At 39.5% G+C, this 72089-nt stretch overlaps 5 protein-coding genes across 6 annotated transcripts; 2 read left to right on the forward strand and 3 right to left on the reverse strand.

Moving 5' to 3' along the window:
- Positions 1-22251: 22251 nt before the first annotated feature.
- On the reverse strand, positions 22252-40991 carry ergic3 (ERGIC and golgi 3). Of its 2 annotated transcripts, XM_084740546.1 has the most exons (14): positions 40802-40991; positions 38479-38549; positions 36117-36204; positions 35911-36030; positions 35548-35644; positions 35256-35421; positions 34304-34361; positions 31943-31957; positions 30403-30434; positions 29873-29969; positions 24701-24765; positions 24235-24371; positions 23020-23075; positions 22252-22906 (listed from the first exon to the last, which is right to left on the reverse strand). In XM_084740546.1, exons 1-14 carry the CDS (start codon positions 40887-40889, stop codon positions 22827-22829), a joined length of 1170 nt encoding a protein of 389 aa, XP_084596672.1. In that variant the 5' UTR covers positions 40890-40991; the 3' UTR covers positions 22252-22826. The 2 variants fall into 2 exon arrangements, with proteins under 2 accessions (XP_084596672.1, XP_084596684.1); XM_084740558.1 differs by lacking the exon at positions 31943-31957 and having other exon boundaries at positions 40802-40989.
- Positions 25702-29131, forward strand: romo1 (reactive oxygen species modulator 1). The gene is made up of 3 exons (XM_084740602.1): positions 25702-25860; positions 27737-27867; positions 28478-29131. The coding sequence occupies exons 2-3, from the start codon at positions 27737-27739 to the stop codon at positions 28584-28586; spliced, it is 240 nt and encodes a 79-aa protein (XP_084596728.1). The 5' UTR covers positions 25702-25860; the 3' UTR covers positions 28587-29131.
- A 1052-nt stretch (positions 40992-42043) lies between the features above and the next one.
- On the reverse strand, positions 42044-45677 carry hesx1 (HESX homeobox 1). Its single transcript, XM_084740590.1, has 4 exons — positions 45463-45677; positions 44216-44385; positions 43948-44049; positions 42044-42947 (listed from the first exon to the last, which is right to left on the reverse strand). The coding sequence occupies exons 1-4, from the start codon at positions 45581-45583 to the stop codon at positions 42771-42773; spliced, it is 570 nt and encodes a 189-aa protein (XP_084596716.1). The 5' UTR covers positions 45584-45677; the 3' UTR covers positions 42044-42770.
- A 3168-nt stretch (positions 45678-48845) lies between these two features.
- Positions 48846-51342, forward strand: LOC146332220 (nuclear factor 7, ovary-like). The gene is made up of 2 exons (XM_084740518.1): positions 48846-49006; positions 49098-51342. Exon 2 carries the CDS (start codon positions 49115-49117, stop codon positions 50516-50518), a length of 1404 nt encoding a protein of 467 aa, XP_084596644.1. The 5' UTR covers positions 48846-49006; positions 49098-49114; the 3' UTR covers positions 50519-51342.
- Positions 51343-52222: 880 nt separating this feature from the next.
- cyc1 (cytochrome c-1) lies at positions 52223-57470 on the reverse strand. Its single transcript, XM_084740615.1, has 7 exons — positions 57313-57470; positions 55230-55420; positions 54975-55101; positions 54652-54809; positions 54376-54536; positions 53694-53794; positions 52223-52885 (listed from the first exon to the last, which is right to left on the reverse strand). The coding sequence occupies exons 1-7, from the start codon at positions 57391-57393 to the stop codon at positions 52781-52783; spliced, it is 924 nt and encodes a 307-aa protein (XP_084596741.1). The 5' UTR covers positions 57394-57470; the 3' UTR covers positions 52223-52780.
- Between the last annotated feature and the right edge of the window lie 14619 nt (positions 57471-72089).

The following is a 72089-nucleotide window of genomic DNA, read 5'->3' on the forward strand; positions in this document are numbered from 1 at the left end:
TTTTTTTAACCCGGTGTCCACAAACAGATCAATTCGACCATGTTCTCACAACTCAGTACATGCATCTTGTATATTCTTTAATGAACATGTAAAATTAGAAATGTAGAGACATTTCTATTGTGGTTTTAGCCAGCATAACTTAAACAAAACCCTGCTGACTCTTAGATATGTTGACTGTAAACAAGAGATTTTTACAGAGCAAGCCCGGCAGGTTTTGCTTTGTACTAAGCTAGACTAAAGGCATCTTGCACCCTTTTGGTTGCAAAGAGAAGAAACGTGTTTCTTCTAATCTGATTCTGAGTAAAACAGCGTGAAGCAAACATCAACACATTGCACAAGAACCTAAATGTGCTGTCTTGAAGGGGCAGTGTTCATCATTTGCAGGGATCTGTGAGTGAGTCATTACAGACGCAGCGCCCTCCCAGGTCATCAAATAAGGAAACTTCTCTATCACACCTGACAGCGTCTCATATCGATGCATAAAGTCCCCTTCAGTGTCTGTATGTGACGCTGCCAGAAATCCTTTTTAACTCGTGGTTTATGTTGTCAAACAGTTGCAGTTTGGTTCAGTTTAGGGAAAAGATTGTTTTACGTTAAAATAAGTACATTCTGGACACTATATAAAGTAAGTGAAGCAAAGCAGAAGTCATGCTTATTTGTTTGTTTCTCGCTTTTTATTGTACCTCACTTGACAAAATGTTGTTCGCAACACATTCTCATACTTAAACACCAGAATAGGTTCATCGTCCTTTACTCCCAAAACAACATATATTCCCCATGGAGAGTGACGGCAGCGACAGGTTTACCGGACCGTAGGTCATGTGCGTAGGTCACATGACATAACTCATGTAGTATTACACGTGTGGTTTACATTGTAAAAAAAAAAAGTCACAGTTTGGTTAGATTTAGGCACAAAAACTACTTGGTTAGGAAAAAATCGTGGTTTGTGTGCTAAAATAACTATCCTAGGTATGTCATGTGGTGGAAGTGACATCATTTGCGTGACAACATAACTCACATGACATAGATAGTTTATGCCGTAAAACAGTCACAGTTTAGGTTAGGTTTGAAAAAAAAAACACGCACAACTGACACAACTGACATCACATCCAAAACAAAATTTTAAGTTACTCGAAACAGTAAATAAACTGTACGTTTTTTTGGTCATTCTTTTGCAGTGGTTAGCACTGTCACCTAACGGCAAGAAGGTTCTGAGTGTGAATCCCCCAACATGCTGGGGCGCTGGGGAGTTTGTGGCTGGGGCAGGACCATTCTGTGCGGAGTTTGCATGTTCTCCTCGTGTCCGTGTGGGTTCTCTCTGGGTTCTCTGGCTTCCTCCCACAGTCCAAAGACATGCAGCAGAATAGGTTAATTGATTACTATAAATTGTCCGTAGGTGTGAATTTCAGTGGTTGTCTCTGCACGTCAGCCCTGCGATGACGTGGCGACTTGTCCAGGATGTAACCTTCCTCTCACCCGATGTTAGCTGGGACAGGCTCCACCCCCTCTGTGACCCGTTAAGGATAAACCGTTACAGACGAAGGATGGATGGATGGTTTACTTTTTGTTCCACACAGGACTTGAATCCGTCTCCTGGGTGAACGTCCTGCATTTGTTTGAGCCATCAATCCACCCACTTCTCATACTTCTCCTGTCAGGTTTACAGCGTCCACTAGGAGACGTCGCTGCTTGCACTGGCGACCAACATGCATGTTTCTCTGGTGAAGACGGGCCACAGTAGATTCTCCTACACGCATTCTGCAAACTCACTGTTAGATGCCACTAAATTCTACACACTGGACCTTTAATTATTTATTTTTAATGTCTTTTGCTCTGTGTTGGAGTATTGGGTTGGTGCAGGTTCTGTTTGCTGCTCGATCAAACCATCAATCATGATCTTTTCAGCTCTACACTAACTGACTGCAGTTTTATCTGTAATGTATGTTACATATAAAGAAGAAACAAAGGAAATCAGCAGTGAGGTTTTAGTCCCACTAATCAGAGTACTGACTATAAATTCATCCTGTCATGTCAGGATACAAATCCAGATTCAAATCTCTTTGATCAATGTGGTTTAAATGGGGCCTGTGTTGCAGCAAACTGAGGCTTCTTGAAAGTTTGACACAGCTGGAGGCAGTGTACCAAACAACACAACACTCGTGCACACTGACTGAAACACTGGACTCAATTGATTTCAGAAGATCTTTTATGCCTTTATGCGATTTTACTATGAAAACAAACCGTAAAACAGACCAAAAAAGGAAAAAAAGATTGTGTTTTTTTCAAGCATGGAGCAAATCACCAAGCAGTGAAACGGATTTAAAAAGATTGCAGATTGATGACCACTATCATGCACCAGAGAGTCATTGGGCCTCATGCAATATGAGTGATTTAGTTGAACTTGTGGGATTCACCAATTTTCTCGTATTTTGAATTTTCTTTCAGATATGAACTCAATTTCTGAGCGGTCCAGACCTGTCGTAGAGTCATGTGCAATCAGTCTGCTGTTATCCAAACCAAAGTTTTTCACTAATGACTGTATATTTCATTAGTTTGAAGACATTTTGAGTTTGAAAAATTAATTACACTTAATAATTATGTTGACATTACGAGCATTTGTTGAATGTGACATGACGTGTTCGCACGAGCTGTTTGTACGCAAAAAAGTAAGAGAAATTTAAGAGAAGAATATGAAAATGTTCTTGAATGAGGCCGTGTGTCATTAAAGGTGCTATGTCTGTATTTAACAGTCTGGAAGTGAAACTCAACTATCGACTATCGTTGTCCAGACTCGTGGTTGGCTAGATTTACTAAGGCCTGACAACAGAACCCAGAGCGGGTGCAGAAGTCTAGTTTTCTCTCAGACCACTTGGATAACTACGTGCTGGAAGATTACTGTGGAATTTTTGTCCAGTGACACCAAAAATAAACCGCCTATCACAGCTTTAAGACCAAATATGACACTATATATGGTGTTGAAGAATCTGAACATTCGCCTTTTGATACAGTCACCGATCATCACTGCCAACGAGATAAGTTTATATGTGTTTGGTTTCTATGACTACAGTTGCCATTGGCGTGTAGCATGACATGAATGACTAACGTAGTGAGCTAAATCTCTGGCCATATTTTCTCAATTTCTTTGTCATTTTTACACCGATCAAAAATGGGTTGTTTGTTTCTTCTTTGGTTCAAGAACATGTGAGCATTTGTGTCACTAGTGTGTCCTCAGCCATTTAATATGTGCTCCTATCTGACTGTCAGACAGGTGGAAACAGTCCACAAAAAAATGATGACTCGGGTGTCCTGTCGTTGTACATTTCCTGTTAAAAGGGCATCCTCGAAAGGCTCAGTCGTTCACAAGCATTAATGGGGTGAGGATCATCACTTTGTGGGCAAATAGTCATACAGGATTTGGAGCAACGTATGCAGGCACTCAGATGACGTCTTCTTCTTTTTGTTGACCTGCCTGCAGTCCAGATCTGTCTCCCCTTGAAAATGTGTGGTGCATTATGAAGCACAAAGCAGTGAGACGCCAGACTGGTGAGCACCTGAAGTCGTACGGTATATCAAGCAAGAATGAGAAAGAATTTCATTTTAAACACTTAAACAATTTGTGTTCCCAGTTACCGAACATGTACTGACTGCTGTTAAAAGAAAAGTTGATGTATCACAGGGGTTAACGTGCTCTGTTCGTAACTTTGTTTTAACAAAGTTTATCATTATCATTGTTTTTACATTTTACTTTTTGGAATTAGAGTTGTACATCAGTAGGTGAGTTATAGTGTAAAAACTACTTTAAAACTTTAAAAGTAACAGCACATCAAACATGGTCACCTTCTGTTTTTTAATCTTACTTGGAGAAGAAAACCTCCCTGCAGGCACACGCCTGGTCATTTTCATGTTAAAACTTATGTTTTTCAATGTTCATGTCACATGTGACTGTTGTTCAACATAATTTAAATGACTATGTTTAAATCTGTAGTGAGAACCTGCTTCATACTGAAGTACAATCATTTAAATTCCACAGAAAAAATCTGCATCCTGGACGTCCAAAAGATGTTCAGCTTTTCAACCAAATGTAGCCCAGTTTAAACCTCGACGTCTAGACATCTTTGGACCTGAAAATCACTAAATTGCTGCTCATTTTGGGGCAGTTCACCACCTACTGAAGCAGGGAGAGCCACACCCAGAGTTTAGACCGAGAAACTAAGTGATTACCGGCAGACAAGCAGTTTAGGATTACTTTTAAGTGAGTTAAGTCTTATGTAAGTGTTTTTCCTGAGTAATGAATCCAGAGCTGCCCACTGCTCTACTTTCAGTCCTGATTCACAAACCAACACATCTGGTCAGCAGAACCACTGACTACGCCTTTTCTTTTGACCAGCATGCCAGAGAAAGTCTGTGTGTGTGTGTGTGTGTGTGTGTGTGTGTGTGTGTGAGGGGTCCACTGTGTGTGTAAATCCCAAAGCTAACATCCGTAGCTTGTAGATCCCAGCTGATAGAACAGCAGCTCGAACTGATGGCATCATAATCCAGAGGCAGGAAGTTGGAGGATGAGTGTGTGAAAACAGTGCCAGCGCACACATACGCACACAGAGACACACAAACACACAGCTGACATAGAGGGAAAGTATGTAAACCCTGTAAGCCTCAGAAAGGGTCACTGGTTTGTCTTTTTTTTCCTCGAGTGGGTAGATCAAAGTTCTAATTTAGATTTCTTGTTAAAATAAAATATTAATTTATTATATTGTTTATATTTTCAGTTAAGCAGATGACTGGTAATCAGACAGGGTTGGTCCACCACTTTGTCTTTCCAATCATATAAAAACAGTTAAACTCAACAAGTGGCAGGGGGGCAACGTGTCGGAGTATTTCTTACCCAGGAGGAGTCAGTTAAGACTCTGCTGGTTGCCTGGCAACATCATGGCGATGTCAAGATTCGGGAAATCGCTGCCAGCGAGATATAATATGTTAATTAGTGAGCATTAGAGGTGCCAATAGGTAGCTTTTGTGACATTTGGACAGAGCCAGGCTAGCTGTTTCCTCTCGTATCCAGTATTTGTGCTAAGCTAAGCTAACTGTTGGTGGTCGCTTGCAGTTCAGACATGTTCATGTGTTCATCTGCTGAATTTTTTTAGAGAAATGAGACGGTAGAAGCATCCAGTACGTCTTTTATTTGCAATGAAGCAGACAACTGGTGTAATGAGAAAAATGGGATCCAGTACTTTAGAGATCATCCTCTGGGGACCATGAACGTCTGAACCACAGACTTGGTGATCCACTGACTTTTCCCGTGGCGCCACCAGCAGGTCAAAGATTTCATTTACTCTGTGAATCCTTATCTACTGTGTGGATCAGCACAACATCTTGTACAGACGTTCATGTTCTGCTCAGGGTGGACTGCAACTGGGGATCCCCTGACTTTCCACTGTGCACCATCGTCCAATCAAAACGTCAGCTTTATTTAATCTTTTATGACTAAAATACTTGCAAAACTAACAATACTCGCATCGGCCTTGTTTGTAGGTTGTAGAAGCAAAGTCCCTCTCTGTAAGGTGGTTCACTGGAAGCACCATGGGACTTTACCTCTCCATACCTTCTTAGCATTAGCTTGTTAGCTCTGTAATTGTGAGCATATTAGCCTGTTGTTAGCATTTAGTTCAAAGGACTGCTGTATCTAAGTACAGTCTCACAGGGCTGCTAGCATTGCTGTGGACTCATGGTCTTGTTACAGTATCTTTAGTCTAACTCTTCTCTTTTTTATAGTTTTTTTTTCTGATTTGTGACAAACAAAGCCTTTATTGGAGGTATGTTCCAATTGCTGCATAGCTGTGCAGCTACAATAATAGTGAGGGCAGAATATAGACATTTCTACTTCTTCATTTCACTTTCCCAAATCTAAGAAATTAACTTGGTGAGTATTAATCCTGTTAGAAATGATGGCAAAACTACAATCTTCAGAGCCAAGCTGTAATTGAAGGGCTGCTCCATCTGCATTCTTTTCTGGGTTTTCCCGAATAGAAACTCCCACTCAGCCTTTAGTAAAAACCAGTGACGTAGGTCACAGTGTTGAGGCTGTTGTTGTTGACGATGATGTTTTTTATGTAGCATCATCATCCCGCAGAAACATACGTCAGGTCATGACATACAGGGAAAGTGTGTAAACCCTTTAAACCTCGGAAAGAGTCACTGGTTTAAGAAGGGCTCTGGAAAATATCCCTTTGATGCTAAAAGATACGTAATTTGACTGTAATTTAAACGTTCATTTGAATACATAAGGAACATTGGTGGGAAGCTACAGAATGATGTAAAAACTGCAACAAAAATTAAAGGACCTGCCCTTTAAGTGGAATAATCCTTTAAGCCTGGTTTGATTTGGTTGCATTCCTGTCACTGTAAACTGAGGTGAGTAAGTGAAGATAGTGAGACCACAACAGAAAGTCTTCCGGGGAATTTGTCTGCTGTATGATTGTTACAACCAATAACTTGTTAATTCCAGATCACAGACAGACCTCTCCGAGAGCCGGTTAATGAAGACAAATGATGCGGGGGAAGCACCGAGGACAGACTGGAAAATCTGAGGGACAGAGAGATCAGGAGTGGGAGTTGTTTCACAGTAACGTTGTATCTTATCTCGTTTGTTTACACAGTGACAGTAAGTACGTCAGCCTGCTGGAGGTTTTAAGGATAGGAATTCACTCAAATCTTTCCAAACAGTCCCAAAACATCAAAGCAAATGTGAATAATTCTTCCCCAAAGGGAAGCAAATGTCATAACTCAGTTGTTGATGTAAAGAGAACATTTAGAGGACATTAGAAACTCTGAAAAGCTTGCCTTTTTAACAAATATCCGCTGTCTGTTTCTGCAATGTCTGTTGCACAACTTTGTCTAAAATCTGGGGTCTATCAACTGGTTTTTCATTAGTGCCTGATGGGAGGTCACTGCAATAATAGGAAATGAAAACTTGGAATGGGAGTTAGTGCTTGGCAATGAAACTGAGAACAGGACAGAATACACCCACTTTCCTTTTGGGATATCAGCGTTCCCACCATACAACACAAATAATTTCAACTTAAAAGGTACATTTAACGAGCTGTTTCAAACATGGACCAAGAATGAAGGTCAACAGCTACACCTGTCCTCACATTTTAACATGATTTCAGAAGATGTATTTGTATTAGCTAATACATATAATTAGCTATTGCCAGTCAGCCTTGCTGTCAGTTTTCCCCAGTGGCTATTTCCAGAACTGCAGCAGAAAAACATTCAGCTGCAGCCAGAAGGATTTTACCCTCAGACCTCCGTAATAAAAGACACATCTGGTGTTGCAGGAGTGAGTCAGGCCACCAGGAAATGTGTTCATATTAGCACTTCAAGTGCCCTTGTCTCAAAGTCTGTGGGGTTTTTGTTATTTGCATGTGGTAACACAAGCTTGAGTGATTTTCACATTTTATTCTATCACATAATATCAGTCTGTGAAGTCTGCAAAGCTCAAATGTGAGGTTACGAAAGTGAAATTCATATTCTGAATACAGGATTTAAATTATTAGTCAGAATGTCGTAACCATCCGACAGACTGACCACAAGCTGTGAGATTGTGAAATTATGGTAAATGTTCCTGTAGAAGCCAAAAGTCTGTATGGTATCAACCTCATTTGAAGAAAAACATGTTTTATTCACGAGTCATGGAGAAGTACTACACTACACTACACCACTACTACACTACCCACAATCCTAAGGTGTAACAGTCTTACCACATTTAGTTCCCCCAGCAGGCTGGTTAGTAAGGTAGCTAAAATGAGTTGGACTGATAATGTCATTAAGCCTAAAATAATGACAAAAGTCAAATTTAAGAGGAAGCAGTTTCATTTGCAGTGGTTTAAAATAATTATGTACAGTCTTAAAACATTTTTTCTGTTTTGCAATCTTTTTTTCCCCTCCAAATCAAATGTTTTTACTGCCATGATTCAACTTTTAGTTTGTAGTCTTTAAATAAGAAATGTATGAAAAGACTAGGAAAATAACTTCTGGAACTGGAGCCATTGATACAGGTGAGCTGTTGATCTTACCTGTGAATTTTCAAACTTTCTGTCTTAAAAAAAGACTGTGGTTGCTAACAAGTGGCTAAATGAGACTGTAGTGGTTGTTGGCGACATTTAACATCATCATCTTAGTAAAAGTATCATAAATGTTTGTTTGGCACAGAACTTATTTTCAGCACTAATCTAAAATCCAACTGAAAAATCCCTTTGGCTTTTTGTTGAGGGAACCAGAGCAACGCTAACTGTCACTCTCTGTGATGAGAGTGACTCTGTGTGGATGTGGAGGGTCATTTAAAAAAGGGGGGAGGGTGTAAACAGATTCAATTCAATTCATTACATCCATGACATAATGAGCTTGTGAAAGGAAAAATGTTAATTAAATAACTGGTCACACCTCTGTTTTGTTGAACCGTCATGTCATTCCATCAACTGTGCATGAGGAATATTAATCAGATGTCTGTTTGAGGTAAAATCATTTATTTCTGATCCTTGGAAATAAGTGGACCTTGCATGGAACTAATTTTTGTGGCGTTTTCTCCATCCTGGACACAACAGAGGTGCAGCACCCGAGAGCAGTGTGGTTAGTAACCTCCACTGATGCAGAGAGGGTTTATAACCTACTCACCCTTCAGCCCGACTGGTTTGGGACGACATTTAATGTCCATGCAAACAGAGAAAGAGTTTGCTGGGTCTGTTTTGGGATTGAGCCTGTCTGTGTGTGTGATTGCCTCAGTGGAGACAGGTGTGCCAGAGCTGCATCCCATCCACTAATCAGGACTTCTCCAAAGACTCTGCTCTGCCTTATTTGCCTTGCTGGATCGCAGTGCCTCCTGAAGTCTGTCTGTGGTCCAGCTTTTCTAGTTAGACTCACTGCCTGTTCCTCCTTTCCCAACAGTCCCGTCTGCTCTGCTCTGGCCCCTGTCTCCAGCCCTTTGTCTCATTAGCTGTGCTTCTCTGCCTTGTACACCCCCTCAGCTGTTTCCCGGTTTACACCCTGGACCTGCCAAGCTCAGTTTTCCACTCTCGTTCCACTCTCTACTCAGCCCTGGCTTTCCCCTCGTTCAGCTCAACCAGCCAACAGCCCAGTTCCTCACACTCCCAGGCTCCCCCTTAAACAGTTCAGTCTTGGCTCATATCCGTTCTGCAATAAACAAATGTTTTTTTTATCCACACCCCAGTCTCCTGCCTCTCCGTGTCTTGCACTTGAGTCAATTAGCTCAGCTTTAACAGACACCTCAAGCTACAGGTGAATGATTCCTCGTTGGAGTGTATGAATAAATAAACCATGAAGGTCTAGAAAAGCCACGAGAACACAAACTGAGAGTGTGGGCTTTTAAATGTGCTTTGTTTTAGCAGGGAAGCTTGCCGGCCTGTTAGCGAGTCGCACAGATAACCTGCCAGCTAGCTTCTGGCCCTGCAACTAATCACTACAACACACAAGGATCTTGATCTGGTACTGATCAACAACATCGGCTACTGCTGGTATAAATGTAATGCTCCATGGATCGGTTATAATCGGACTTAACTTCACTTTATTAAGCCAACGTTTTTTTTTCATGACTGCTTCTGAATCCCACAGACAGAAAACTGGCAGAGAAGTTTGGTTTTTAATCATTTCCAGGCTTCATTTTGACTGCAACACATTAATGCAACCACAAAACACCCTAACACACACAGAAATACACCACAGACTGATGGGCAGAGGGTCAGATGGTTGGTTTGTTTATGTGCCTGTGTGTGTGTGTGTGTGTGTGTGTGTGTGTGTGTGTGTGTGTGTGTGTGTGTGTGTGTGTGTGTTGTGAAGATGAGATTCTTCTGAATTTTTTGCAGCAGTCTCAGCAGAATATGGGTGTGTTTGTGTGGTTGATTGCATGTCAATACACAACTGTGTGTGTGTCTAATGCAGGGTGGAACAGTGTGTGAAGTTGTGTATGTGTGTGTGTGTTTGATTAAAGGGGAAGTCTGTTCTGGTTTGTCCTCAGCTTTGTTTTGACCAGTTGCATAACACATCACAACAAATAATATTTTTTACAACAGAGATTACGATCCTGTTCTCGAGAAAAGACTCTGGTTATGTCCTCAGTGGACGCACAGTTACACAACGGGACAGCCTACCTCTGCATGTTGGACTACAGTCAGAATGAATATAATGAATATTCAACATCCTTCGAGGAAAAACGTCATATGGAAACCAAGAGGGGCTGACAGTGTTAAACTGTCAAGAGCCAGACGTTGAATGTCTGTTTGGATTTTGTCATTTCTGTCACGTTTTAATCATTTCTGTTACATAAATAAACTTTTCTTTCTTCTTTGATTCCAGAGTTTCTGATGTAAGAAAACTAAACTGCCTATTTTCACTTTGTGCAGTGGTTTATGTTTAGATATTATGAACATTTGAGACATTTAGACATGTTTAATATGATGCTGAGGAAGTATTTATCAATCATGTCGGTACTTGATACTGAAATCTGGGGACTTTATCAACACCAGTATGGAAAATTAAAACGAGACCCTCTTTTCATCTGTCACAACCATGTGACCTCATTTATTTGTGTGGTTCCCAACCTTCTTATAAAATACATTTGGGAAATAATTTGCTCTCTTCCAGAGAATTTGATGAGAAGCAGTTGTTGCCACCCTCATCCCCTCATTTTTGTGGGATAAAATGAAGTTTTGTAACTAGATTCAGGAACAGGACCACACCACTCTTATCACCTGCGCCTTGTGCAAACTCAAATCACCTGTGTCTCATTAGTCACCTGCACCTCTCTACTCAAGAAAGAAAGAAAGTCCCAGGTTCAGCCTCATCCATTCCAGGTTTTATGTTCAAAATGTCATTTTTCAAGATTTTCATTCATTTTTAAGTTTTTAGGACACCTTCAAGTACCACCAGTGTCACTTGCACCACAGTTTGAGAATCAAGGTCTTACATTATTTGCCTTCATGTCAGTCATGACATCTATCAAGACTGTTTTAGGCTCAAAATGAAGTAGTGAGTTAAATCTGAAACAAAGACGTAACATCATAATGTAGTCACAAAAAATCACAACAAAGGTGTGAGTTAGGATAGCCGTTTGTCATCGGGAATGTTTTTGGACTGAATCACTGAAACGCGTAAAGATTTTTTTCACCTTCAGACATTTTACTTTTAAACTGAATGCAGAGCAAATCTCAAACCTCAAGTTAAAGTCTTGACTTTGGCCATAAATCCTGGACTCTCTAAATAAACCAGAAGCCTAAACTTCAAATTAAATCTTAACCCTAACTCTAGACCCAACACGTTTCAAACCAGAAACCCTAGAAATAAACACAGACGTGAGACCTCAAGTCTAACTCTAACTCCAGACTTCTTTAAATCCTCACACAAAAACTCATTAACTCCACACTTTTTGAATCCTAAAATTATAACCTAAGATGCGTATAATCACCGGTTGGTTTTCTAACCACAGTGCCACCGGCTGCGAGTGCTCTTAAGCAAGGCACTGAACCTCCACAGCAGCACTCTGCCTGACCCCGACCTCTCGCCCCCCTGAAGAAATGCACATGTGTGGGGTGACTTTTTGTACGTGCAAACGGACAATAAAGTTATCATCTTTTTCCTTGAAATAAAACATGAAGAAACAGTCATTCTAACAGCACAAATGAACCATAAATGTAAAATTAAAGCTGAACCATAAACCCTAAAAATAATCTGAAAGTAAAAATAAGATTCTGATGTATTTTATTGTCTGGAACATGGTGGAGCTCCAACATTATAAAACACGTTCATGTATATTTAGAAGTGGAAAACACTGTCAGACGTATACTTCTGTCAATGCTATAAATTCTTTCCAAACAGACTTTTTAATCAAAAACATTCATGCTTCAGAATGGTGACAAACGATCATTAGATGTGAATGTGTGGAACATAATACAATAGTTCCTGAAATCTCTGGATCTGCACCAAAACTCATGATTAAATTATTTTTTGTTCTTGGCTCGTGGCTCAATGTTTCATCAAATTTCACTGAAATCTGTTCAGGGGTTTTTGAGAAAATTACTCACTGGAAAATTTATTAGTGGGACTGTGGTGAGAAGAAACAAAGTACATTTACTCAACTACTGCACAGTTTTGAAGTACTTCACTTGAATATTTCAGTTTTAAAGCACTTTTATACCTTTCACTTTGTTACATTTCTGAGGAACATATTCTACATTTACTTTGCATCTACATCTTAATTTATTTGACAGTTGTAGTCAGTGGTGACAGTGTTGGGTCAGATAACTGTGAAATCTAGTCAGTTACTGAGTACAAATTACACAACAATCTTTGTAATTAGTAGCGCAATTCATTGGATTACAAAGTAAGAGAATCTAATCTGAATGCTTTTGGATTAATTCAAAATGAACTCCACTAAAAATGGATGCAGACACAAACTGGTAACTTGGTCACTGAAAAATATAGTAATTGTATTTTGATCGTGCAGTGTGTGTCTTATGTAAGGCAGCAGCACCGGTAATTTGTTTACTTTATAAGGTAGCTATTGTGTTTTTCTATTACATTTTTTTACTGTGGAGTGTGTACCTACCACTTTTATTCTGCCAGGCACCTGGACTTACTGTAGTCTGCATTACACCTTGATTTTTTTTATTCTTATGTTTTTTTATTGCGTCTACTTGTTATGTGCAGGACTACAGATGGAAATTAGCGTTTCGCTAAATCTGGTTCGACCATGTTTTCATTTCTTGCAAATGATCGATGTCATTGCATGCTGTCCTTTCATAAATCAAATTAACTAAACTGTATGTCAGACTCACTTTTCATGAAGTGAAACACTGAACATTGTTGGTTATCATGAAAGGATCAAAAATGTAATCTAGTATTCCTTGTCAATATAACTACTAATCTATTTACACCTTCACATGTAATCTGGGCCGATTATAATGTCTTTTTTTTCTTTTTGTCTGACTATGTATGCCTGATTACATGTAATTGATTACTACCCACCCCTGCCAGTTACTTTGATCAATATTTTACATACAAAGCATATCATCAGCAGTGGATTTAAATATATAATAAAATTAACACAGGCCAAACAAGCATTTGATTCATCAATGATATTGATCCAATAACCATTAAACTGATAATACTCTGTGACACTGACCTCTGAGTACTTTTACCACTCCCACTGTAGATAAACAGCTCCTTCTAAGAACAAAACACAACAGTTCTATACACACTGGATCCTGAAGTCAAATGATGAAAGCAGAACTTTAACTTATACTGAAGTACATTTTTGTAAATTGTAAGTTTACTTTAGAATAAACTCTACAACAAAGTTCATGAGAAAACAGGAAAACTGTCATCTTCCACCATATGAAAAAAAAAAAGTTCTGGATCTGCACCAAAACTCATGATTTGTTTCTTGGCTTGTGGCTCAAAGTTCCGTCACATTTCAGTGAAATCAGTTCACAGGATTTTGCGGATGTTACTCACTGGAAAATTGATTGTGGGACTGCCTGGAGGGGGTGAAAGCAGTGGTGGAGAGTAACTAAGTACTGTTCGTAAGGACAGCTTGAAGGTGCTTAAATATTTCCATTTTATACGACTTTGTACTTTTAATTCACCACATTTCAGAGAGAAATATTCTACGTCTTTATATCTGCTTTATTTGAGCACAAGTTATGTGACAATCTTTGTAATTAGTGACATAATCCTCTGGATGACAAAAACTGTCATCTAATCTGAGTATTTTGGATTACTTCAGAATCAAACACTGAAAATATTGCTTTAGACTACTAAAAAAGGATGCAGCCACAAAAATTAGATCCTAAAATATTATTTTTTTTCTCTTTAAACATCTCAAAACATTTTAAATGCAAATAAACTGCGAATGGGTTCCTTTTTCTCTCACCAGGTTTGCCTCAAAGTAGAGCACTTGTCTGAGAAACCCTGTAGGTCCGACTCTTTTCTGTTTTCTTGAGGTGGTCCAGTGTGGAGGATTTAGTGGTGATCTAGGTGGCTGCAAACACCTCGCCTCACCTGCCCCTTCCAAACGTGCAGGTGAATCTATGGTGGCTGTGAAAAGGAGTAAGAAGAGAGGTGGATGAAGTGATGCTCCCATCATGCCTAGTGCCTACAGTACAAGCCTGTGGGGGCAGTGTTTTGATCTGGGGTTGCTTCAGTTGCTCAGGTCGAGGTTCAGCAACGTCAGAGGTCAGTTCACTACCTGAATAAACTGAATGAACACGTTTTTACATCAATGGATTCTTTTCTTCCCTGATGACTCAGACATATTCCAAGATGACAATGTCAGGATTCATGGGGCTCAAACAGTGAATGAGTGGTTCAGGGAGCATGAGACATCATTTTCACACATGGATTGTCCACCACAGAGTCCAGACCTTAAACCCACTGAGAATCTTTGGGAGGTGCTGGAGAAAACTTTACGCAGCGGTGCGACTCTCCCATCATCAATACAAGATCTTTGTGAAAAACTAATGCAGCTCTGGACAGAAATAAATGTTGTGACATTACATAAATTTATTGAAATGATACCATGGCGAATGCATGCTGTAATAAAGTTAAAGGCGGTGCAGCAAAATATTAGAGTGTGTAACTTTTTTTGGCCAGGCAGTGCATCCACTTCATGTGAGGTTTGAGAGCCGCCATCAGACCGCTGGCCGCACTTTGGGAACCCTTGATTTTGATTCTCTGTCCAACATGTGACGCAAATCTCAGTGTGTCAGTGGATGATCTTCCACGACCCCGTCTGCATCGGAGGTAACCCCACATGTTGCCGTTACTCAATAACTTGAGAACCGATGAGTCCCTTCGGCTCGTGTGAGAACCTAAAATGTTCCTGTAATGGATTTAATGACACACACAGATACAGAGCGCTATACGCCCCAGACAGATAATTACATTTCCAGTATCAAGCTATTCTCTGTGGACTGCAACGCTGGACTGCTCAGCCTTGCGTGGCTCTGACACACACACACACACACACACACACACACACACACGTACACGCCCACAGGAAGTTACTCAAGCTGGTTGTAATTTCATTCAGATGCTCTGTTCTGTGTGTGTGTGTGTGTGTGTGTGTGTGTGTATAAAAGGAGATATAGTAAGAACTGAAACACACGTGAGTACATGGGCGCCATCTAGTGGTTGACAGGTGTAACTGTTGCTCATTAAGGAGGAAACTAGAAGTTCAAATAACTGAAGAATCAGTTTTAAGGAATTTTATGCTGTTTTAATTATTGCTTTAATGTACACAACTTTAATTTGAGCAGAAAAGTTCTTGCTCATGTGTTTTATTGATTTATTCTTAGTTTGACTTGTGAAGAATGAAAGGAAACGTATCTTTGACTTCAGTCAGAAATAATTTTCTCAAATCGTATTTTGGAAAGACGTACAGAGTGTGTGTTTTTTCAGAGGTCAGGAGACACACCTTCATCATTTTGCTCCAGGCCACTTAAAGCAGGGTCAGATTTCTGTTTTCATTGTTGTGAAAGGTTTCTTTTGTTCTGCTCAGAAAACTGCAGCAGAATAAAGGATTACGTAGGTGAAGCAGCAGAAACATGTCCGCTGTCTGAGGCTAATGTTTACTAATCAACACTCTAATATCAGTTCATTTACAGTTGGGCTAACTTTTACATATTCTACTCTTGTGGACTCTTTACCAGAGGTCACAAATTTGATTTTCATCATTTGGATTTCAACACCAATGTGCCTTTTGATCTGAAAATACTTGAAAAGTTGGTTATCTGAAAAATCTGTCAAGTAATTTCCCTCAAATTTCCTGTATCAAATGACATCAGTACTGTTTATAAAAAAAAGTATGCGTTGGTGACCAAAACAGGAACCGCAATATGTAAAACATTGCAGGTCAAAGACGACACGAGACAAAACAACTTATAACTTCATTCAACATTTGAAGTTACACAAAAAAATGGTACGTTGAGGCTCTGTTCTTAAAATGACATTAGATTTGTTGAGGCTTGAGACTTGACTTGTGAGCAAAACAATGGCTGATTACTGAGTTGTGCTTCCTAAAGGTGTTTCTTCCTCTGGTTTGTCCTTCCTGACATGTGAGACTAACAAGTTACTAATTTAACAATCTGCATTTTTGTGAATCCAGTTTCCTTGTCATGTAAAAGCTGGAACCGACTCATAACTGAGTCACGGTGGTCTGTGATGGTGACAAGAGTTTGATTCAAACTGTGACTGATGAGTCTGAACAGACGGATGTTAGACTGCTGCTCACAGTGGAAACACAACCAACCTCATCACGCAGTTTGCACAATATACAGATTTAGTTTGTAAAAAGTAATTGAAATAACTAAGAAGGTCTTCGACTATCATCCTGTAAATCTGGTTTAATGTAAGGCGATAAAAGTAAGATGCAAGATCACATTTTCAAGGGTTTCTACCTGCTGCTTCTCCGATGGTCGATTTCTTCCGCACACCTCTCCAGATATTTTTGCATCTAACGCGGTGAATTAAGAGTTTATTTCGACCAAACCAGAGTTGGTGTTTGTTAAAACAGTGGAAGGTCGAACAAAAGTGGTGTTGGTGAGTTTTATTTGGTTTCTGTTGAGTTTGAATGAAGCATTTTACAACGATAAGATTACTGTTTCTGTATAAAGAGTTTGGAGGCTTTGACAAGAGCGACAGAACTTTTTGTTGAGTAATTTTCTTTTTGTTTAACCAGAAACAGCCGTTATATCTCTGCAGTGATCCTTTCATAATGTTGCCAGACTCTTGGAATAACAATCTGAACCTGTCAGTGGCAAAAAAGAGCACTTACAATGGACACTTTGATGCAATAGCAAATAAGGGTTACATTGCAGCCCGATGGCGGCTGACATTGCGGTTAATTTGCTTTAAAACGGATTTTAAAAAACTGGAAATGGAAAAGAGTCCAGGTTGAAAAACACTGACGTTGCCCTTTAAATATTAAAACCGAAAGAACGAGGATGGAGACACGTGAAGCTGGTGTATTTAACATTTATTTTCTTTCATTTTAAAAACTGTTTGAGGACAATCAAAATATAAATACATTTCTCTCAGTCATCCACACACACACACACACACACACACACACCCGAACACACATACTTACACACATAGACACACGTAACCCCTGCCCCTGATTTAGATGTTAAAAGGTGCAACAACCAAACCATCATCGACTCATTCATCAGAAACTTTCATCATCAAACCGCATCGTCCAGATTTCAGAAGTTATTTAAACACAGAGAGAGAAGAAATAAAGTTTTGATATTTATGATCATCGAAGTGTCTCCTTACAGCCGTTATACTCTGAATACTTCACGTTTCCTGCAGCAGTCACATGAGCTTCAAACATGCCTTCACATCCTGGATGAACCTCATCATGACGTCTGACATTACCTGCTGTTACATACTGTATTTGTCTGTCAACTGAGTGAATCTAGAGGAAAGTCGAACAGAACTTTAGTGTTCAAAACCATAAAAAGTAAAAAAAAAAAAAAAGGCTAATCGTCTAAAGTGTCTTGAGGTTTTGTACTTAAAGCAACAACCTGGGACACATTTGAATAAATGTACATCATTACTGGGACAAAACCCTCCAACAGGCAGGAAGTGATATGTCTCATTATTCTAGTTTGTTACAGACAGATGGAAACAGAAGAACTGGTAGTGTTGCATGTTTTTAGACTGTTTCTTTTTAAATACAACTTTCAAACAAGCCCATCATTTTAACACTTTCAACTCTGATAATCATCATACATTGATTTTGACTGTTTCATTGATTATGTGATGTGGTAAAGCAGGGATTATACAGAATAACGGCCTGGTGTGGCATTCAAGAATACTAAAACATCTGAGATTTGCAGCATTAGAAACTATGTTGTTGGGGAAAAAGAAAAGATGCAGCAAAACATCCTGTGAAGGGGAATAATCCACAAGGTTCTTTAACGTGCTCAAGAAATTACAACTCTGACCAGAAATTATATTTTGACTGACATTACAACTGACCCATCAAAGTTTGGACACGGTGCTTCAAATTGAAATAAAACAGGCTTTAAAGTTCAAAAGTCAAAGACACATGATGGTGACTGTCCATCTATTCAGGAAGAACAAGCGCTGATTATTTCAGGGACAACTTCTTCACCTGTTTCCAGTCAAACTGATGTGAAAAACAACACCAGAAACCTGTTATTTAAGAGAGCACAGACACTTGCGATTGCTGTTGGACAGCTGGTCGGACAAATCAAGACATACTAAGGTGTCGCCTTAGGCTGTAGGACTTTTTGAGGGTTTTTTTTCCAGTATTATCTGACATTGCATGGACCAAAGGATTAACTGATTAAAAATAACATTTTATTCATCATAACAATAACTCTGTTCCCCAGTAGAATGATAAACAACAAAGGACCTGTGTCATTAAAGTGACATTAGCCATATTTCCCAGGGAACAGGAACCTTTGGAGGAACTCGAACGGGATCTGAATTATGTTCTGGGGACCTTATTTTACACTCAAAACGTCCCTGCTCAGGGGTAGTACTTTCCAAAAGTAGAACTCTGGGGATGAGACTTGTAGCACGGAGCATTTCTGACTGGTCGAGTTCTCACAGCATCTCAACAGTTTTTGTTCACTGCGCTTTGACGCAAAAATAATGATGCCTGTCCGTCACGTCATATGGTCTCATCGTTGTGTGCAAAAATGACACATAAAAATCACTTACATTAGACTAATTTGCCTAATTTTCACCTGTCTCCAGTGCTATTGTGGTTACAGGTGAAGGCTGCTCCTTTAGGATCTGGAAGCTCTGAACAGTAAAACTCAGCATCTGAGAGTTGAAGTCCAGTGAGACTTCTTAAGGAACAGACTCTGGAATTTTTGGATTTCCAATCCTTGGACACATCAGTAACGCCTGAAAAATAATAAAGGTAAGTGACGGCTGGAGCTCCGATGGTATAAATGGTCGGGCATGATATGAATTTTCCCTAACATCAGTGTGGTTTCAGAAAAATTCCTTTTCACCAACAATCTCACCCCACAGAATCTGTTTCTGTCTGTCTGACACTCGGGACAATTTGAAATTGGCTAAAAATAAACACAGAGGGGCGAAGATCAAACCGACAGACACATCTGGATCTCATATGTTGACTCAACACGTGAGTCAGGAGCAAAGTCCGAATCAACCCGACATTTTACGCGCTGTCTTCTTGTGGTCGGGAGCTTCCTGCTGCCTCCCCGTCGGCCCCTGTCATTAAATGACAGCTTCTGGATTAGAATAACACTTTTAAAAAGGCTCGCAGGGCCACAGGAGGAGGATCATCTGAAGCAGCTGGCTGTGTTATGCTCCTCCGACACTCACAACTCCCTCAACTCAAAGAAAAAAAAAAACATAAGCATGTTGTTTAACAGCAGTCTAAAAGGGCAGATATCCCACATCCCGCATCTATAATTTTCCCACAGATGTAAAGAAAGAAACAAGCAGAACAGAAGCAGCCCTTTTCCCTATATTAAAACAAATCTCATCTATTTAATCTGAATGTGTTTTTAACACTGACACAGTGCAGTGCAACACGAAATCTGGTGGGATTCATAGTGTTTAGTCATTTCCCTCTGTTCTCTGAGGCAGTGGTGGATGTGTCTGTACAGTATTTACACTCCTGAATACATAAACAAAAAGAGGTAAAATCATGAAGAGTTAATTTCCAAATCACTGTTGAGGGATAAAGTCAAAGGGTCATTTTGTCAGTTTAGGGAGGAAACTTCCTCTTTAACCAGCGCCTGAAAGGTGAAAACTGAGGATGGATGCAGAGGAGAGGGGAGAAAGAAAAGCAGAGCACAGTCTGAAAACTGTGTTACTAAAATCACAGGAAGCTACAGTGACTTTTTTTTTCTTTCCTTTTTCTGGTCAAGGTCCAACCCGAGCTGAAGTAAAAGCTCAGGGACAAAAGAAACTGAGCCACACATGAGGCAAGTTTTGGCTGTGGCGGCTCGTCGGTTTTGCCTCAACTGCCACTTAAACACTGAAGGAATTTGGCTTCTTAAATATCTGGCTCCATTCGCACTGAAGGCCTTCCACGCCGTGATTTTCCACTTCTGATTATGTCAAGTCCTTTTATTCAGTCTTAAAATCCTTTGTCTTTCAAGCCACTATGTGTAGGACAAGCGTAAGTTTGCACTGACGAGCTTGATAACGAAGTGAACAAAATTCTGCCTGATTATCAGGATAGACTAACCTGCACAGATCCAACACAGCTGAGAGGAACGCAGGCGGCACCAGCCTTCTTATAGATTGTCTAATTTTTATTATTAAGTCCTATACATAGTGGCGTTAAGTCGAGTGAGGACAGAAATCTGCCTCTTTATTGTTGTTAAATCAGTTTGTTTCAAGTATGTTTGTACAAGAGGTCTTTAAGGGAACATGTCACCCAAAATTCACAACAGAAAAATATCAAAAATTGTCAAAATACTTGTTCAGTGAACTGGCATTCTAATATGTCTTTCAGGTTCTGTTTGGTTTTGGACATGAGTCTTTATCTGAAGGTTTGGAATTGTATTTAATGAAACATAAAGAGCGACTGTGGAGAAAGCTTGAATGACAAGAGAGGTGATATTCTGTAGGGCTGCATGATAATATCAGCATGGCATTAGCCAAAAAAAGGCTTTAAAATGGAATATTGTCATCGCCCGGAAATGAACATTTCTGCCAACATGACAGGCCAAAAGATGACGCTGTGCTTATGTGCAGTCAACGTGAGAATGTCTGCAGCTTGGAAGTTTTTTGTCTGAAACAGAAAGCTGAGCTACTTTGCAAAGAATGCTCAGCCTCGGTGACGTGATGAGGAGCCAAACTGCGTTCCTTCAACACTGCAAAATTTACTGCTGATCACAAGAGCATTCATCCTGATCATTACAATAAGTTTGTGAAGAGCAAAGAGGTGAAAACCCATCAGCAGTAGTTTTCTTATTGTGCTGAGTGAGCCATCAAGTTTAAAAGAACAGCCATGATGTTGTTAATTCTATTACAGGAGAGACTTGATGTTCTCTGTAATTAGGAGAAAAAAAAATATGTGCATTTATCGGAAACTGAAATTATTTCAAATAATCCATTATCTTGCAACCCTATTTTTTTGTATTTTTCTTATTGTCCAAAAATCCCATGAAAGACCAAAACCAACAACGTGTCACTGTCGTGTCTGTGACTCTCAGCTGGTCTCTACTGACGACACCCGGGATTATTCTCTTTAACAGCCGTCTGTAGTTTTTAGCAAATGTTACTCAAACAGGAGGTAATAGTGCATTTATTTGGGACTAATTGGATTGGGATTAATACACATTTGGTGCTCCAGTGAGTAACTGTGGCAGCAGGATGGTGTGTGTGGGGTCGAGTCAAACAAAAATACTTAGAAAGACAGTGTGTTTACTGAAGGAAAGTGTCACCCAGTGCAGAAATGTGACTCGCTGGTGTGCTTTTAACAGTTTTTGGACGGAGCTCTGTTGCACAGAGGAATATGATTTATCAGGTTTGGAACAACAGACAAAACTTGTTTTTGAATTTATTAATTTTTGTTTTTTTTCATGGGATTTGTTGACAATAAGAGAAGTATAAAATGTCACCAGACTTGTTCTTAAAAGCTACAATGAGAAAAATCTTTTTGTGATCTCAATAAATTTGTTACATTAAGATCACTAAAGCCGTGTTTCCACTGCAGGAACTTTTCCCCAAGAATCTTTGAAGTAATTTGTTGGTCATTGCGCTTTAAAACATCAAGACGGTCACAGTTTCAGAAGAAAGCATTTGACAGACCAAGTCCAAGCCTTATTGAGCACTTTTGCATGGACAAAATCCAGGGGGTACTGAAATTTTTATAGGGTGTCATCATTGCTGTATAGTCGCATGCAAAAATGTGTAAAAACCACTGTCCCTTTTTCATACATGAGTGGAATAATTTGGCTAATCTTGGCAGGTCTCGAGACCATGGTGGAACCACAGATTACTGGCTACCCTGAAAAATAGTTCCTGGGACTAAAGGTTGCAGCTGCTTTGGGAGGAAACGCATCTAATGTAACTTTCTAGTATTAATAAAGAAAAATTATTTATGTCCCATTGTTTTCTGTGAACCTGCTTTAAGAAATGTGAGTACAAACATGTTTTCATCGAGCAGTCCAGGTCATATGGGGTGAATAACTCAAATCAAAATAAAAAAAAAAAAACTTAAGGTTTTGGGTGAAATGTTCATTTAAAAAGCCTCCATGCCCTCTCATCCTCACCCCTCTGGACCAAAAGGTCGACCACAGATCCTCTGACGAACATTTAGCGTAGCGAACGTTGACCGGCGCTGAAGCAGGACGTAAACGGGAGCGAGGGAAGTTCCCCTTTCTCCGTGAAGAAGCTTCCGGAGGCTGCGTCTGAACCGATGAGGCGTCCTCGTCGCTGCTCGAGTTCAATCTCAAAAAGTCTCTTGTCCGTGTCCGATCCTGATCCTGTTCCATTGGCGTTTCGTTTAACAGTGGCGAGCAAAATTCAAAAAAGGCCCACGAGTTCTTCTCCAGTGCTTTTCCACAACGAGAAGAGAGACAGAGGAATTAAAAACGTGGCTGATTTAAAACCTCTCTGTCTCTCTCTGTATTTCTCTCATTCAATCCGACAGAAGACAGAAAGACCGAAGGAAAACAAACTGCATCTGTTTCCAACCTTCTCCTTCTCTCTGTCTGTCTGTCCCTCTTCTTTCTGTCTCTGTGTCCGTGTCTTGGTCTGTGTTGCACCGTGGAGGCCATTGGGGGGCGCTGTTACGACGCCTTGCCCAGCTCTATCTTCTTCTGGATGACCCGCGCTGAGTGGTAGATGAGCGAGTCGATCAGACCGGCCACTGCAGGAGCGAGCAGACGACAGTCAGACTTCATCCACTCCATTTACATTTTTATTCATATTCAGCCTTAAATAATCAGGTAACAAATGAGACGGTCACAGAGAGGGACTGACCTGTAAAAACACCTCCGATGATGGCACAAACTCCTGTTAGGAAGTGTGTGAACGATCTGAACAGAGACAAAGACAGAGGACATTCATTTAAGAAAATTGAGACTCAAAGATTATGACACAACTGTGCTTCTGAAATAATCTAATCAGCATCTTTAAAGCAGTAATAAATCTGGCAAAGATTCACCTTCACCAGCGGGCCGTCAGGTGGGAAAAAAAGGACAAGAAAGAGGAGAGACGACCTGTCTGTGGACACTAAATAAAAGTTGTGCAGGAAAAAGGCAAGACCCCTGAAAACACACCGTCCTGCAGTGTCTGTCCAGGTAAATATTAGTTAGATAAGTTGTTAAGTCCCTTTTATAACTAAAAGTAGGCCAATTTTAGTATAGATCAAGTTCTACGTGGATTCAAGGCGCACTGCCATGATCTGTTAACATACTGTTAAATTTAACGGAGCCGAGCTCACAGTAAAACATCTATTCTTTCTAAAAAATAACTCATTAACAGACACTAACTCATTTAACATAGTTTGGTGTTAGATTAACTCCATGTAGAGTGAATAAACGTGATGTTACCCAGGTAAACTAGTCTGCCTTAATGGTGCAGCTTACACTTTTTTACTGGATCTCCACTACAGTATGGTTTTATGCAACATTTACTTCATGATTAGTCAAATTTAAAAAAAAAGTTGTCCATTTCCACTTTTAAGAAAATATAAACCCCTTAAATAAACAAAGTATCTTGAAACAGGGCCCTTAGAATATATCTTGGTCATGAATTTAAAAAAAATCTGAGCGGGTCATTTAAAATTTAAATATCAAAAACCACTACAGGACCAGAGGTGGCTCACTGCTGTGTTAGACAGTTTCAACAACACATGCTGCAAGACAAAAAAAAAACTGCCAAGCTATGAGCTCTTGTCTGCACACAGGTTGAAAGAGCAGCAGGAAATAGTCTGTGTCATGCGCCAGCAGAGTGTCAACATCAACGGCCCAGTTTAAATGAGTGGGTAATAAAGTTTCAACAGTGCTGTAACTGACAGGTTTTATTACGCTTGTTTCTAACTGCAGCAGTTGAAGCAGTTCATAATAATTGAAGTTGATGCAGTTGCATGATTTTTTGCAATTTTTGGGAAAATCCTAATGATTGAATTATTGTATGTTACTCTTGATAAAGGCGTCAACAAAATAAATGTAATATAGCTAATGTGTCTCCTACCTGTGTTTCTCTGTGAATTTAACCATCATGGGCGACAGCTCATATAAAACAAACACGCCCGGCAGCCCCTGGTCCCCTATTAGTCCGTTGGCCACTTTCTCATGCCTGGTGACTGAGAACTGGTTCGTTTTTACCACCTGCAAAAACAGAATGACAGAAAAACAAAGTTATAGGCTGATGAGAAGGACTGCAGCTTCAGGTACAGCTTTCAGCTAAAGATTGGATCGGATGTGATATTACAGGGAAAGTCAGTAAGACAAACACATTTGGAAAGATATATAAATGTTTGTTTTATGGTAAACAACATTTTTTAAGGAGAGATAATGTTACAATGCAGCAATTTTTCTTTCTCCTTTGGTCACTTTAACATCTCTGAGTCCATCAATCTATTGCTGCGTTTTATGTTGTGAACTGTAATGAAAGAGGAATTTCAAGGAACAAATGCAAATAAACTTTTTGAACTCACGTCTCCATCAGTTTTCACGTAGATGGTCGGAACAATTTTCACAAAATACTGGTACATCATCGATGCTGTGGGGAGAGAAAGGAAATACCTGTTAAACTACATTGTGAATGCAGACACGGTGAAGACACTTGAAATCAGCATGGTTGGTAATTATCTTTGATGTATCAGAGGAAACAGAAGGTCAAGACGACACAACAGGAAATAAGAAAAAACAATTTAAATCAATGGATAAATCATCACACAACAAAGTACGTTATGAGACAGAAAATTAATGTGGAATTAACCCCGAGGTGTGGATGCTCATACACCATAAAACAATTTACAGTCTATTCTACTTTGATTTAATCTACTGATTTTTAAGTCTATTAAGTGTACTACCTGTGTGCTTTGATAAAGAAAGCGGTTAAATACAAAATAAGTCGGTTAAATTTAAAATGAAGTGGTTAAATTCATCCTTTTGTGATCATTTTTTTCAGCTATATTATCTATTATTATCTCCACTATAACTCTATTTGACATATTTGGCATAACAACATAGGTGCAAGTCCCATATGCATTATTCTATATTTCTAGAATTAATGGCTTACACTAGTACTTTATTTAAAAAAAATGAAAGTAGTCCTTCTGTCTATCCGTCTCTCTTCTACCAGATGAGTTCATATTTTCATTCATTCATCCTACTTTCACTCCAAAATACATCAAGATAGGGACGTCATTTACAATATAGCCGAGTAAAACAATAAAATAAAAGCTCCTAGACACAAAAACAACCAAAGAGAAACTCACGTAAGAGGCAGCAAGAAGTAAAAAAGAATAATAAATAAAAACCTAAAATAAAAATCGTCGTTTTTTTCCCCCTTAAGACTGCAAGTGATCATCTATCACAGGTAACACCTGTGTTTGTTCTGTTATTTCATGCCAAAATGACTGCTGTGAAAAAGGTTTATTAGTACTACTGAACTGAACCACTGGTTGGCGCTGTTTACTGTCTCCTGCAGGACATTTCTCCTCTTCAATCGCTTCCTCTGTCTTTTTCTCCTTCCTCTATCCGGTTATGGAGGTCTGCTAAAAAGACATTTAAACGCAGCTGCGCTAAAATATACAATAATCCTCCAACTAGGAACTAGTAAACTAAGCTTATTTCAACCACACAGTTCAAGGTAAGATCGACTTCAGACTAATTTTTGATAAAAAGTTCGTCAAACTCACAAACTGTGGTTGAAAACGTGCCGTGTTTATCTGTCAAGGCCACGGGTGACGTTAGCCAGATGGTTAGCATGCTAAGCTAGCTTTAGCACAACAAACAAACTGCCTCAAAGAGTGAATCTTACTAAATTATCATTACTGTTGGTTATACACTGTTACCGTTTAAATACCACAGTAAAACACAGCGCTGGTTATTTCGTCTGCTAATGTTAACACAAGTGTGCTTGTCAACCTTAGCCTAGCTTAAGGAGCTAACTAGCTAATTAAATAACACTGACTTAACGTAATGTTACAAGATTAGCAACACAACATAATCATTGACGCTAAGCAGCAGTTTAACTGCCAAGCAGCTTTAGTTAAGTTAATAGCGAGCTTGGGTTGTCAACTGAGTAAACATTAAATAGTCACTAGGGACTTCAGTATCTCAATAAAACAATGTAAGCTAACGTTAGATACAAAGGTCAAATGTCTGACTACCATCATAGTGTGTTCAAGTAGTAGCCTAACTTAGATGTTTAAAGCATTGGAGAGCCCTAACAATCACACCAACCTAATTCAAAGCAGGTATATTTGAATGCGATGTCTAAACGGGAAGTTTATTCCAGTAATTTGAATACTAAATATGTTTGATTTGCATGTGTGGTTGATGTAGTGTCACACTCCTCGACCACAGTGCAATGCAAACAGGAACTAAAAGCAGCTAACATCTGCAAGAAACAGCTGAAACTCATTGTGACAAAAGTAGATGATCTAGATGACACTCTGCTTATGGTGCACTGTGTCAAAATACATTTGAAAACAATGTTTGTTTGTTTTTGTTTGTTGCTTTTTTTTTGCAGAAATAAAGACCCAGTTACACAAAATAATCCAGACGTTGTGAAAAGTTTAATGAAGGAACTATTTTCTTTTCCTAAGGAAGAATTTACCATAACAACTTCCTTTCTAATAGAAGGAAAATGGTTCCTACACGAAACTGCTCAGAACGAGGCCTGTGGATTATCTTGAATAAGCGTGTCATGATTTCTGGAATTGAAAATTGTTATATTGGAGAGAGGGCAGACATCAGTCTCAATGGCTGATATCTCCAAAACTCATTGACTCACACGAAAGCTATCTTGATGGATAATTGGCACTACAGGCCAGAGAAAATGTATGCATTTTAGTTATTGGGGTGAACTGTCCTTTTAATGTGTATACTACCTGCAAAACCCGTTTACTTTTATTTGAACCATTAGTACATAGTGTGTTCTTCAAAGCTGTGTTCACCGAGTGACTGACACGGCTGGATTAACCTGCTACGAGACCCTGAGGCAAACCTGAGCGGCTGAGTCCCTATGAACTCTAAAATATTACATGGTCCCATGTTTCCTGTCAGCTAATTTGATTAAGCACACATCCATCTAGGAATAAGCATGACGTAGGCACAAATGTCAGCTGTAATAATGAAGGTCTTGCAGCTTAACGTTGTCCAAGAGCAGCAACACCAGATACTAATCATGACAGTTGAGATAATGTTCTGCTGGAGCATATTGGCAAACTTGTAAACTGTAACAAACCAGAGTCTCTTTTTTTTAATCTTCTGATGATAAAGCTACAAGATTAACATTTAATAAAGGGGCTGGGCATCTCTTTTTCACATGATCACATTTTAGTAGCAGTCACATTGTTGTGCTTACATGAACAGAGCACGTCACAAACAGAAATGTCACCTCTAGTTTGGAAACCTTCAGACCTGCTCAATATTTTGTTCCAGATCACACTGTATGACAGAGCGGTGACAGTCTACTGACCATCTGCCTAACCTGTCTTCTGTCCATCTCTCCTCTCCAGATGCCAGTGGCTGTAGGTCCATATGGCCAGACCCAGCCCAGCTGCTTTGACCGGGTCAAGATGGGCTTCATGATGGGGTTTGCAGTAGGAATGGCTGCTGGTGCCATGTTTGGCACTTTCTCCTGTCTAAGGTAACCTAAGAACTATTCTGCTTTTATATAAACAGCAACTGCATACGGTGCATCCACCTGCTTTGAGTTTTGAGGCTTGGTGTGTTAACAAAGTAGGTGTGGTTGAGGGGTTGATTCGTTCAGGAGTATCACTCTGTTTCTTATGAGCTACCACAAATGTAGTCAATAGTGGATGTTTTGGATATGCTGCATACAATTCAGATTGAAGGGTATAATGTCTAGACCTGCAACAATTAATCAATTAACTCATTAGTTAATCAAAAGAAAATGTCTTGCCAACTATAGTGATAATCGATTAATCTGTCATTTTTCAAGCAAAAATGTCATATTTGTTGGTTCCAGATTCTTAAATGTGAGGATTTGCTGCTTTCTTTTGTCATTTATGACAGTCCAAAACCCAAAGACTCTTCATTTACTGTTTGTTGGACAAAAGAAGCAATTTGAACTCAGTTCTTAGACACTTGACATTCATTTACATGTTAGAGATTGTAAATTTACATTTCTGGCATCCTACAGTTAAAAATAGTTCACTGGCTCATATGTTGCTCTTTCAGTGTCTGTATGTTCACTTCAGTTGAAACTAAATAAAAACTCTCTCTTCTGTCTCTAGGATCGGCATGCGTGGCAGGGAGCTGATGGGAGGAGTAGGGAAGACCATGATGCAGAGCGGGGGAACGTTTGGCACCTTCATGGCCATCGGTATGGGCATCCGCTGCTGAGGAGGACAAGGACCGACCTCCAACTCCACAACACATCTGTACAGCTATGGGACTCTTCCGATATATACAACCTGAGCTCTCTGTGTGCTCAGCGCTGTCACGCTCTCAACCGGCAGTGTAGTTTTGTCAATAAAAGTTCAAATTTGTCAACTGGTTTTCAGAGTGGATGTGTTACACTTTGTAGAAGCTGCCAACATCCTGCTCAGAGTGACGGGGCACGAAACGACAAATGTTATCTTAAAGGAAAATTTCTCCTGCAGATACGGCGCACTTTTTCTCCACTTAGTTTGTTTAATTCCGCATCTCTACGTTGATCTCCTGTCCTGTGATTTGTTCTCTCTGATCTGTTTGTACATTAGTGCAAATGCAGCTGTAGACAGAAGCTTTCATGCTCCAGTTCTGAGGGTTGGACAAGGAAAACAATGTTCAAATGTAGAGGGTTTGTACAGGTGCTTTTAATTTAATGTAGGTTTGAAAAGTGTTTGGGTTAAGTGCTTGAAACTGTAATTGCATTTCATTCATAATAAATCACTCCCTGACCTGAATACTTGTTGTTTTAGATAAAGATGTAAAATAAGTCTGGTATTGGCTCAGCCAGGTTGTGTAGGAGGTTGCGATTTCCTTTAATTTGTAAACCTTCTGTAGAAAGCTATCACAAAACCTAATTTTAGTCACTTATAGCACAATAATATCTGATTTCATTTTATCGAGTGAAATAATCATTTTGAGTGTATAAGTATGTAATTTAGCAGCGGTAAGGTGCTAGAAAAGCTTGAAAATGCTTGACTTTGGAAAAGGTGTGGTAACCATGAATATATGAAACTGGTTGAATCAGCTTTTGTTCCAGATGTTGAACCAGTAACTATTTGTTTCAGTGCGCCACATCCAGTCGCAAAACAACTGTGGCTGAACTTGTCACTTCAATGCGAGTCCAGTGCAAATGTGCACTGACTGGATAATATTATATTACCGCTTATGCAGAATATACAGTTGACATGGTCATAATTATTTTGGGTGGTGTGTGGACATCCAGAGACATGACATGATGAAAAAAATCTACATCACAAATAAAATCCCACTCAACAGGTACTAATTTTAGAGTGAAGCACTGAATTTTTGAACTCAACATAGACATGATAAAATAGTTAGATGGACAATTTGGTACGAAATCTCTCTATAAAGAAAACCTTCAGTTTTAACAGTAAACATCAGCGCTGCACTGGTGCCTGTTGTGTTATTTCTACCAGCATCATATTGAAAACCTTAAAAGCATGAAAATCACTGACCTTGTGGCGCTGTGACATCTGTGTTGTCCAGAGGGTTGACGATGCCGGGGTAGTCTTTACCAAACGACAGGTGTTTAATCAGGTGGGTCATGTTTATCTGCAGGAGGACAGACAGACAGACGGGTTAGAAGTTCACAGACAGCAACTCTTCATAGTAATTAATAACAAGCAGGTCCATTAAAAATGTCTTCATTCAGATTTTTGTTCTTGTGAAAGATCGAGGTATCAGGATGATCATCTGAAGACTAAATGCACTGAACAAACGCAATATTTTCCTTTACTGAACAGTTTGTTTCTCCACAGTCTTTAACTAACATTATTAATAGGTGTCATGTAATGTGAAATGTTTATATAGTATTACTGTACAGTCAATTCAAGTTTTTGGTCACAACAGATTATACAAACTGACAACAAAACATAACCTTTAAGTAAAAGGAAAAACTACAAATGTAGTAAAAAAATTTTTTTGAAGGTATATATAAAGTTGCAGAAACTTAAGGACAGAAAATATCATCAGCTGAGTTACTTACGTTGTCTAGGCCGAAACTCTGCAGGTCGTGTACTGCAAACACACACAAACACATCGCATCACTTAACTGGTTCATTACACACACTTCAAAAACACATTTAGTGAAGAGAAAAGAACAGATCAGTCAGTCAGTCAGTCAGAAATGTGAGTTATTGATCAGTTTATGACTGATCGCAGCCCATGGATTCAGCTGTTCAGTCTGGTTAGTTTACAGATCAAACGCAGAAAATAACACTGAAACCAACAGTCACACAAGTTCATGTGAGAGTTAGCAGCCGCAGGTCACGTGTTCTCAGGGTGCTGTGGCTCTGACCTTTGAACTCCTTTAAATGTGCTTGTTTGTATTTATAGACATTAATGAGGTATTTGGTTTGAGACGTGTTTCACATAATGTAACCTCAGCAAGCACATTTTATGTTAGATTAATTCCTATACAGTGAATAATGGCAGTTTTTTAAGCTAACTATGTGAACAGGTATTGCTGTGACATTTTTCTTCCCACTGTAGCTAAAATCTGATTGGCTGGCTGCAGCTTCACACTGCACAAACCTGACCAGGCTTGACCCAAGAAACTAACATCAAATCAGCCGTCAAAATAATTCAGATTTGACGTCAGACTGAATAAGGAGGTTGCTTCGTTGCCGTGTTTGCTAACCAGCTGAAAACACTGCAAATACAAAACACAAAGCAGATTTTCAGTCCGATTCAGTGTGTAATAAGAGTATACAAGCCTCCCAACTGAGAGACAGTAGATTTGTTTGTCAAAAAAACAGTTATGGTGTCTGTTCATCAACTTCTGTCTAAGAACACACTGACACGACACCATCAGAAGTTTGGGATGTCTACAGATGGAGCACAGTGACACAGTGAGATTCAATATCAAAAATTTCTGTAAAGCTAAACTGTAAAGACTCAGCTTTTTTTCAGCCCTTTAAAAGATTCAGCTTGATTATATGTTGATACCATAGTAATATTCAGGTTAACTTACTGGTTTAATATGTAGTTTGTATTGAGATTTTCGCATCATATTACAAAATAACAAACCTTTTTAACAGCAGGCGTTCAACGTGAAATAGTTGCGTAAACACAGGTGTTACCAGTGATACTAATTAATGTTCTGTTCCCTTCAGATCAAACAGAGTCAGAGTGCTGCTATTGTGCATGTTAGCTCACTGGGAAGGCTCTGTTACACTAAATGGAACAGGACCTTAATTGTTATCTTTGGTAACACCTGTGTTTACTCTGCTATTTCATACTAACACGGCTGCTGTGACAAAGGTCTGTTGAATACTGGGCATTCTTCCCCATACATCAACGTACATAATAGTGTATAATAGTGTCTTTTAGCAGATTAATTATTCTCCGTTTCCTGCCCAGGGACTAAAGATGAAAATTAGCTCTGGTGAGGCTAAGTAGCTGTGCACAGTCCCTGTTAAATAAATAAATAACAAACAGGTTACTGCACTCGGATGAGACTGTTCTTCAGTAAAGTTTACAAGTATTTATAAAATTATAAAAACTGCAAATAAAGATAGACTTACTTTCCACAGCGTGTACTGCAGAAAGAAGAGAGAAGAGTCACTTTAATGATGCAGGTAGACAACAAAGCATGTCACGTTAATGTGTGGGAGGGGGCTGGCAGGGCTGCACAACACTGACAAAATGTTTTTTAATCCAATTATATTAAAGACATGAATGGTGACACATGAGGACACGGCCGGAAAAACTTACCTCAAGGCTTTTGCGCTCATGGTTTGGTTTTGTTCAAAGTATTAGCAGCTCAAATACACGAACTGATGTACGAGCCTGAGATTTTACATAACAGCAGAATCTCTCATTGTGGTGGATTAAATGTTTTTCTGTGCCAAAGAAAAAGGGCTTTAGGAAATATTCTGTATGCCTTCTGTCAGAGTTATCGTGCAGCCCCAAACACATGATGCACAGTTTAACTCTTTAAGGTCAATCCAGACTAAAGGGACCAGAATAAGGATGGACAGTCACATCCTCAGCACAAGTGATTCTTGTCTCTTGTTTCTGCTGCTAAATATTTAAATAAAACACCAGACGAAATACACAAAATATATTCAGACAGATGGATTTTTCTCTTATCACAGAGCCAGATGTCAGAGGATGCTGACATGTTCAGAGAAGGAAACTAACAGCAACAGTGGTGAATGCAGCTCAGACGTCAGCGTTCAGTAGCCAACTACTGTATTGTTTGTTTTAGTGGCTGTTAGCTTCTGACGGCTCGCTGCTGTTAACTTCCTGCTTTGGTCTTACATGCAGATGAGGGCAAACTTTTTACAGGCGGGCAAAACAGGAGAGTCCGGTCAAGATAATAAGATAAAAAAAACAGAACTGACACACAACAGAGAGAGTGAAAGTCGGCAACAGCAGTCAAAGAAAGAAACAGATGCAGAGGAGACGAAAAAATGTGAGGGAATGGAGCTCTTTAGAAACATACTCAAACTCAAACTCTCTTCTGTTTCTTTGTCATTTATTTGATGACGACCGTCAGATGCAGCCTCAACCTCCAAAGAAGTGGAGGAAAGTTGAGGAAAGGTGACCATGTCAAAATTGAAGAATTCATTTTTTTCGGTTTCATGGACAATAAATGAACCCTTTTCAAACTGGAGATCAAGGCTCTTGCAACTTCATTTTCAGTTTTCAACAGAAAAAATTGACAACTAATCTTAGTATTGGTGGTCCATTTTTAAGCTACTTGAGTCCTGATTTTGATCATTTGTGACTAAACCAGGATTCAATTATTGAAGACTGTGGGTGACTGTGCTCCAAAACACTTTAATTTTGTGCATAAGTTTGTACATAAGTACGTGATCGCCCGGTGAGTTAAAAACAAAAACGTCCGACAAGTTGACAGAAGGCTTGAAAATGTATCTAACAACAAGACGTTCAACAGAACCAGACCTTCACCTGTGTGAGTCAAACTGCACAACAAACAGTGAGCTGAACAGACGGACTGACTGCACGGCTGCACAACAGACACCGAGTCCGACAAATGCATGCTTCAACTACAACGGATGCTCTAAATAAAACTTTTCAAAAGCTGATAAAAGGTTATTGTTAGTGCATAAACACACAAACATGCTCTGATTAGTAGTTTCTGGAAAATCTCAACATGCAATTAGAAATGACGTACGGACGCATGGATCTATAATGAGTTGATGAATGAACCGAGACGGATGAACAAACTCAACAGTCAAACATTTCTGAACACCCTTTATTTTAGCATTGTGAGGTTAAGCCATGCACTCGCTGTAAAATGTTAATTAGGAACAAATTAAAGTGAACTGACATGAGAAAAGGCCTGACGACAGGAGGAAACTTCATCCTTCCGTAAATGTCTTTTTTCATTGCCTTTCCTCTGTTGTGAGCTGGCTCCCGGGTGTCTTAACCTTTAGAGAGGTTTTTATAATTGGTATCAATGGTGCAGAAAAACACTCAATGTATTGTGCTATTTCTACCAAATAAATATGGAGTCCATTGAGTTTGCTGCAGCTGTGACTCTGTGCTATACTTGCATGACTAAGAGTGAAAAGAAGTTAACTCAATATATCTGTGATGAAACACAGACCTGGAGGACTACTGTCCCTGAACTCCTCAGGTTGTTGCAGAGATTCTTTCTGCTTGTTTTGTAGTGTGTCCTCGCCTATACAAGATTCCAACAAAGACCTACATCTTTTCATTTATGGACTTGCTGCAAAGTCTTTTAAAAGAGTGATTTAGAAGGCCATTTGGATAAAATGGTTACCACATCAGCCTGTGGAAAGTGCTGGCGTTTAATCACAGAGCAAATGTTGTTTGTCACAGGGTGTTCAGAAACCTTTTGAGTGCCTCTGCGTGTGTGTGTCTGAGCAGAGTGGATAAACAGCAGGTCTTACCGTGGACATGAGACTGCTGGAAACTTTTTCCCGGAGCGAAGTGGAAATTTCCTGCCACCTGAGACACAAGGAGGAGGAGAGGGTAAATAAAAATAATCCAGTGAATCAATAGAGCTTCAGGACAAATGTCAGAATGACATTCCAGAAAGAATTTTCAAGATTAAAGTCGTAATATTTTGACAGAGAGGTCATTATACTGCAAGAATCAAGTCCGATTATTAGGAGAAGGTTGTTACCATTACTTTTTTACAACATTACTCTCCTACGAAGGCATTTTTCTAAAAATATTTCAACTTTACTCTGAAAATTTCTTATTTTCCTCCTGACCATGGACCTTATACTCCATTATATTATCACTGTTTCAGGCATTTGACACTTGGTTATGTCTGGACCAGGTAATGAAGGAAAGAACATAAAGCCAAGAGCAGGAAAAATTTCACTGTGAGTAGCGCTGAAAGTCTGAGGAAGAGTTCTTGTCAAGGTTTTTCTGACTTTCTTCCTTTTTTCATCATGTATTTTAAGGGACTATTAAAGAGTCTCTACCCTGCACTCTTGAAAGTTTCTCCAAGGTCTGCAAATTCAGGACGTCACTTGCAGATTACTAGTTTTGCAAACCCAAATCTCAACATAAATTTGTACTCAACCTCTTGTACTTGTACCAAAAAGATATGTTATCTTAAGTCTGCAGAATGTGATGTAAAGGCCAGGACATTTCTCTAACATGACAATATTTAATTTTTGCCTTGCAGCAGCCATATTGTGAAAATTTCAATTAATTTTTCAGCCCTATTTTCAACTGAGTTGCTCGTATTGGCAAAGGTGTTATATATCACAGAATTATTTATATTTTTTACTCTGAACATTTTTCCAAACCCTGCTGGATGTCCTCCAGACAGAATCAAGCCTGTTTTTAACACTTTTGAAATACTATTAATAATCCTCTGATAAGTACCTTGTTGACCTCCAGGAAGCCGTAAACCTGGCAGCCTTCGTTCTTCTGCTCCTGCATCTTCTGCGTGAAGCCCTCCCTCTTACACTGCTCGATGGTGTCGGCGCTCTTGAACGCCCAGCCTCGCCGCCGGTACGCCTCCCGCACGTCGTCACAGGTGTTACAGCATCTGCACACCAAGCAGAAGCAACGCGAGTAAATACAAGGTTATGAAGGAAAGACAAGGAGAGAAAAAGCAGAGTGTGTGTGGGTGTGTGTGTGTGGGTGTGTGTGTGTGTGTGTGTGTGTGTCTTACTTGAGGTCTTCAGTCTCAGCTCCGTAGCAGCTCTCACATCTATTTGGGTCCAGTGTACTGGGGTCAAACACTTCACCATCATCAGCCTTTCCGAGTTCTACACACACAAAGAAACACAAAATCATCATCATTTTGAACCAAAAACATGATTTAGTTGGACTGTACTAGTCTAAAAGTTTCAGACGCAGACAGTCTGGCAAAATAACTCCAAAACCAAAAACTTTCACTTGTTTCAAATGATCCCATCATGCCTCCCAGCGTCACCTGTTTACGCACTGTGTTGACAAATCAAAGACATGCACTGAATGTCTGCTAACAGCTGTGGATCGCTGTCAGGAGGTCAAATGTAAAGTCAATGTTTACCATGTTTCTCTGCCTCAAGGGTGACAGGCTTGAGGTCTATATCCAGTCGCTGTTTGAACAGATTGTGTTCAACGTCCAGCTGCTGCTCGCCGGCCACGTCCATTGCGTCTATACTGAGATCTGAGCAGGAAGAAAGATTGTTTACAGTCAACGTGTGTCATGGTTACCGTGTTGGAGTCACTGCTGGGAACACCGGTGCTACTTACAGGCGCAGGGCATGTGAGGGAAAATGATGTCGATGTTGATTTTCAGTTTGTCTCCTCGCGACGTGTCGACGTACAGTTCAGGGTGAACCTGCAAGGGACGAATGGCAAAGAAACACAAACATGTGTAGCACTGAGGCATGAAACATTTAACTGAAAATACGACAGAACAACAACTTTCCCCTTTCACATTTTTTTGCACCAAAGCAACCGAAGATTATGCCTGATGTACTTTTTACTGGAAAGTAGAATTTCGGCCATTTAGTTTGTAGTTTAAAGTCTCTTTGAAAGGGATTTTCCACAGACAGAAAAATACACTCATACTAAACTCCCACTGGCTTAAGCTATACAACATTTTGTCCATGAAACGAAAGGCATCAACTGACGACAGCTTTGTACATTTTTATCCTTGATTTACTTGGTGCTGAAAGTGTTAAGCAATTCACACTACACAGCTTAAAGTTCAGTTCACACATTTTAAAATGAACTAGTTAACATTCATTTCTTCTGTTTCACTTCTTCTAAGCTATTCTTTTTCAATATAACCACTTCCTACCCATCCTCTTCCCAACCCTCATTCAGTGCCACTACCCACTTCCCAGACAAACTAATTATTGTACTACAGAAACAAAGATTATTTTCAGAAGCCAAGAAAGTTGCCATAAAGCACAGTTCACATTCATCTGTTGCTACCAGCTATGGCCAGTGAAACATGAGCGTTTTCATGCACAACACTGGACGCCACATGTTAAAATGTTTGGGAAACGGGGCTGTAACAGTCACTACTCGCATGATTTCATAAATTTAAAACTGTCAAATGTGACAGGTTTAAAAGGTGAGTGAAAACATGTCAGCAATGCCTGCCAGTTTCATCATATATGTGACCAGACTCATTAAACCGGTCTGACGGGACGCGTTTCCTGAGGGCTGAAAACTGGTTAATGTTAACCTCAGGCAGCCCTTATTCTCATCACTGCACTAGTGTTTGATAACGTACTAATCTCTAACGTTCATCACTTGGGAAAAAAGTATTCAAGCTTGGGAAAAAACTGGTTTGTGGACCTTGACTTTTGTCAAACCAATACAATGCTGCTGTTAGTGTTCCAACAGTGAACTGGTACAGAACTACTGCAGTGTTTACTAATTTACATTTAAGACTTTTAAAGACCTTGTTAATGTCACATACAATTTGATAAGGACAGTAAGACTTGCAATTATTTATCAAGTACATTAATTTACTCTGCCTTGCACTGCTGGTGCACTATGTTAAAACCTAATCTGTATTCAGCTGGAGTTGGTTGGGCTTGACATGCCGAGGAAAGCTTTTACACAACCCAAAACCTGTCTGGTCTCATGTTTGACTGTGACCCATCACCCAGGGGACAACAGGCCAGGGAGGGGACTAACAAATCAACTCCAAAATCCTCCAGAGGCCAGAAATGGTGGATGGCTGACCACAAGCCTCACAACCTCACCCAGAAACAAAGCTTGTGCCACAGAAACTCCAACAACTTGACTGCAGAAGATTATTGTTGTTGTCTTTTGTCCCACCCAAGACAAAGAGGGTTAAGTCAGTAAGTAAGTACACGGACCTACTGACATGAAAAATGCAACTATTTACTTTTACCAAAACCCAAATAAAGTGGCAGAAAACTGATGGATGAAGTGATTTATTCAAGTAGTTAAGAATGATTAATTTAAGTTTTTGCTAATTGCAGGTCTGACTGAACAAACTCCTGCATCACAATCTGCTTCGAAACAATCCCACCTTTAGTTTAGAGAAGCGTCATGTCTCCCAACAGTTACTGTCTCCAGCAGGCATGAGAAAAAATGTTCAAGTCCTTTGCAATTTTAATGTAATGACTTTTTAATGTCTTTTGAGGGAACAGAATTCAATGCTTTTAAAGACATTTCAAGACCTGTGGGTACACTTTGGGTATATAAACATTCTCAGGCCTAAATACATTGTTAATTCAACTTTATGGAGAACCCAGACCCCTCAGGCCACCTGGGACAAGTTCTCCCTGTATTTCCAGGATGAAAACCAGACAAGGTGAAGCAGCTTTTTTTGCTTTTGCCTTTTGTTTTTGTGGTCTTAAACTGCTACTTTAATGTTAATATCTTATTTTTAATGTATTTCTATGCGCCTTGTCTCTAAATGATGTTCTATAAATTAACCTGCCTTGCCTTATGGTTGTCAGAGGACACAATATAATCATAATTTGTTCATCCCAACCAAAAAAGGCTGAGGACTGGCAGCACACACTGTACCGCCTCCGTGTTGCGCTTCAAATTTAATTTCTCATGGAGCATTCTGTCCGCCGGAGGAGGATATCAAATATTCAGATGATGTGCGTGAACTCACCTCTTTAGTGAGATAATACTGCAGCTCAGAGACAAACAGGATTAACATGATGACACCGCTGATGATGGTCACTGCAGAGACACAGAGGAAACATGTACGTTAGAAAAAAGAGGAACTGTTTTAGATCCTGGTGAAAGTGAGAGATTAAAGGAAAAATCCCTCAGATCATCTTCTTAAGTTTTGTTTAAATCATATTTCATCATTTTTGAGAAAAAAAGTCTATTTTTAGAAATTAATTAGATTGTTTTTCATACCATCTTCCCTCTACTGTACTCTCTAATTACACAGAATTTTTAAAAAGATAATAATAATAAGATAATAATAATAATTATGGTAATGTTAGCGAGTGTGTAAAGGACTTCTGACCACCTAAAGCCCACTGTTCCGTGGCTATGATGTTAAACGGTGAAACGTAACAAACAAATAAAATCACTGATCAAAATAAATTTAAACTTTATATTATTTTTATTCAACAAAGCCATGGATCATTTTCAAGTCTGTCACAAGTTTTAAGATCTCAGATTTGCATCTTTATGTGACTTGTTTTATTCAACCAAGAGTCCAAAACTGAAAGATATTGAATTTTTGATTGTACGGACCTAAAACAGAAAAGTAGTCATTTGAGAAGAAAGAGAGAGTCTTCTTCGAGGTGAAATAATAAAACCAATGTCTATTGATAGGTAGGAAATATAGCATATATTAAAACAGTAAAAGTAGTGTTAATAAATAAAACATAATTTTCATTGCGTTATATTACTTGTATCCACACTGTAGTCATATTATATTGTATTATTATGTTTTTATATAATCACAATGTATGCTATTACATGATATTCCCTTCCATTTCTATTACATATACATTTCATAACACTGTATTTTTACTGCATATTAGTGTGTGTATATTATGTAGCTTCAGTTATACACAGCATATAATATACATAACATTATATACTTAAGTATATTATTATGTATATTGTACTTTAGGGCTGCAGTAATTACATTAATTAATCAATTAGCTGTCAACTATTAAATTAATCACTAACTATTTAACTGATTAATCATTTTGAATCACTCAAGAAAACTGTCTAAACTCTTTGATTTCAGCTTCTCAGAATCAATTATTTCTAGTTTGTTTAGAGCTCTATGACAGTAAAACTTGACGACGTCACCTTGCACTTTGGGAAACACTGGTCAACATTTTTCCCTACTTTCTGACATTTTTTGGACCAAACAACTGATGGCTTAATCGATAAAATAATTGACAGAAAAAATAATGAAAATAATCACTAGTTGCAGCCCTTTAGAAATAAATAGAAACCAATGGCTGCTTGATAGGTGGGAAATTAAAGAGGTGAAAGTAGTGTTAACATATCTGACACCATTTTCATTGCATTATGGTATTACTCATATCTCTATATGATACTAGTATATTCATACTATATTGTAGCCCAATTAGTGCCTTTATATCATCATGATAAATGCTATATCATTGCATTATCTTCCATTTCTATACACTTCATAGCACTGTGTTATGACTGTATGGTGTGTGTATTGTGTGATTACTGCACATATAGTCTACCATACAAAACAATATATGCTTTAGTATATTATGCCTACATCCATTTACTTATATTATATGTATAGTTCACGCATCATGGCTGCTGGGGTTGAACTATCAGACCTCCTTTGCTCAAATCATTTAGTTTATATAGTTTAAGGTATGGAAGGTATGTATATAATGTGTACAGCTTTTGTAATGTCACCTCTAATTTCTTACTTTTTCTAATTATTTCATTCAAACAGTTCACAGTTAATAGTTTCTTTCCCCCTTCCTGTCTGTCTTGCTGTTAATATATAAACCCCCCCCAACATCAATAAAGTCTTTTTACATACCTCCAAAATCTAAAGCACAGAAGGATGGTGTGTTAAATTATTACAAGTGCTCATGGTTTGTTGCAAATGGAATAAAAACATGCAAAATAGCTGATGTTGTCCTACACAGAAAATATGCAATAAAATAACTCAAAACTGGATGCTATCACAACAGTTTCTTTGTAAATACATGTCCTGTTTCTGTACATATTTGCATTTTTATCACTAGCCTTGTCGTTGTGTTGCTCTGTTGTTAAATAATAAATGTTAAATGTGTCAGTTCTGCTGCTGTTAAGGCTCACTCAGCGTTATGAGGTTAATGTTAAGACTGTAACTTGTTTTATATATTTTACAAGGAGAAATGGTTGAGTTAGCCTTGTTGTTAGCCTCAGCAGCTAACAGCCTGTGTGTCTGAATGGCTGCTCTCTGGTGATAAATTAAAGCCTCTCACCGGTCGCTCCGCCCCACGTCTTCACTCGGAAATCCTCCAGGGTTTTGGGATAGGCGTCAAACTGTTTCAATTTATTTAACGTGTCCATTTTCTAAAGCAGAAATCCACCGCTGAACACAAATGTTACCGACAGATTCCTGCACTCCAGACACACATCAGTCCTCCGCTTTCACTTCCGGGACACACGCGGGGCACAGCTAAGCCAATCAGCGACGGCCGCGTAAATTTGTCAGTTTTTTTTTTTTTTTTTTTTTTCTTTGACGAAAGAAAGGTGGAAACAACACAGAGACATACTCACACACAATAAAAATAAAATCACAATAAATCAAATCAAATGAGAACCAAGAATAAAAAAAATAAGGCGAAATGCTTTTTTAAGGTTTAAATGTATACAGTTTAGTTTCACGTGCATATGTTTATATATTTATTATTTTGCAGGGTTTGGAAAAAGTTACTTTTGGTAAAAACAGAAATACACATTGTAAAAATTCTCTGTTACAAGTAAGTCCTGCATTCAAAGCTTGCTTAAGGAAAAGTACTTCTTTGTCTTTGTATGAAAATACATTTATCAAAAGTAAAAGTGCAGAATGGCTCATTTCAGAGTAATGTATATCATAATATTGGGTTATATTTACTGATACATAGTGCTCATCACCTTATGTTGCAGCTGGTCATTTTAATAACTTTATATTCTGGTGGGTAGTTAAATTTATGATAATACATAATTTTATTGATTCTTTTTTTTTCTATTTATAATCTGAATCTGCAAAGCAACTGCTGACAAAAGGCAAAGTATGTAGTTATAGGGGAGTAAAATTTTGCCTCCAAAAGAGGAGTAGAAACATAAATTAGCAGAAAATGGAAACACTCAAAATTTGGCCTTAAAATTGTACTTAAGTTCTACATTCCACCACTGTTAATATGTATTTATTTATTTATTTAAGTTAATGCTATGTTTTCTCACTTATCTTGTTTTGTTTTTCTTTTTCAACTTATCACGTTTCTTCAACACATAAAAAGGAAAATAAAAGTAATGACAACATCAGCAATACATTATATTGAGCTCATGTTTGTCTGAAACTATTAAAAAGTTTGGATGAATCTTCTTAGTCTAGTTTTTTCTATTCTTCTCTCAAAAACAGTGTCAGAGATCTGACCAGTGAAAGGACATGCTGGCGATGTAGCAGCCATCAAACTGATAAATGTTATACTACAGTAAGATCATACAAAGAACAGACACACTGACAAATATTTTAGTTTTAATTATACTTTGTACAGTTTCGAGAACAGAAAACTATTCACATGTTAAGACACTTTACATTACAGAAAATAAAAGGTCCAGTTTTGTAAGATTTAAGGGGGTTTACTGGCAGAATATGGCAGAAATTAAATATGATAAAATAAGAATCATTGTGTTTTCATCACCTTCTATAGCTACAGTGGGTGTGAGTCCTCTTCCACTGAACAGCCATATTGCACCACAATGCTTCTAGCCCAGAATGGGCAAACCAAACACTTCCTCTTTATATGGCCTTTTGCATTTTTTAAGATTTTTGTGGCCACTGTATGTCCTCCTACATGCTTGGAAAGGGAGGGTGAGGAGTCGTGTTTGCAATCTGCAAGCTCAATTTTAGATGCCAGTAAATCTTACACACTGGTCCTTTAAACACACTGATCCAGCACAGATCTAATAAAAAAGTTGATCTCCAAACTACTGAATCTTCAAGGCAACAGACAGAATATTTCCTGAATTTGCCTGATGGAGGAACCTGTTTTTGTGTCCCCTCATGTAAACATTGAATCACAGACATTACAGATATGTTGATATGTATGAAACAATCACTGTGATTTCCACAGTTGTTTTTTTCATGACTTGATTTGGAAGAAAGAAGAAAGACACAAGCCGGTAGAAAACCGATGAATAAATTAACATGTAAACATCAGAGAGGTCGGGATGAGTTCATCGCCATCACTCCTCCTCTTCCTCCGCCCCGAGCTGGAGTCGAGAGGCGAGCCGCTGGGCGAGCTCCAGGTCACCTCGAACCTCTCGTCTGACCCCAAGGTCCGCCACAGCCGTCTGAACCAGCTGCAGACGGGTCTCTCTGAGGGAACGCCTCAGCTTGGCTCGCCGGTTCTGAAACCAGATCTGACAGAGAAAACGAGGAAGATTAATGTTTCAGAAACAGCAAGAGAAGAGCCGCCTGTCATCAAGTACAACATGCTTTCATTCAGGACTTTTTTTTAACCTTCTTTCTTCCTTATTTCATGTTCTCTCACTCAGAAATTTCCCTCTTTGTTTTTTCAGTTTTGTTTTTCTTACTTTAGGTGTTCCAAGTTTTTTTTATTGCTTTATTGTGCAGCACTTTGAGACACTGTGATATCAGGCTATAATAAAGTGGTAAACACAAGATGGCACATTTGATTTCTCAAGATTGTCTTTAGAAACTCAGAGACTTTCTGAGCGACAAAAAAACTAAAAAGGGCGCCAGCTGTATGCATTTGGGCACCAGCCTGCTAAAAGTCATGCCATATGCAGCTGCTTTTTTATGGTTAGAAATAAACAGGACGCTAATTTACTAATTTTGCTGTATTTCTTAGAAGAGTGGAACAGAGCGGAAGTTGACTTTATTTTTAAACACACTGATGATGATGATGATACAGTGACAGTTATAACTCTGCTTTATTTAAAATGGAGGTGCAGTAGATTACATTTTTAGTGCTGATCTTTGTGAGAATGTCAGTGTCCGTAACTGTGGCAATGAGTGATGTTCTGCTGCTGCTGCTGATGATGATGATTACTTTGAGAATGGTTTGGTTGCCAGGTAATGCTGACAATATTTAATGTTCATTATATTATTATAGACCCTGTGGGGTGGAAACGGGTCACGGTGCACAGGTGTAAGTCACTCTGTGCGTGGGTTTATGCCAGCTGCTGTATGTTATATTGTCTGTGTTTTAATGTATTTTATGTTTTAATTGAACTGAATCAAATCGAATCGAATAAGCCTGACATACCTGGTATCTGAAAGTTTGTGATTTTCACTGGAAAATGAGGTTCAGTGGGTAAGTGAGGTTTAGGAATTTAAAGGCATTACGAGCAGCAGAAGCCGAAGGATGTTTAAATTCTCAGTGTGTGATGTCTGAACCTGTATTCTGTCCTCGTCCAGGTCGAGTCTCCCTGCCAGCTGCTCCCTCAGCTGGATCCCTGGATAACAGTTCACCTGAAACACCGTCTCCAGCACATGCACCTGCACACACACACACACACACACACACACACACACACAAATACATGCAGACTTTTATGAGTTGGATGTGCTCAACTTTATGACATTAGCAGCAGTTTGAATGAAACTGAATAATTTGTCTTCTGTCTGAATGACTAATTGACAGATTGATTGATTGATTGATTACCTGGCTGTTGGTGAAGGCAGTGCGTGGTCTGCGTCCAATATACCAGTTTGATGTCGGTCTGCCAGAGTTCAGCTGCTGAGGATGATGATGTTGCTGCTGATAACAATGTTGCTGTTTGGAACAAACTCTGTTTCCTGTGTTCTCCTTCTCTGCACTGATCTCTGGATTCACTGGGAACATGAAGGAAAAAGAGCATCTTATACATCTTTCATAATTAAAAAATGACAAATGGAGGAATTTTCCAGTCCTACAAAATTAGGCTTTTACTTCTTAGATCCAAAAGATTGTAATTAGAAATGTAAATACGATGTATTGACTGTATTCATAATAGTAAAGAAAAAAGATGTTTTTGCTAAATTACGACCTGATGTTTTATCCCCAATGAAACACTGATATTTAGTTTTTCTTTCGTTTACAATTCAATTCGGTTTAATTTGAATGGGACAAAAATCCTGATCAATCAATAGAAAAAGTCAGAGAGGGCTCTTTTTCATCTGTCGTCCCAATAAAGCTTCTCAGAATAAATATTTTCTTCAAGAAGCTGCAAAAGAACTGAATTTAAACAGCCGGCAGCAGGTTGATCAGCTGGAGGGGACGGCTGGAATCGGTCATTGTTTGTCCAAAACCAAAATCCAAAACTTGAAACAAATTTTCAGACAAAGAGAATTATTGGAAAACTGATAATGAGTGTTAGTGAATGAATTAAATATTACAGCAAATTTAGGAAAACTGGGAGAAATCACTTGTAAAAGTACTCAGCTCACAAAAATCATATTAATATTCAAAAAGCAGCTATGGAAGGATTTTGTATGAGCCTCTTTTTATATTTAGTCAAGTAGATTTTTATATCACCACTTCTACCTTTACCTTTATATAGACATACGGTGCTGTACAGATACTGCGGTGCTCTTTGTTATATACATTTATTTAAAACTGAATTGTGTTAATGTGTAATAATTTTGCTATACCTAAAATGTGATTTCCCATTTTATTTTCTTGTCAATTATGACACTCTCATTTAGAGGAGATATAAAACATTGAATTAAATAGCATTTAAATAATGCACATGCACAATAGAGACCACAGACCACAAGGAAATAATTTTTAGCACCACAGTATGATGCACACATTTCATGCTAGACTGACAGTTGGTGCTTCATCACTGAGGGACAGACTCGTCACACTTTAACGCTTCATTTAATTTGTACAGGAAAAGGGTTAAAATGGAAAAAACTTTCTCTCCTCACCTGCCCAGGGTCGGTGAAGTTTCAGGCAGTTTGCAGGTCTCTCCAGCTCTGAACCCAGAATCCGCTCGATGGAAAACACCGGCCTGCTCTCTCCTGTCACAGGAGCAAGAGTGGACGCCATGATGATTGCTCTCACTAACTGATCAATAAAAATCCCTGAGAACACTAACAAAACTACAGACAACAACCAAAACAAAACAATAATTCCATAAGTCAGCTTTCTTTGAATGAAACCTTGACGATGCTAAAGGTTCGACTAAAATCAGCTGAGAAGGTGATGGATGGTTCAGTCTGAGGTACATGTGAAGCAGCAGGAACACAAACTGCTAACTGCTGGTTTAAATGGGAGTGGAGGATTTACACTGGCCACCAATTAGAATTAAGAAGTGGTTTTCCATGTGAATGAGATTCCCTGCGGTTCCATACAGCAGCTAATCTCTGCTGTGTGTGCGTCTCTCTGTGTGCGTTACAGAGGGACAGCATATTTAAATTTTTAGTTTGCTTTAGTTTCACAATCAAATCCTACAACTGCAGAAACGGAGAGTGCCTGCAAACTTTGCAGCATGTGTATGTGTGTCTGTATCTGAGTTTTCCCTCATGCGACACACTGCATGAGTGTATGTGCGAGATTAGGACGAGGAGCCTTTTTAAAAGTCACCAGTGTCACACAAACACAAAGCATAATTGCGCCCTTTTCTTCTGAATTACCAAAGTAGAAAATCTGTTTAGTTTTCACACTAAAAATACGTCCTCCTGCTGCAACTCTATGAAGGAGTTTAATCTAATAATAATGATAATGATAATGATGGCAATAGTAATGATCCGGTGAGATCCGCTAATGCTATTAGCCTAATCTGTGTGTGTTGTGATGCAGATGAAGCTTGTAGTGGCGTCTGAATGCAGGTTGAAGCAGCAGGGAGGAAAACCTTTTCAGAACCAGATTAGCTCCTAATGAAGGCCTGAAGCAGCTTTAAACTAACAGCACACTTGTTTATTTAACCCTCAGTGAAAGGCAGGACGGATGTGAGGATGTGATGACTACAGGCAGAGAGGAAGGACACTTAAACTCTGCTTCAGGATACAGATGAAGGAATATTTCACCAGTTTAGGTAATAGACTCAATCACTTCCTTTCTGAGAATAAAATGAGAGGATCCTTATTTATATCATGTCTGTGTGGTAAGGGGGGTTTAGCTTGCCATAAAGAGTGGAAACATAGCTACACAGCTAGCCTAATTAAAAAAAAAAAATACACCCACTACACCTTAAACCTCACCAATCAACATGTTGCATCTTGTTTTAAACCGTACATTTAAAAAAAGGTTAAAAAAAACAAAACAATTTGTGGGTTTAGTGGGAGTGAGGCAGTTTCTTTAAAAAGAGTTTATACATCCATCCAGTATGTCTTTGCAGCATCTCCTTCTGGAGTGCTCGGTCCAAATATTTATTCTTAAGGCAGCTCTTTTCTATACTTGAACAAGCTGACATCTCCTGACCAAGTAACACATTTTATGGATCATTTATATCGCAAACCTAGGTCCAAAAAAAGTTGTGACATTGTATAAAATGTGAATAAATAATAAGATTTACAAATTCTTTTCCATTTTTGCTTAATATATGACTTCAGGTGCTCGACAGTCCGGGGTCTCGATTGTCATATTTTGCACTTGATCACATCACACGTTTTCAATGGGAGATAAGTCTGGACTGCAGGCATGCTGGCCCTTCTCATACATAAACCCTTTTACTATGAAGCCACACTGCTGTTACACATGCAGAATGTGTCTTGTCATTGTCTTGCTGAAATAAGCAGGGACATCTTTGAAAAGATGTTATCTGGTTGCTTAAAAACCTGTATGCCCTTTTTCAGCTGTGGTGCTGCCTTCACAGATGTGACAGTTAGCCAGCCAGCCAGCCAAGTTTCAGTTTTGGCACCCGTACAGGGACGCTGTCGCCAAACATAGCAACCTCTCTGTGACAGCAAGACTTCAAGAGGGTGCATACAACCACTGCACCTGTTTGATCTGTTGTTTGTTCAAGAAATAGTTAAAGCATGTAATTCCCCCTAAAACCACAAACTGACATTTTTTGCATTTCTATTTATACAGAAGGTAAACCAAAATAAATATAACAGTTCAGTGGTATTGGCAGACCTATTGTTGAAAACCACAGCAATGTGTGACCAGGTGTTTTTATGTCTGTGGACAGATTTTGTTAATGCGATAGTGACATCCTTGCAAGATGCAGGCAAAAAACGTCACAGGTGTGTCACCGAGCTCAAAATTAAGATGGGTGGTCTGAGCAAGTGTGCCTAGAGTAGGGGGGTAGAAACCATTATCATAGCGCCACCTACTGGCAACAGAAAATTACAGGCCCTCATATGTTGTCAGCAAAGTCTCAAGACCTTGATAATGCTGAGTCTCATCAAATGCTATTGCAATGACGATGCATTATTTGCCATAAAACAGGAAGCTGTGGTGACTTAACTTTGCAGCATTGCTGGTTTTGGACCCCTTAACTCCATCCATGTGAGCAGTGGATAACTCCAAGTGAAATCCAATTGCTGTCAGGGTATCTCCACCATGTAGCAACCAATGTCTAAGACCAACAAGAATTAGTCTTTTCTGGTACCCAGAGAGCTGGCAGCTGACATCAATCGTTAAGGAGTAAAGCAGTTACAGATTAGGGGCATAGTTTCTTGAATGAGTTGCAGGTATTAAACTGGGCTGTTCTGGTGAAGAGGAAGCTACGGTCATGAGCTCTGGATAGTGAGGGAGCTATACACGAGAGGTAAATGAGGCAAAAATGAGATTCAGACATGTAATTAGGGAAAGACCTTGAATATGTTGCAGGAAAGGGGTTGGACACTGTTTAAAAAAATCATGATACCAGCACAAAAACCAGTGGAAGCACTCATGAAATAATCCTGCATTTACTATAGCCATACTTTTCAATGTTTCGGTTGCATCTTGGCATGATGAGCTGCCAACTCGGTCAAATGTGCCACACTTGACTTCACCACACCACAGGCTGTATGGGTTGTAGCTACTGCAGGAGTGGGCCAATCACACGTTGAATTAAATTAAAGAAGACTTATTGTGATTGGCTGGGAGCAACAACATGCAAACTCACTTTTTTTTCTTGATCTGGATACAAAAGGGATTGAATGCAGGAATCTTTTGACTGGAGAAGTTTTGATCTGGCTTGGTACAGGGTTATTTCAGTTTTTCAGTGTTTGCACAACATTTTGTTGTAACATCATGGATGCCTTTGACAAAATATTGTCAAAAAGTACTTTTCTCTTGGTTGACAGGGTATTGCACTGACTTTACCTCATGAGTATCATGGAAACAGAAAACTAACATTACCTCATTAAAGCTCCACCCCTTACCTGACACACCTGGGACATGCCAGTAACATTTTGTCATTCTTCCTCATAACACATTAACCGGCAAGATTCACTGACAACATCCACTGAGAGAGGACAGCTACAGGAACGGACTACCAAAATACTGAAAAACTTTCTTCGACATCCCACACTGAATGTGAGTTTTACAAAAAACATGACTTAAAATTAAAGTTTGCATTAGCCTGGAGCCACTTGTGACTGACTGTGCCTGCCTGGTGTGTTTTCAGCTTCACTCAGAGTGAAAATGTCCTCCAGGTCAGAGGAGGATCTCTTCTGTCCTGTCTGCCATGACATCTTTAGGGATCCTGTTGTCCTGACATGCAGCCACAGCTTCTGTAAAGGCTGTCTGAAGAACTGGTGGACTGAGAAACAAATGCAGGAGTGTCCCATTTGTAAGAGAAGATCATCTAGGAGTGAACCACCGTGCAACTTGGTGTTAAAGAAGCTGTGTGAGGCCATACAGACCAGAGAGAGGAGAACTTCAGCAGGACCCGAGACCCTCTGCAGTCTGCACTCTGAGAAACTCAAACTCTTCTGTCTGGACCATCAGCAGACGGTGTGTGTCGTGTGTCTGCACTCAGAAACACACGCTGGACACAAATTCAGACCTATTAATGAATTTGCACAGGATCACAAAAAGGAGCTCCAGAAATCTTTGACACCCTTGAAGAGGAAACTGAATCTCTTTGAACAAGTTAAAGGAAACTGCAATCGAACAGCAGAACACATTAAAGTCCAGGCTCGACACACAGAGAGGCAGATTAAGGAGCAGTTTGAGAAACTTCACCAGTTTCTGCAAGAGGAAGAGGAGGCCAGGATCACTGCTCTGAGGAAGGAAGAGGAGCAGAAGAGTCAGATGATGAAAAAGCAGATTGAGGCTCTGAGCAGAGAGATAGCAGCTCTGTCAGACACAATCAGAGCCACAGAGGAGGAGCTGAGAGCTGAAGACGTCTCATTCCTGCAGAACTACAAGGCTGCAGTACAAAGAGTCCAGCAGTGCCCCCTGCTGGATGATCCACAGCTGGTCTCAGGAGCTCTGATAGATGTGGCCAAACACCTGGGAAACCTGAACTACAACATCTGGAACAAGATGAAGAAGCTGGTCTCCTTCACTCCTGTGATTCTGGATCCAAACTCTGCTCATCCAGAACTCCTCTTGTCTGAAGATCTGACTAATGTGAGACACGGAGAGACGCAGAAGCTTCCGGACAACCCAGAGAGGTTTGATCACTTCCGCATTGTTCTGGGCTCAGAGGGCTTTAACTCAGGGACCCACAGCTGGGATGTTGAGGTTGGAGACAACACAGACTGGTTTGTGGGTGTGGCAGCAGCGTCTGTCCACAGGAAGGGAAAACATCCGTCTCATTTATGGAGAGTTGGATTCTTCGATGGTAAATACAGCGCGCGGACCTTATCAGATCCCTCCACTGTTCTGTCAGTGAAGAAGAAGCTGCAGAGGATCAGAGTTCATCTGGACTGGACCAGAGGATATCTGTCCTTCTCTGATCTCGATACTAACACACACATACACAGCTTTACACACAGTTTCACCGAGAGGCTGTTTCCGTACTTTAACACTGTGAATGTACGCCCACTGAAGATAATCCCAGTGAAGCTGTCTGTAAGGCCGAGTTCAGACAGACATTAGCACTGTCTAAAAACCCTCTGTTGGTACAGTGGGGCCACCAGTGTCACTTGAACTTGTCTCAAGTTTTTCTGACAATCCAACCTCATCCAAAAACCCCCATCTAATCACCTGGTCCTGGCAGATTACTGTGTAACTTCAACAGTTTAATTCTACTGTTAAACTGCTGATCATCACATCAGAGGACAAAATTATTATCACTGTGCTAATTTTCCAGAGTTATAAAGTCCTGTGTCATAGAATTAAAAACTGTTGTCCTGTGTTTGGCGTCTGATAAGTCTTTGAAGACATGAATTTACTACTCAAACAGGATTGTGTTGTATTTTACTGTCTTATTTAAATCATAAAGATAGTGTTACCAGCTGCCTGGAAACCAAGTACTGGCCTTCTGGACAAAATATTTTAATTCATAACTAATTTCCAACCTGGGGACAATTAAGTGTTATCTTTTCACATCTTTCATTTGACACAAGATTGCCACAGTGCCACCGGTAGTGGAGACTGCAGGGTCTGCAGTACATCATTACCATAATAATCATGATGAAAAATTGCATTTAAATTGCTATAAAATGTCCATTACATGTATCAACTAATAATTCATTTTCAACATTCAGTCTGCAGATAAATTACAAATAAATTTGTGGATTTTGAAATGCATCTTTGAAAACGGCTTTAAACTTCCCTGACCTCTCAAACAATTTGTCTCCTGCTTTATTTATCAAATAAAATAAATGATTGACCATGAAAGTTCTTTATCTTTGGAAAAGAATTACGGTAAACGAGACATCTACAAGCAAGCGGATCTGTGAGGCTGTATCATCACGGCAGGGCTTTGAGCTAAATGCTAACATGTTATTAATATTGTTTATGGCTCATAATGACAATGCTAACATGTTGATGTTTAGCATTGAACACATAGTACGGTTATAATTTTTCCCATACAGAATATGACTTATGATAGACAGCTAATATCAATAAGTATCACAATACATTATTTTCATGGTACGACTTCCCTACCTCATATCTATTTATTTATCTTTGGGAATGTGAACCATGTATCTATTAAATGAGCCACTGGATTATTAGCTTTGTGATATCAGTTACCCAGAATCCACTACTAAGCTCAGTGAAGCCAGGTAACCCAAACATCCAGACTACATAGAACTTGCCTTGAGATAAAGGCTTCTGGCAGTTACAGGGTGTTAACATTTAACGAAATCTAATCTCTACATAAGGGCTGCAATTTAATCATGCCTAGTTAAACCTAGGCTAAGTTTGAAGGGAATGGTTGGAGTTTTAAAGGGAATATTTGTGGTAAACTGACATGCAGCGTTAAATTGTTTTAATTTATTGTGAATGTCAATGTTAGTGTGTTAACGAGGACGAGGGCTCGAAGTGTCAAACTTTGTGGAAACATCATGACTGTACAAAACAGTTAAAACTAATAAATTGTTTTGTGACTTGCAGACAGGAAACGTCTGATTAATTTCCCACATTTTCAAAGGACTAGTGGCGTTCTGCTCAGAAGATCAACAAACTATAACCTCATAAGAAAGTTTGTTCATTCATCAGTTTATTAAATATTTACATGACAGAGTGTAGATATTCAAACAGAAATGATCAGAATAACACAGGCAGCATTAGAGAGGTCGTGTGTGTGTGCAACATCTTCTGCTCGAAACAAAACAAACCATCACACAGAAAAAGTTTCCTTTAAGATAATTTATTTTGTACAGTAAAACAGAGGTTCAGAGGCTGCATTTGTTCCACTGGGGGGACAGGGGAGGATGGATTTACACACACCCAGGATGTTATGAATTTTGAGGGCAACCATTTCTCAGCGCTCTTTTATTGAGTATCTTACAAAGATGGACGACCAATCAACTAACCAGTCGATTGTGACAAAGTGTCTGATACGAGATGGCAAGACGTGAACTGCGACCAGCAGATGAAACAAACAAACTTTGTTGAGAGTGCGTTCAAGTACGCCACAACTCCCTTACACCAGCTTGCACCACAAGATTCCAGATGTTGGAAAATCTGTCACACAATTAGCTCTGCCACGCCAACAACTAAAAAAAGGCATTTTTCTGTACGAATAAACATAGTATATACTCTCATTTATCTACCCCCTCTTAGAAAGGCATGTGTGTTTGTCAGTTGTTCTGTGTCCATATGATCATCGTGATGTGAGCGTTGTGGGGTCGTTGAACGCAGCCCTTTCCGCTAGGTTTTAAGCCCAGGTAGGGGTGTGTTTGTTTCCGTTTATTTGGGAGGCCTGTAGGCGATCTTCCTGCTCTTCAACACAGACCACCTGTGTCTCTTCATGTAATAAACCAGAGGGACGAGGATAGCTGAACCCATCAGCAACTGGAAAGAGAGTGAGAATGGAGAGATTAATAACTATGTTTACATCATGTTTCCACTTGTTTTATCATGTCTGTGGGCTCAGACTACAATCTAAAAATTCCCTCATCGACACAGAAAATGTCGAATAAAAAGGGGATTTATATGGAGATCCGGTGGCCTGGTGGTTAACCAGTGCTGGGTTTAGGGTATGACATCTATTCCTGTTCGTGGCATGTCATACCCCTGTTTCTCCCAACGTTTCCCGTCTGTATCTCCACTGTCCCTATCTAAGAATACCACAAAAATATCTTTAAAAAGGGTGATTTATAGTTGTGAAATATGGAGTTCAAACCTACACATTTAATCACAGCTTTGCTGTAGGCCGTAGCTGCTGGGTGCCTCCACAAAAATGTAACTACTCACTGGGACTCCAGCAGTTTTGGAGACACCATGTGAACTGAAACGATGGTCACTGCTCACCTTGGACTGCTTGTGTTTTCTTCTACAAGTTTCTCATATAGGTGGAAATTGCTAATAGTGAAGACAATGTGAAGTAACCCAAAAAAAAAAAAAAAAAAAGGAGCAGTAGTCTTGTCTTTTAATGAAAGCTGACATCAAATATCTAGTCAAACCTGTAACCTCATTTACTTATTTTTGATTTCATATTTGAGACTTGATATATTTATTGATTTTAATTATTTTAGACTGTATTTTACCAACTTGGAAAGCATGTTAAATCTCCCCAAAGATAAATATACCATATTTTACCCAATTTATGGTACCATATTGGAGCTAGTCTGATGTATACATGTGTGTTTGTGTGTTTTACCTTGAGTCCCATGCGTTTGCGCTGGTCGTGCTCTGGCTCAGAAGCCCACCTCAAGAAAGTACACACGTCTTTAGCAACCTGGCTCATGGTGGCAGGGGTTCCTGTGGCAACAGACATACAATACATATAAACACGATCATCATCAATCATAGATTAATCATCATCATCATCATCATCATCATCCCTAGAACTAATACAGCCAAAATTGTTGTTCTAAACACCTGAAAAATTAATGGATTAGTGAACCCTTAAGCATACTACTAAACACAGTATTGATCATTTCAAGTGTTGTCAGAGAGGTGTCGCACTGGATTTGCTTTTGGTTTTGTCAATTTGCCATAGACCGTAAAGGCAGAGATAAGGTCTTCCTAACCTTACAACACTGTTTTGCAAATGCTCAGTTTCCCTTGTACACTCAAAAAAACCCCCAAAAAACCCCAGCAGTTTTAGATCGAACGGAGGACTGAAACAGAGAGAAAACGATGTTCAGAGGAGCCCATTTTGACTCACTGTTTAATCATGGTCTAGTAATTGGAAACTTGAAATAATCAAAATATATGATGTGCTCCCTGAGCACTTTCTGTTTGACGACTTACTCCCTTTCTGCTCAGTGTTTGTTAGTGGGATCAGTCAATCAAACAGCCTGACTGCAGATTAACACACACACTGCATCTTTGCTTACCGTCATCATACTCCAGAATCTCGTTGTAGATGGGCGGAGCCATGCCGATGGCCTGTCCAGGGAAGTATGGGTTATAGTAGAGTCCCTCTCTCACTGTCACTCCTGCTGGAGGTTCACAGTATCCTGTCAGCAGGCTGAACACGTAGTCCTCTCCTCCATGTCTGAGGGGAACACGGGAACACAACAAGTGAACACCAGAGAGATCACAATTTCATGCGATTTCCTGACTTTCAGAGTAAACTGTGTGGGTTTTCTGTTTTTTTTTTCAGGAGCTACCTGGCATTAACAATGTAGCTGAGGTCTGGAGGCAGGGCTCCGTTGTTGGCGACCCTGGCTGCCTCAGGGTTGGGGTAGGGCTTTGGGAAATAGTCCGACAGCTTTCCTGGCCGGGTGAACATCTCTCCGCTCTCATCAGGACCGTCCACAACCTCAACCTGAACACAACACACAAAGCACATGTAAAGTATGTGGCTTGAAAACCTAGATATACCAGCAGATACAGACAGGTGTCACCATCTACTGGTAGAATAAGGACACTGCAAGAATGTGTATAGTGATGGGATCAAATTGATACTGGTTCATCATAAACTCTGCCTCACCTCTTCAGCGATGGCCTTGACCTCAGCCTCTGTGTGTGACACTCCGACCAGATTTCTGAAGGCCAGGTACTCCATACTGTGGCAGGCTGAACACACCTGCTTATACACCTGGTAACCACGACGAATGCTGCAGGAGAACAGAGATAATAAAAAATGTGGTTACCCTCACAAAGTGCAAGACTAAAGGTACCAGAGGTGTGTTAATAACTTATGCAGACTCTACAGAATGTATGAATGTGTGCGTGTCCATCACACCTAGCATGGTCCAGAGACGACAGAGGTCCAGCATGGCTCCAGGGGTAGTTAGGGGGGTGGAGCTCCAGGTCAGAGGCTTTAACGGACTGATGCAGCATCAGAGCGAGGCCTGCCCCACCAGCTGTGACCACACCTAGTGTCGTCAGGGCAACCTTCTTGTTCCGTGGCAGGCTGGCGAAGGACATGTTGGCCTACGGAGGAACAAGACCACAACGAGATAAGAATATATAAGAATACCACAACTTCATATATATACACTCAGAAAAGTGGTCTTAAACTTTGACACAGGGGTAAAAAGATTTGCAGCAGGTAGAGCTGCAACTAAAAGTTATTTTCATCATTAATTAACCTAATCAAATTCATCAGTTAACAAATAAAAATCCCAATTTCTGTGAGTCAGATGTGACACCTTCAAATAGCTTGTTTTGTTCCAGACATTCTGATTACTGGTGCACAAAACAAAGAAAATGTCCCACCGTCTCACATGTGGGAGCAACGCGCAGCTGTAATGACACTTGACAACACTTGCAACTGTCAAACTTTCAGTTTTACCTAAAGACACAGCTTTACTGTATGGATACTACATGCACAGAGAAGTTCATCGTAATGGCCTTGATTATAGTTCACACTGGTCGTCGTTATGAGACTGCCCTTCACTGCTGCTTCTGTAATCAGGCAGAGGGCATCACATGACACCATCTCTGCATCACTGTACACACACAAACCTCCACCTTCAGCTTGAGACCATGCTACTCTCAGTAGGGACATCTACTTACAAACTTTAGGATTAGAGTTGCACATTTGTGCATTTTTCTCAAACAATACCTTTTAAACCCTAACAATCATCAATCAATTAATCATCAATAGTTAATGAGATACAAAACACACATCTTTTTCATGGTTCAACTGTATTTTAACAATTCTAGCAGCACACTAGTGAGGAGAAACATTCATTCATGAACTACAAACATTTATAACAGACAGAATAATAAAACGATAAGGCTCTTGTGCTCAATAGCTGCTCTTGTCCAGCTGTCCTCACAAAAGGCTTTTCTAGACTAACAAGGCAAACCAAACCAAACCATGAGAAAACCAGAGAATTAGCACACAAAATATACATAGTCAGTTAACACATTTACAACTGATACATTAACAGTAATAGATTGATCTCTATTTGGAATCAAATGGTGTTAAGTGGAATCTGCCAGGGACAAATGACGTATTGTTCCCATTATGTTGGGGGTACAGTGTTAATATAACAGTATAACAGTGTTAATAGGCTTGAATAAACAGGAATCCGCATAATACTTAGTTGTAATTTGTGCTTCAGCCTGATGAACTGATGTTACTCTGCTAATGACACTTAGCTTCATATTTTCTCAACCTCATTTAGCGTCAACAAACGTATATCAGGGAAATACTGACACTTCAAACGAGTCTCACGACGCACACACAGGTGTCAGTTAGTTAACAGATGAAGGGGGACAGCGATAAACAGTTAAGGACAGCTTTCTCCACCGGAAGTCCTCACAGTCCTTGAAAAGCTAACCCGTTAGCAGCTGATTAGCTCGGCTACTTTAGCTGGTCGGGTTATTGACAGAGCGTGAACGCATCATGATCATGTCAGAGCTGAAACACTTGCAAACACCAAGATCAGACACTCTGGTGTGTATATCCGTGGTCCAATCCAGGGATCAGGGGAAGGAACTTAATTTTAATCAACCTGTCCACTTGCCGGTCGGTGGACACCTCATCATGAGTTAGCTAACCGGTTAGCTCGCTACATGTAGCGATGTATCTTCCATGTTTTAGAGGTTTGTGCTGTGTGGCGCAGCAGTTACAAACTCCATGTCGATATGTACATTTAAAGATTAACTAAATATCCGCAGAGCTAAAACCTCAGTCATCGGAGACATCCTAAAAATACGTGGGAACACGAGTGACCTTGTCTCACCCCGCTGTCAGCAGCAGGCTAACGTTAGCTCGGTGACAGGACGCCGCACAGCAGCGGTCTACCATCAAATTCTCGTAATAAACACACTCTGCCCCGGTAAATAAGTAAAACATTCTTCTGTCGACCTACCGCCGGGGTCTTGATGGTTTTCGGCGTGCTCAGGAGAGCCCTGCCGCTCCCCGATAGCACCACGACTCGTAGCGCCGCCATATTCTCTGCAGTTCTCTAAGCTGAAAGGAGCTGCCTGCCTGGTCCCGGACCAGCGTCGAGTCGCACATAAAATGCTTCCGGTCCGAACTTTCACAATAAAAACAACCCGCGTGAAGTGCGCTGAAATGAATTTACATTAAACCTCCTGGTCACAACTGTCAGAATAAAACCACTGAGACCATCCAATATGAATGGGAAAACTGTAAGAGTAATGCACATACTGAGCATATAACCAAACTCATCACAATCCCATAAAACGCTCACACAGTATTGGGGAGAGCAGGGCATCTTGTCACATGGGTAGGTTATCACATCTGTCATATCTCCAACACCAGCGGGCCATAACTAAAAAAATCCAAAACAGGTGAATGTGCAACTCATTATTCTGAAGTCATTTTGCATTTGAAGTGCAGTATACTGTTTGTCACTGTTATCTGAGATCACCACAATTTCATATTTTTCAGTCATAAAAGTGAAGACAACTATTATTTATGTAATAAAACTTTGATAAGTGAGTATGTTTAATTCAATTTTTTGTACAGAATAGAGGACTGGAGAGTTGTATTTTGATACCTAAACCAATGTCTTGTATTAAAGCTAGCTTGTGGTAGCTACTAATAGCACACATGTAACTTTGAGGCAAGTTGTCTCAGTGCTTTCTGAGCAAATTGTCACACATCAACATTATCCATCCATTATCCATTATCTAAGGTTTCCACTGAACAAATCTATAAGCACAGATTTTTTAAAAATGTTTTGGACATATTATTAATTCTTTCGGATATTTCAGTTGAAGGTAAAATGATGCCCTCAAGTTTTTTTTTTTTCTTTGAATCACTGTATTGATGATAATCACATTGGTTTGCTGGTAATGTGATGGCACCTGGATCTGGACTTAACTGTGTCATCTTTAACATTTTGTACTTCTGTGTGATTTAATATCTCTCTCTTTTTTCCTTACAAAATATAATTTAAATAAATAATCAGAATATGAAATACTTGAAATAGTCAAATATTTATAGGAAAGGAAATACAAACAGGATTTTTACTCCCCATTACTCTCATGAGATAAATAAATCAAGATAACTGACTAGTCATTGCCTACTGTATTTTGTCAAGTCTTCTGCTCTTATTTTGAAGGTACCGACCGGAACTACATAGCTGGTCTGATTTTGGTTAACTTGACGCAGACCTTACACAACTTGGATTTACACAACCTTTTTTGTAACATGTTACAAAACAAAGTCAAGATTTGAATCGAATCGCTGTTATTTTCTCAAGTCGCTGTTTTTTCGGATCAGTTTATCGTAAGAAATGAGACATGAAGGTGATTTTGTGTCTCTGTGACGTGAAGTCTCCATCCAGCGGCCGCTTCACGACTCTCTCTAACATTTGACCTACATTGTGAAGCTGCTGTCAGACTGCAGCTCAACAGAAACATGATCCCAGACTGTCCGACTGATCAAAACCACCGTTTGCTATTTAAGGCTCTGTCTTCGTGTTGTTTAACACAGACTCGAGGACAAGGGGACACGAGGACACGAGCTGATCTTTCTCTTCATTCAGCCCTTGACCCCGTGTAGCTTTTGAAGGAGAAAACTTTATTAAACTGAACAGATGACAATGAGCACTTTTTCCAGTTGACTCAACAAGTTCTTTCATTTGTTTTGTCCATATTGGAGAGTTAACTGTTTTTCTTGGTCAAAGAAAAAAAACATTTAAATAAAATATTGTATTTTTTATGCAGATAAATATGCAGTATATGTAAAAAGTAAAAGTGCAACCAAATTTTATTTCTGTTATTACTCTGTACATTTCCTTGTACAGAGTAATAACAGTACTGTTAATTTCTGTCTTTAGTTTTTGAGTTGTTGTGTTACACTGTTTTCTGGACAAAAGTTTGACAATCTAATTCAAACAAATGAAGCCTCATATTAACTTCAGATTAACTCTGAGAGGTATTTCTGGAAGTAGGCCCTAAATTTACTCAAGTAACTGAAGGTTGTAGCCGACTTAACTTGAGTATTTCTGTTATGGAACTTCACACTACATCTCAGTCTACTTTTTACTCTACTACGTTTGTTTAACAACTTTAGTTATAGTTACTTTTCATATTACACTTGTTAAAACCATGAATAAGATAAGATATACCTTTATGAGTCTCATAATGGAGAAATTTGCAGCAGCAACAGTAGCAAGATAGAATAAGCATAACATAAGCAATAACAAAACACTAGTAATAAGTAACTAAGCAATATCAAAAGGAGGATACATAAAAAATAGGAACAATATAGACAAGAGGAAATCTAAAATATATGGGAGCAATACGATGTAAACAATAACAGATTCAACACATCCAAATACTGGGTTGATAAAATTTTACCTCTTAATTTAAATAAACTGTTTAATATGATCCCCTGTTATAGATTTTCTATCCAACAGTATATAAAGCAGCTAAATGAGCTCATCCATGAACATATACAGTAGTAAAATGCAGCTTACATGTTAATGCAGCAGCTCATATTAATCCAAAAAAATCAGATAAAACAATGCAACACTGACAAGGACCACAATGAGTAACTTCACTTTTAATATTTTAAGTAAATTTTGCTGAATGCAAGACTTTTGCTTGCACTGGAGTATTTTCTCAGTGTGGTATTAGTACTTTTACTCAAGTAAATACATATATTCACTTAATAGTTTGTCCTCCACCACTGCCACTTACATAAGAGCCGTGTTTTGTGAGGAAGAGGAATTAATACATCAAGGAAAAACTGTTCAGATCTGCACATGGGCCCTTGATTATTGTTTTGAGATGCATGAAATATAATGAACCTTCCTTTGACGGCTTTATTCCTGCATTGCAAGAAGCTGAAATGGGACAAAACAGATCGAAACCAAAGTTGAAGCACCTGCGTCCTCCACAAGATGGAAGCACAGGAATGTAAAGCAAACTGCTGAGAACATCACTCACTAACAAAAGGTTACAATTCAATTCTAAATATCTAATACATAATTATTATATAATATTTTTATCTGTTTCCATTCATATTTATTTACGTTTTCTCTTCATGCCAGTTGTCACTCATAAACCCTGAAAACATGGATATAGTGTCTATAGATTTCTTAAATTATAGGTGTATAGGACAGGGTGAACCTGGAGATTAGTGCTGCATCTCCAAGGAAATCCAAATATATACACAAGGTGCTGTCACTCTCAAATGACTGACAGGTCCTGTAATGGAAGGATAAATGCTGGACAACAACCGAAAAGAGGGATGTTGTTGTTTTTACTCATGTGGGTAACGCTGGCTGGTAACAGCAGGAATCAATCAGCTGAATCACATTTAAATATGTGCAAAAATATCTCACGAAGAACCTCAAAACAAATCAAATTCCAAAAGTTTCCAGACAAATGTGAGCCAAGTCAACATCCGAGACAGAGACACAAGATGGAAAAGGAGGATACGATCTAAATAATGAAAGAACAAACATCGAACCTGAAATATTAAGATACATAAAAACATCCAGCTTGTTTGAATGACCTTAAGTTGGTTGTGAGTGTAACTGCAGATGGATGTTTGCTGTTTGACAGCAGGTAGGTAATAAACTATTCATCAGCCTCAGCAGTGACTGTCATTGCCTGTCATGTTTGCTTGACAGGAGGCCTTCTCTGTGGCGCTGCCACCAGGTACGTGATGCGCATACGAGAGCTTCGAATGTACGACCGGATGACAACAGCTACAGCTTCAAATCAGGCCGGAAAATTCAAACCAAAGCTCATCAGAGTGTGAGTCTGAAGTCTGGATGGGTCAAGAAACATGAGCAGCCAGACAGTTAGATAAGCCAGAAACATCCATCACTTCCTGCTGCACAGTTTTCCTTTGCTTCCAGTGAGGGATTATTTCGCTCACTTTCAGTTTGACCGCCCAATAAAAATAAAGTGGTTAAGAGAATCTAGATAAACTGATGGCTGGCCTACTTCCAACCTGTCAGATTGTCTGACTGCTGGTGTTTCTTCCCCCACCAGACTTCATCGAAGTGATGCTGCCATAGATGCCAGGATACTGCACACAGCGGCAGTTTCACACATCAAGGCCACGTTGCATTAAAGGTAAAAGTCAACTTTATTGTCACAGCTGTGCAAAGTGCAACACAGTGAGATTTGGTCTCTGCATTTAACCCTTTAATCTTTAGGAGCAGTGGACAGCTGCTGCGGAGCCAGCAGCATAGCCAGTTCTTTGCCTTGGTTAGGGGTACTGACTGGAGAATAATGTGTTACTGGTCCATCATTGTTGTGTTGGACACTGACATTTTTATCCTAGAAGTTTGGTGAGACACAAAGAAGTACAGGGAGTCTTAAACACATCCCTATACCTACATGGCTGATGGCCAATTACTCCCAAAAACAACATATATTACCCACGGAGCGTTGACCAACATAACTACATTACATAAGTCACGCAGGGTTAAAACTGTAACACGGTCACAGTTTGGTTAGGTTTAGTTAACAAAACCACTTGGTTGCATTTGAGAAAAGATTGTGGTTTGGGTTAAAAAGAAGTATGTTACGTGTGTCGAATGACAGAAGTCACATCTGTAGCAAAACTTGAGTTTCCTAAGTTAAAGTCTAAAGTGTTTATTGGAACCATCCATTTACTCCACCTCCTCCACATGCAGACTTTCTCGCACTTTATACTTCCCAGGTCACACTTACTACGCCCGCCAGAGGTCGCCACCTAACAATAAACAAAACTATGAGTTGTAATACTCTGCTCGCACAATCGACTATTTTTCTGGTGAGGACGGGCTGAGGACGGACACACTGACCTGTGGTGGATTATAAAAAGTGGACACCTTACTTTTAGAACAACAAGGAGCAGCAAAGGTCAAGGACTTTGGCTGCTGAAATGCATATAAGTAAACTTTATAAAGCACTTGCTCAGTTTTTCATTTTAGTTTGTGGGAAGCTGGTGAGGGATCAATTTCTGGTTAAATGGACCCTGTGGAGTTTTCTTATAAATGAGCAAAAGTTATGTTTAAATTCACTAAAAACACATAGCGTTTATCCTTCAGACATGCAGCCAAACTCTAGCTAACAGCTAGCTAATCTTCTGTATATAAATCATTAGCTAGCCAGTTAGCGAGCCTAGCACACAGCATGTCAAAGTACACTTTAAGATTTAGACCTTCATCAGTCAACAACACTTCTAAACACCCATACACATTGATATTCAGCTGAAAAAGTGCTTTGGTTTAGTCACTCTTAAAAATGTAAGAGCATAAATAAAAGAGCATAAAAGAGCATGAATTTCTATGAAGAATCAGTTTGCCTCAGTGGAATTAATTCCGCTTTTCATTATTGCCTCCTACGTACAATTATGCTATTGTCCTCAAGTGCTGAGAGACATACAGTAAATCTGGTTTCCAATTAACATTTAGACTGTTTTCTTTAAGTAGGACGGACAATTACATTTTTTCTATTATTTGTGCATCCATTATGTATCTGCTGCTCTTCAGTGTGGAGAGATGTTGGCTTGTTTGTTAAAAAGTCCACATCGACGTTACCGCCGTGATGTTTAGGGAGCAGTTGTTGTGCTCATGCATTCTGTGCAGCTGTAGTCCACAGAGACTGAGGTTGAGCTTTTCAATCAGCATTAAAATGATTGTTTTTGTGCAGGACTGCAAAGAGATGAGATCTGGGTAATTAAAACGAGACGAGATTAGAATTCGCTCAACGACGGCTGAAGTAATCTATTCACTTGGACGTTTTATGATTTCATGTTGCACGCTTTTCAGTCAGCATTAAAGTCTTGTTCTTTTGAGCATTAAAGCACAAACATATTCTATTACTACTTTGTGTGTATTTACAGGGGTGTAACTGAATACTTTTATAACCGTTGAGCCATAAAGAGAATAGCTTTGGAATTAATACAAAAAAGTGGAACAGATCAGCATTCACACACTGCTGAGCGGAGCTGACAGCTGAAGCAATTGTCTCAGATCTTTTAATGGTTGCTGTGGACACATGCTGTGTAATTATAGTCATGTTAGCTGTCATGAAGATTACAGGCTGTACATCAGTCTCCGTGTGAGTGCGCATTGCTGATACTCGTGCATTTTGAAGCGTCTGTGGCGGTGACGGCGAGTGTGAATGAAGGTGTGTGTTCGTTCAGAGATCTGTGCACTGCACGTGTGTGTTTGTACTTCTGTTACACGAGTGTTTCTGTCTCGTGTCAAACATTTAAATCACAGCTCTGAGCAAGTTTTTGACAGCCAAATGTATCTGTGTTCCCAGTCCACGACATCTGATGCATTAATTATACTGATGTGTGCAGATAAACAGGCTGCAGGAATGATTGCGCCTCAAAGGAGCAGGTGGATGATTTCACTGCTTTAAAAGCATCCATTCACACGTAGCAGTAATTACTCGTTTGGCCACTAGGAGGCAGAGTTTAAAACACTATGGAGACACCAGTGCCACCAGTAACTTATTAAAATAAGACTGGGGTTGATCAAAGATGCTGACCAGGTACTCTTGCCTGGTTATTTCATCAAAACAAATAGTCATTTATCAACTGAAATAAATCTGAAATCTGTATTTCATGACACAATAACAAAAAAAAAAAAAATTGCAACTACTATTCCAAAACGTTTGGAATGATGTGCAAAATAAAAATAAAAACAGATTGATGATTTGCAAACACTTTTCAACCTGTATTCAGTTTAATACAATACAAAGACAAGATGTTTCATCTTCAAACTCATTATCTTTATTGTTTTTTGTAAATACTCACTCGTTCTGAATTTGATACCTGCAATATGTTTCAACAAAGTTGGGACAGGAGCAACAAAAGACTGGGAAAGTTGTGTAATGCTCAAAAAACACCTGCAGGTAAACAGGTGCGCTGGTAACAGGTGATGGTATTAAAAGGGCATCCTTGAAGTCGTTCACAGGCATAGATGGGGTGAGCTTCACCACTTTGCGGAAAACAAATAGTCCAACGGTTTAAGAACAATCTTTCTTAACAAAACTGCAAGAATTTAGGGATTTCACCATCTACAATCCATAATATCATTTAAAGGTTCAAAAAAATACAGAAAAATCTCTGCACATAAGGGACAAAACTGAGAACCAACAAAGAATGCCTGTCACCTTTGACCTGTCAGACGGCACTGCATTAAAAACCCACATTATTGTATAAAGACACTACATGTGCTCGGGAAAACTTTTAAAAATCAGTAAACACAGTTTGTCGCTGCTTCTACAAATGCAAGTTAGGACTCTACCATTAAAAGAGACAGACATGTATCAGCAACATCCACAGACACCATCGACAGGATGGCCTGACGAGTCCACGTTTCAGATTGTTTTCAGAAATCATGGACATCATGTCCTCCAGACTAAGAAGGAAAAGGACCATCCAGATTGTTACCAGCACTAACTGCAAAACCCAGCATCTGTGATGGTGTGGGAGTGTGTTAGTGCTCATGGCATCATGGGTAACTGTCACATCTGTGAAAGCCCCATTAATGCAGAAAGGTACATACATGTTTTGGAGCGACATACTGTATGCTGCCATCCAAATGACGTCTTTGTCAGAGACGTCCCTGCTTATTTCAGCAGGACAATGCTGAGACACATTCTGCATGTGTTCCCACAGTGTGGCTTCAGGTACTAGACTGACCTGTCTGCGGTCCAGATCCGTCCCCCGTTGAAAATGAGTGGTGCATTATGAAACACAAAATAGAACAACAGAGACCCCAGACTGTTGAGCCCCTGAAAGAATTTCACTCTCAAAACTTCAGCAGTTAGTATCCTTAGTTCCCAAACACTTACAGAGTGTTGTTAAATGAAAAGGTGATGTATTCCAGTGGTTTTGTACTGTATTCAACTGAATAAAGGGCAAAAGGTCTCTGCAAATCATTGAATTCTGTTTTTATTTACCTTTCACACAACAACTTTTTTGAACTGGGGTTATAATTTTATAGCTTAAAAGCCATAAAATATGTATTTTTCTGTGCCTAATGTTTTTGTTTGCTTCTGTGGAGACTGATAAATGTTGTAAGTGACTTCTCATCTGGACTGAAACGTCTCCCTCTGGCTCCTGGTGTACAAGCATAAAAGGAAATTCAAAATGACTTTCATAAATACATGTAATGCACATTAAGGGGTACGAGCACTAAATGTACCGTGTTCCCCTGAGACCACATAAGTCCCTGCCATTGAATCCTCAGTGGTGTCCTTTGTTTGAAGTTGCACTGTGTTGTTTTTGTACACCGTACCTGTGATCTGGATCAAAGACCATGATTACCGCGCACGCATTAGCTTGTCATTCTACTGATGCATCACATCTTATGTGTAATTTTCTTTTCCCGTCTTATATTTAATTTAATATTCACTCACAGTCTCTTTTCAAGATCAATAGCTTGGATTTTCATTTTTGCTGCAAAATTAGATGACACTTACTGTTCAGTGTGTCCATTAAATTCACTAGGACAAGGAAAAACAAACGGATGCACAGCTCAACTTGTTTTATTTGATGCTGCTTAAGCTGACCTGGCTTAGACCTAATGAGAGAACGTCGTCATCGGCCAGCTTTGATTCTGCAGCAGGCCACATCCTCCCCACCACCACACACATACCAAATCCCAATTTAACCCCTGGGAATAAGCCGTGAGTTTGTATCTGACACAAGTTTGGGTGTAAGTAGCATTACTAGCCAGACATACTAACATCTGCAGTTTATGTTAGAACAGAAAAAGACACCACATGTAGAGAAATACAAAGCTTGACAGGCCTGCGGTCCCCTTATTGTGGTTGCCACTTTACTACTTACCAAAGAGTCAGTTATCCTTTAGCATACTGAAGGTGAATATTTGACAAAGATTGCAGTTGCAAAGTGTGGAATCCGACTTATTTGTGGTTACATACTTGCAGAACATTAAAAAAAAAATCAATAGTGACTAGAATGTGAGAAATGTGTTATACACTACATTCAAACTTGTACAGTTCTACACAGACAACCTTCCTCATACCAGCAACCTTGCATGACTCTCTGCATAGTTATAAGACATTCAAGTCTTGCCGCACGCTTGATCAATACATTTATTAATGAGCGCTGATAACTGTGGCCTTTTCAACACACAGCATCCTTGAGACTCATAAGCAGGTCATTGTGTATTCGTGACCTCGATGGGTTCTTAATTCAGACAAGTAGAGCGAGCATTAAACTGTCTCTTCTGCCTCCCACGACATCACTGAATAATTAAATCTGGCTTTCCATGATGAACATTGCGTGGGGCAACGACAGCAGGGAGAAGAGGTGGAGGAGGAGGAGGGTCAGGGGGTGGAGGTGAGGTGAGGGAATTTTCCTCTCTTCTGTGTCAGAGGTGGACTAATTTATGTTTTTTTGTTTGTCTTTCTTCAACAGAGAGCATGTTTTATTCAGGCAGTGGAGTGCATGAGACCTTAATTTGAGTCTCAGATCCAGACAGGTGAAGGTGTACACTCCAGGTGCTTAAAGGGACAGTTCACCCAAAGATCAAACATGGTGGATAAACAGCACTCCATGTTTGATTTTGGAGTAAACTGTCCCTTCTTTGCTTTCATGGCTTTTTATTAATAACAAACAATTTTCTAAGAAGACTCGGGATGTCTTTGTCTCAATTCAGCCATTGCTTTCAGTTTATCATTACTTTATTCATTATGCTATTTAAATAAAGTTTAGGAAGCTTAAAAATGGCTGTCACAGTGACAGAAATTCCCCTGTGGTTAATTAGGTTGACTCAAAAGCGCAGTATAGGGTATTGGCACCATTCTTTTGCTTGTTTTTGCAAATTAATTAATTTATGAAAAGCGCAGGAATGTGGTGCAGCAACACTAACCTCTTGTCTAGACCACAAACGTCACATCAGCATCATACTTGCATGATGACAGCTTTCAGGCCACATCGTGGTGTCTGTCTGTTGGCTCCATCTTGTCCATGCATTTCAAAGCATCCAGCAGCAAATGAGCAGTCAGACGTTCTGTGCAGTGTGCAGTTTTCCTTCGTTATGTGTAATATTACTGATTCCATTTTCCATTAACACAGTCCATAAGCACTGCACTGTGTGTGTGTGCAGTGGGTGTGGATGAGCAAAAATAGTTCCAGTGGCTTGCTTGAAATGTCACATGTGGATGCACTAAATAAATTATATTTAAGGAAGACTCGGTGCGCAGACCTTTTTCAACCTTGATTGTGGCTTTTTATTGGTCCAGCACTTGCATCAAATCAGTGTTGGATGTGTTCCACTTTTCTACATCAAAACTTATGGCCTCCAAGTTTGAGGTCGGGTCACAAACAACCGGTATCGATCCATTGTTGACCTTTGACCCATACTGGCCCTTGTTGAACTTTTGAAACATTTATTCATTTATTTAACACAGATTGTAAAACAAGAAGGAAAAAAAAGAAAAAGCATGAACTGCTGTTGTCGTTGCTTGTCATCCCCCTGTGGTTGGCTTAATAGCCAGTAGCCTATTTTAAAATGGCGGTTATCACTGAGATTATCAGAAACATTTGCAGAAATTGAATAGTCCATTATATACTGGGTGAATGTCCAAACCGACCATGTGTACCAACTCTAACACTAACTGATCTCACACTTACAGAGAAATCTTGTTCCTTTTGTTAGTTGTCCCCTTTCTTCTCTGTATGTTTACGAACTGAAGTCATAAACCTTCAGGATACGAGGAAATTTTTTGAAGCTGAAACAGTTTCAACTCACGCAGTTGAGTCTGAGCCTCAGTGCTCCTTGCATTGACTATCTGCAACTGTGCAGCCCCTGAAATTCACTTTCACAGACATTCATACTTTTCCCATCACTTTTTGGAGGCTCTAACACTGTCCAAACTGTTTAGAAAAGTGGTGCAACATGTCAGCTGTGATACATAAAAGATGGACACTATAAACTAACAGCGTTCATGATTCAACCAGGAGTTGTTTTTTTTTCATTCCTCTGTTTGGCTTTAAATTTAATTGGCTCAGCAGGATGTTTTATTCAGATGGAGGGAGAACAGTAAGAAAGGTAGGAGAGCCCCCTGGCAGTCGAAGCTTAGTGCTGATGTGGGACTTAAAGTCAAGACTAACACTGTGTATTGTAGAGATTCGGGACTCAACCACTGAAGCACAGGCGCATTTAAGACAAAGTGGTGGATTTCCTCTCCTGAAGAATGAATGCGGAGTCAACTGGAGTTATGTTGAGGATTGGGATGAAAGAAAATATAATTTGCTTCTTTTTTAACTTTTCCTGTTGTTGGAAATAGCTGGTTTATGAAGAGATGGCCTTAGGAGGTGCAAGAAACTAAACTTGAACATAACTTTGACCACATGGGCGATCTTGCTTTGTTTTTCAGAAAACTCTGAGGAGATCTGCTGCTGGTAAGAGAACTTATTTTTAACTTCCTGTGGTTGTTACACAATGACCTTTGTTACTTTGCATGATTTAAGTAAAAGAAAACTTAAATAAAAGTCTTTTTCATGACATTTGGAGCACCTCCAAGGCTTGGATGGACTTGAAACTCTATTGGTTAAAACACCAGCATAAAAGGAGACATAAAGACGTACAAATGGAAGTAGAGAAGTAAACTATGACTCCCAAAGTGCATTTCAGACCACATTTTGATCTCATAGCTTAAAATTCTGTTACATGCTTTTTAGAAAACTGCTACCACAATCTGCAGCTTAAATAATTTCCCTTTGGGGTCAGTTTGGCAGCTCTGATTCACAACTCTGACTGGCTTCCTGTCTGTAGCAGCCCAGCTGCCGAGGCCCATGGGTAACATAGTATTTAGAACCATCTGCTGTACTTAACTATTGGAGAAAAATTAAAATTATCACTTTGAAAGCAAGGTAAACTAATTGAAACTCGTGGCCCCGTCTCTATGTGGCCAGATCAAAAATATTGAGACTGGACATAGAATAAAATTAGTGAATTTTTATTTCCCCGACTGCATTAACTTCGGTAATACCGGCAACTCTAGCTTCAGTGCCTCCAGTCAACAACTCTGATGAACTTACAAGACTCTACTGGACAGAACTAGACAGAACTAGACAGAACTAGACAGTGCTACACAACAGTAGTGACTTTTCTAAACAAATAAAATAAACAAAACCAGAAATAAACACATTTGTTAAGCCACAAAACATATTAAATATCTTACAACAAAGTGCATTTACTCACTAGAATTTTTACAGTGCATTAATGAAAAAAATCTGTTTTAGAAAACATTTTTACATGAACTGCAAAATTAATTTTCCTATTATGAAATATTGAACTCACTCTCACTCCAGGGTGCAGCCTGTGTGCAAAGATGCACACCTCCACACGGCTTTATATCTTCCCTCTAAAGATGTGTTTTTTTTTATGTTTGTATTATTATTATGTTTTGTGGTGTACTAGGGCACACATTTCGGTGCATTAATGATTAATTAAAAGAGTAATCCACTGATTTAGCACTGTACCTCTATAACACTTTTGGACTTATGATGGACAGACAACACTGAAGCATCTTCTTTTCCTGCACGTTCTTTTTTCCTGTCCTGACACCTACATTACCCATCCTGCACCCTTTGATCACAGATTTGCATGTCGTCTGCTAGTCTACAGTACTGAGCTGCTTGCCTCAAGCAGAGATGAGGAGTGGGCTTCAGAGGTCTGGTAAACTTCATTTTCAAGCTTGCAGCCTTCAGCTGCAACCGATGCTGATGTGCAGTAATACTGACGCAGCTTTGTCACATCCTCCCAGAATCTGCATGTCTTGTCTGCTGTACCTGACTGCTCATACGGCACAGCTGGTTCATGCTACAGACACAGCTGTTGTATGTTAAATGGTTTACAAGAGCTGGCAGATTAATAGAAAAGTGTTGACTTGAGTAAAAATAAAATAAAAGACAGTGGTGGCTTTCTTTCCAGCGGCTTTCAACTCGTCCCATGCGCCCGTGCCAACTCAAACAGGCGGGTTTTAAATGCAGGGTCAAGAGAGCGACCCGAAGCTGAGAGCGACATGAATGAAAGGTTCACGGTTTCCACTTCAACACTGTGTCGTTCTGGTTGTTCCCATTACAGAGAGTGTTACCGCTGTCAAGGTCTGTTTACCTCACCTGACTCACACACACACACACACACACACACACACACACACACACACACACACACACACACACACCACTCCTTGATAAAGCACTTACGAGATAAAAAAGAAAGAGGCTTACAATGCAAGTAGCAGATAGAAAGAGTGGGATTACACACATATACGAGTCGCTTCTGCACTTCTTCCTGCCTCACAAACACGTGAACTACCGACATGTACACGCTGCTGTTCTTTCTCTTGTTCTCGCCCGGTGCTGGCGGCGAGTTCCTGAACTGGAATTTCGGCACTGCTCAGGAGGTGGTACTCGATCTCTGATCAGTTTATACACAACGCAGCAAACGTGGCAATAAATAAACCAGGACTTTGAATTGGTATTTTTAAAATCTTATAATGTTTTCAGTTTGACTGTACGGAGCAGAGAGCGAGCTCGGCTGGCAGCTTCCAGTGCGTCCTTCGGGGCGCCTGGCTCTGAAAGCTCCATCTGAGTGGGAGTTGTTCTGTTCTGTGTATTTCACACTGCAGATCTGCCCTTTTATCAATAAACAGTAATGATAGAAATGTATAAAAGAAATCCAACATTAGTACTTATGATGGCCAAGGTCACACAAACTGAGACCCAGAGGTGGTAATACTGTTCACATGCTCACCTCACTACTTTGTTAAGTACACTGGTATGTTATTTGCAGTTAACCACACCACAAACAATTCATATCCAAATTTAAGTTCACACAACACCGTTTATTTGATTTATGATCAGTCTCACACTGTTTAAATGGAGTGCACACATTTTCACATTGTAGGGTAAGAATGAGCAATTTGCTGTTATATTAATCTTTTTTTATCTGTCTTTTCTTTGAGTTGCCCTGCTGGTGGGAGGTCTCAGCAAAGGGCGTGGTCAAGGGCAGAGAACTGTTAAATCCTGTGGCAATACCATCTACTGCCATGTCAGATGGGGGATTTGGGTTTAGTTTGTTTTTCCTTTTTATTAGTTCTAGTTAACGTCCATTTTGTTTTCTCCTTTTGTGTTACTTGGTTTGGCCAAGCCGCTATATGCAACCTCATGTTTCATTTCATTAGGTCATTTTGTTCAGTTAACGCCTTGTTTTGTTGTTGTTATTTTGAACATAGTTTTATTTTGGTGACCTGTTTTATGAGCCCAGTTATTAAGTTCTTGCTTTATATTGTTTTGCTTTTTTGGGGTTAGTAAAAACACAATTTTTTCCAACAAACACCTTTTCTCCTCATTCAGTCACTGCTTGGTCCCATACAGTACCACTTTTTCCTCTGTTGTCTGTCCCACAACTGAGCTGCACTGACTTACCAAAAAGCACATAAAAATGATGATAACTCTGTGGGGGTATAATGGTACGTGCATTTGTCCCGAGCCATTATGGAACAGGAAGTTCGGACCGGTATGGGATTTCCTCAGTTTGGCACGAACAGTGACTGAAACTGTCAAAATTGTGCATTTTTATCTGCTACTCGCACACGTGGAAGGGACGTTTTAGAGTGTGAGTTTTGGCAGCACAGCAGCTGTAGCATGCCAGCTGTCTTAGTTTGT

The sequence above is a fragment of the Lutjanus erythropterus genome, chromosome 2 (genome assembly GCF_056507025.1).
Source record: "Lutjanus erythropterus isolate fLutEry1 chromosome 2, fLutEry1.hap2, whole genome shotgun sequence".
Classification (NCBI taxonomy): domain Eukaryota; kingdom Metazoa; phylum Chordata; class Actinopteri; order Lutjaniformes; family Lutjanidae; genus Lutjanus; species Lutjanus erythropterus.

Coding starts and splice junctions, on each gene's coding strand:
- cyc1 (XM_084740615.1), bottom strand. CDS start 57,393: ATGGCGGCGCTACGAGTCGTGGTGCTATCGGGGAGCGGCAGGGCTCTC. Junction 55,102..55,229: donor TCGTCTCTGGACCATGCTAG/GTGTGATGGACA, acceptor GTTCTCCTGCAG/CATTCGTCGTGGTTACCAGG. Junction 53,795..54,375: donor GATTCTGGAGTATGATGACG/GTAAGCAAAGAT, acceptor CTGTTGCCACAG/GAACCCCTGCCACCATGAGC.
- hesx1 (XM_084740590.1), bottom strand. CDS start 45,583: ATGGCGTCCACTCTTGCTCCTGTGACAGGAGAGAGCAGGCCGGTGTTT. Junction 44,050..44,215: donor CTGCCTTCACCAACAGCCAG/GTAATCAATCAA, acceptor GTGTGTGTGCAG/GTGCATGTGCTGGAGACGGT. Junction 42,948..43,947: donor TGGACGAGGACAGAATACAG/GTTCAGACATCA, acceptor TTTCTCTGTCAG/ATCTGGTTTCAGAACCGGCG.
- ergic3 (XM_084740546.1), bottom strand. CDS start 40,889: ATGGACACGTTAAATAAATTGAAACAGTTTGACGCCTATCCCAAAACC. Junction 35,422..35,547: donor GCTGAGACTGAAGACCTCAA/GTAAGACACACA, acceptor CTTGGTGTGCAG/ATGCTGTAACACCTGTGACG. Junction 22,907..23,019: donor CATCGGAGGTGTTTTTACAG/GTCAGTCCCTCT, acceptor TCGCTCCTGCAG/TGGCCGGTCTGATCGACTCG.
- LOC146332220 (XM_084740518.1), top strand. CDS start 49,115: ATGTCCTCCAGGTCAGAGGAGGATCTCTTCTGTCCTGTCTGCCATGAC.
- romo1 (XM_084740602.1), top strand. CDS start 27,737: ATGCCAGTGGCTGTAGGTCCATATGGCCAGACCCAGCCCAGCTGCTTT. Junction 27,868..28,477: donor GGCACTTTCTCCTGTCTAAG/GTAACCTAAGAA, acceptor TTCTGTCTCTAG/GATCGGCATGCGTGGCAGGG.